A 61,139-nucleotide genomic window follows, 5' to 3' on the forward strand; every position below is an offset into this window, starting at 1 on the left:
GAAGGTGTAGACTGCGATGAGGTCACCCCTCGGCCTTCCCTTCTCCAAGCTGAACAAACCAAGTGACCTCAGCCGCTCCCCCTAAGTCTTGCCTCGGAGACCTCTCGCCATCTCGGTCGCCCTCCTCCGCGCACGCTCCCAGAGCGTTGTTCGGCGGCACCGCTCTCGACTGGAACCTAACGCTGCACGTAACTCAACTGAGCGGAAAGGAAATGACGGGCTAAAGGGACAAATACACGATTTAAGGCAGCCGCAACGATGGCAGATGTCTGTCCGTAGCCCTTCTATTTATTTCACAGCGCTCCTGCGTATCAAACGAACGGTACCAGAGCAGAAAAGGTATACGGCGTGGCCACGTTACCCCTCGGGGAGGACGGCGAAAGGAGAGAAGATCTAGAAAGAGGAAGCAGCTGGTACTTCGCTTTTGGTAACAGAATTAACATCAACACGTTCCTTCCCTTTGAAATTGAAAACGCCACCCAATTCTCTGCCACTGTTGACCACCGACACTTGTAAATTTCTAGTGAAACAGCTGAGGAAAACAAAGTTTCAGGTCCCTGGCTAGGGGAAGAAACCAGGCAAGCGCCGCCGTTCCTTCCCCCCGACAACACTAGCAAAAAAAACCAGCCGCTGGGGGCGAGCGTTCCTCCGAAAGAAAAATCAGGTGAGAAACCGCATTTTTATTTTCAGCTTACCTACAGGATAAATGTCTTTGTAGTTGCTACAAAACGTGTAAACTGCACAAAGATTAAGTTTTGTAACCGATCTAAGGTTCAGTACGAAAAACTACCTAAAGGAGTACGCAAAGTCCCACTCATCAACAATTATCTGACCCTGTTTCATATTAAAAAAAAAAAAAAAAAAAAAAAAGTAATGCTAATCACACAGACAAGCCCAGGAACCCTCAACATGAGAATCTTTCCGTTCAGCCGGAGGCAGAACGAGTACTTACCACGGGCATCCTCATCTGGCTCTCCGCTGCTAGCAGAGCGGCACGCCAACGCTGTCCGGTACACGCCGTAGTACGCCTAGTTGCTTCTACGTATTTACCGCCGCCTGATTTGATACTCTCACAAAGAGATCGACGAAAAAGCCACCCTTTCTTTGAAAAAATAAAAACCAAAACAACACAGTTAAGGAACGGTAGGCGAACGTATTTCTAAATCATAACCCACGGCTTGCAGGCAGACCAAGAGCAGCTCTGACGATGCGGTACGCTCATCAAACATCTTTCACGCAGGAATAACAGATGTACTCCTTTACCACGGGACGCAGCCGGCACAGGGACAAATTTCATGCTGTTTTTGTCACACGACCGTCCTTCTGCACCAGCCAGTGGGTTCAGAATTAAGGACAGGACAGGCTAAACGCTCACACGAGCCTCCTATCCGTAAGAAACTATTAAAAATAGAAAAAAAAACTTCCACGTTTTAGATCGCGTTGCCTTAGGGACTGCCTCCTTCAAAGCCTGCCTGTTGGGGGGGGGGGGGTGGGGGGGCGCGTGTGCGCGCACGCACGCGCGTGAGGCGTGGAAATCGGTCGCAGAATTCAGTTGCCTAACGAGAGACGGCCCTTCTCCTCGCAAGGCAAACGTTTCAAAACGTCGCACTCTTTTCCGATTTTACCGGCTGGTACTGGGGTTGCCCTACCAGCATGAGTTGGGGACCCGTCCCTCTGGGTCCGTGCGACGCCAAATTAAATATTCTGCAAGTAACCGAGCAGGAGATGGAAAGTAAGCTAAGATGCTCTCTGCCGTACAAGGTTTGTTCGCCATCGTCCCCGAGGGAATCGCACAAAGCCCACGCTTGCCGAACCGGTACGTCGGAGGCCCTACGGGAAACGGCGCTGACGTTTCGCCAAGCTCTTCTCCTGTCAAGAAGAGGACCTTTTCTGCGGCATCCCTATTGGCGTTCGGCCTGCTTTCGGCTCATTCTGGCAGGTCAGCTTTCAGAGAAAGCCTGAGATTTCAAACCGCCAAGCAACATTCACCATTCTTGCTCTCTGACTACGGGGAATTTCAGCGAATCGGAACGCTACTTGGAGCCACGTTCCGGGTCTGTTTCGCCGCAAACCAAATATCTAAGCCACGGACCGGGCGCCCGTAGAAAAATTACTTTAAAAGATTAAAGACAAGCACAGTACTCACTTTTCTGAAATTTCTTCCGGTAGCGCCATCAATTTAGCGGCCGAACCCAGCCGTCGAAATTCCGGTGCAACGGAGCGAGCAGGAACGTGTCCGTGCCGCTCTTCCCTGGCCACGGAGCCTTCCGCTCTACCCGTTACTGCGAACGTACGGAGCATCGGCGCAGCAGCACCTGTGGAATAACGCACCGCCCACAGCTATACAGAAGAAGAATCCGAGACGACGGTAGAAGACCCCAGACCAAAAGTCACCGCGGGACTAAGGGACGCGCGGACAGCGCGCGAGGGGCGGGTGTCCGGGACCCAAGTGTGGAACGGCCCCGGGATTTCTTTGTTCGGGGTCCCTCTCTTTGGAGGCACCCCGCCCGGGCCGATCCCGCTGCTGCACCTTTCAGTTACGTTAATTATTTTACAAAATCCGACACCCGGAGACTGCTGCCGGAAGCCTCGGGTCGAGCCCGAGGAGGAGGAGGAGGAAGCGCGCCCGAGAAGAAGCGTGCGCGCGACACCGTGAACGGGGTGCGAACGCTGGGGCGGCAGCTGCTCCTCCTCAAACAGAGACAGAGAGAGAAAGAAGAGGGGGAAAGCCACAGGGTACAGAGGGCGGAAGTGGAAAAGAGGGGCCGGGAGCCGGACAGAGGGAGGTGGAGAAAGAGGCCGTCGGAAGGGAAGGGACGGGCTGCGGGGCAGAGGGGGACTTGCCAGCGCCAGGTTCGCGGTTCCACCCGATAATCGTAAAGGTCTCTGCCAACCTCGACGATTCGGTCGCTTTAAAAAACAATCGGGATCTCGAGGCGGACCGAGGGAGAGACGGAGAATATAAAAACGGTCGCGGCTAAGAGGGCAGAGAGGGAGGAATCGCGAGACAGGGAGAGGCAAGCCGGGCAGGGGAAAAAGTCCCGACAGGCTTCTGCAGCGACAGGGAGGAATTGAAGATTCGAGAGAGGGAGCTGGACAGAGAGAAAGACGGGGAAAGGTAAGACGGTGGCGAGCTACCGGGCAGAGAAGCAGAGTTTAATGCCGGGGACCGGGAGAGGGACAGAGAGGGAAGGAGAAAGGAACGAAGGGACGGGCTGCGGGGCAGACAGGGAGGAAGGAAGGAAGGAAGAAAGAAAGAGGGACAGGGAGCCAGACGAACCGCGACGGGGAAAGAAAAAGGTACCGACGGGCTAGGAGGCAGAGAGGGGAGACTTTAGAAAAACAGGGACGGGGAGCGAGACGGAGCCAGACCGAAAAAAGGAACCATAGCGACGGGTGCCGGGACAGAGAGGCGGGCCTTCAAAACGAGGGGCAGGGAAGAGGCTCAAGAGGGACGGAGAAAGAGAGAGACTCACGACGACTCGCTACGGAGCCGAGAAGGAAGACCTCGAACAACAGGAACGAGGAGCCGCACAGAGAGAGCCAGAGATGGCAGAAATACCGACAGGCTACAGGACCGAGGGGGAGGAATGCAGAAACAGTGGCTGGGGGCCGGACAGAGAGACAGGGAGAGAGAGAAGGAAACAATAGCCACGGGCTACGGGGCAGAGAGAGCGAGGACCTAAAAAAGGTGGGGACAGGCAGCCCGTCAGAGCGAGATGGAAAAAGAACATAGCGGGGAGCAGAAAGCAAACCAAAAAACCCCACAGCGGGGTGGGAAAGCGAGGGGGGCAGAGGAGGGCCCGCGACGCAGAGGAGAGGCGATGGGGCCCCGCGGGCCCAGGACTCACCGCAGCTCTGGCTCTCGGCGCTGCCGGGAGAGCTTGCCAGCGCAGACGCTTCTTTCTCCTGCTCTCCGCCTTTCCTTTGCTGTCACTCCGGTCGCTCGGCTGTCCTCCGCCTAAGAGAATACACGGGTGTCTTACAGCTCCGAGGAGACGAGTCTGCCTAGATGAGTAGCCTGCCTCCCTGCCTCCCTCGGTACGCGGCCGCACCGTGCTTTGGATTACGCGTGGCGACCCTGCGGTGCCCGTCGGCAGCCTGACCTGCCGCGGAGCGCAACGAGGGATCTTTCCTCACCCGGCGAGGCAGGCGCTCTCTTGCCTGCAGCGGGAGGCAGCTGCCGGCCGGAGAGCCTTCCATCTCTTCTTCTTCTTCTTCACCTTTCTCTGGCCATTCCAGCTTCCCTTAGGGCAGCTGCTGTCCACGGCCGGTAAGCGCTCCGCCGCCTGTCCCTTTTCGCCCCCACGCCACGAGGCGAGCCAGGCCAGGCACAGGCGAGGCGGGTGCAGTCGACGGCATCCCCAAGGGAGGGACGGGCAACCACGTCCTCAGCGCGGCCTGGGAGAGGGAAAGAAAAAGCAGTGGCCGTTACTACCGGAGGTCGGCCCTGGCCGGAGACCCTCCTCCTTCTGCAGGGGCTTCCGGAGACGCCGCTCTTTCCCGCGCTGCTGCCGCTGCCGCCGCCGCCAGCACCCCTGTTCAGGAAGAAAGCGGCACAGGCGAGGGCCAGCTTGCCGCCTTCACGCCAGGGCTCGGGGGCGGCCTGGGGCTGCCGGACAGGCTTCCGGAGAGTCCGACCGGTAGCGCTCGTCTCGGGACACCGGGCAACGCCTCGCCGCGCGCGCGCTCTCGTAGCACGGCCGCACCGCTGCTCGGGAGCGGCTGGAAGCCTGCAGAAAACCACTCGAAACCGGCAAAAAAACCCCAACCTCGCGCTCCTGCGAGAGCAAGTCGGGCTGTCCGGCAGCCCCGTCCGCGAAAACGACGCCTCCCGGCACGCACTGGCAAGCGCCGCGTGGCAGCCATTAGAGTGCCGTAAGACTACACTTCCCGGCGTGCTCCGGGGAGCCAATATGGCCGACCAGCAGCCGCGTGCCCCAAGACTGCAACTGCCGGCGTGCCGCGGGAGGCAGCCTTCCACGCTTCCTGACCCTGCGGGGACACCGTCCCGTGCCCTCACCCCAAAGCCGACTCACCCGAAAGCCCCGCCGAGCCGCGACGGCAGCCCCGAGCTCCGCAGCGCGGCTCCGGGCTGGCGCCCCCCCCCCCCCGCCTCCCCTCAGCCACCTCCGACACGCGCGGACGCCCGCCGGCTCCGGGCAGCCCCCGCCGCGCGGCTCCGGACGGTCTCCCCGCCCGGTTCCGACACGGCGCGCACCCCCCCCACCCGCCGCACGGCTCCGGGCAGCCCCCCTCCCCTCTGTGACACGGACCCCGCCGCCCCCCCGCCCCCCGCCTCTCCTCGGAGGCGGCACCGCTGCCGCCGCCCTCCTCGGGGCTTTCCCCGGGACCCGCCGGTCCGTCCCGCTGCCCCGCTCACCTTCTCCCTCCGTGCAGCCGCCGCCCGGCGACGCCTCCGCTCCTCCCTCGGCTCACAGCAGCCCCTGCACCCCGGCGGCCGGCAGCCGGTTCCGGGGAGGGGGCGTGGCGCTGCACTGCGCATGCGCGGCGCTGCCGCTGCAGTACCGAAATTTGGTCACTAGGCGGCAGCACCGAGCGAGCATGCGCTGTGCGATGCGTGAGGGGCGGGGCGTGGCGTGCGTCGGGGGCGGAGTTTGCGTGAGGGGCGGGGCTTGGCGTGCGTCGCGGGCGGAGTTTGCGTCGGGGGCGGAGTTTGCGTGAGGGGCGGGGCTTGGCGTGCGTCGGGGGCGGAGTTTGCGTGAGGGGCGGGGCTTGCGTCGGGGGAGGCGTCAGGGGCGGGGGGCGTCGGGGGCGGGTTTGCGTGAGGGGCGGAGTTTGCGTGAGGGGCGGGGCTTGGCTTGCGTCGGGGCGGAGTTTGAGTGAGGGCGGAGTTTGCGTCGGGGGCGGGGCTTGGCGTGCGTCGGGGGCGGAGTTTGCGTGAGGGGCGGAGTTTGCGTGAGGGGCGGGGCTTGGCGTGCGTCGGGGGCGGAGTTTGCGTGAGGGGCGGAGTTTGCGTGAGGGGCGGGTTTGCGTGGGCGGGGTTTGCGTCGGGGCTTGGCTTGCGTCGGGGCGGAGTTTGCGCCGGGGGCGGAGTTTGCGTGAGGGGCGGGGCTTGGTGGGCGGGGCGGGGTTTGCGTGAGGGGCGGGGCTTGGCGTGCGTCGGGGCGGAGTTTGCGTGCGGGGGCGGAGTTTGCGTGAGGGGCGGGGCTTGGCGTGCGTGAGGGGCGGAGTTTGCGTGAGGGGCGGGGCTTGGCGTGAGTCGGGGCGGAGTTTGCGTGAGGGGCGGAGTTTGTGGTGGGGCTTGGCTGATCGGGGCGGAGTTTGTGTGGGGGCGGAGTTTGCGTGTTGGCGTGGCGGAGGCGTGAGGGGCTTGGCGTGATCGGGGCGGAGTTTGCGTGGGGCGGAGTTTGCGTGGGGGCGGGGCTTGGCTTGCCAGGGGCAGGAGTTTGGTGTGAGGGGGCGGAGTTTGCGTGAGGGGGCGGAGTTTGCGTGGGGGCGGAGTTGGCGTGGGGGGCGGAGTTTGCGTGGGGGGCGGAGTTGAGTTGGCGTGGGGGCGGAGTTTGGCCGGGGTTTTTGGGCGGAGTTTGCGTGAGGGGCGGGGCTTGGCGTGCGTCGGGGGCGGAGTTTGCGGGGGGGGCGGAGTTTGGCATGGGTCAGGGGCGGAGCCAAGAAGCATCACTTTTGGATCCCGAGGATGCGAGCAATGTGACCTTGTTGAATACGTTAATACCCCCACACACACCTCCTCCCCTGCCCTCCATCACGGCCCCTCGCCCCCCCCCCGCAAAGGAAGCGCCAACGCAGCCGGCACGGCAAAAGAGACCGCAAGCGTTTATTCAGTCACACACAGAGCCGGTTCCGGGAGAGACTCCGCACCGGGGCTCGGGGCCCGGCCCTGGGGCACCTCGGCTGTCCTACCCGGAGCCACGCTCGCCAGTCCGGCGTGGAACAGACACACGGTCGGTCCGTCAGGCTGCTGGAGAGCTGGGCTGCTATGTGCAGGCTGCCGCCAAAACCGAGGAGCCAGCTGCAGGACGCTAGAAGAGAGGAGAAAAGGGGCAGCCAGCTGGATGGGGGGGGCGGCGGCGGCGAGCGAGAAAGCACGAGGCAAGGAAAGGGACGGCGAGTGAAGGACGGGGACAGGGAGCCTGACAGAGAGGGAGGAAGAAGCGGCAGGAAGAGAGGCAGCGGGACGGCGACCGACAAACCAGGACGGGGAGCGGGACAGAGAGGCAGAAACGACCCTGGGCGGGCAGCGCCACGGCGAGGGAGGAAAAGAGAATAAGGGCAGGGAGCCGGACCGAGAGGTACGGCGAGGGACAGCGGCACGGGGAGCAGGACAGAGCAACAGAGAATAAAAAAAGGAAGCGGGAGCGTGAGAGAACCGGGCTGGGGAGCAGGGAGAAGGAGAGATAAAAGGAGAGAGCAACAGAGGGAAAGAGGACCGGGGAGCGGGACGCTGGGGCAGAGTGAGAACAAGAGGGGCAGGGAGCAGGACAGAGGGGCAGAGGCAGAAGGAGGACAGAGGGACAGAGAGACAAAAGAGGGAGACGAGGACTGGGCAGAGGGGAGAGAAAGACGGGGGCAAGGAGCAGAGACACAAAGGTGCCAGGAAAAGGACGGTCAGATGGAGCGAGAAACAGGGTCGGGGAGCAGGACAAAAGGACAAAGAAAAAGGCGAGGAAGAAGGAAGGAAGGATAAAGGTGGGACAGGGAACGGGACATACGCAGCGAAACAAAGCAGAACAGAGAAGAGAGGACAGGGATTGAGGAACAGAGAGAGAGAGACGCAGGCTGGTACACAGAGACGGCGAAGGTAAGCAAAACCAGCGACGGGCAGGAGGACCTGGTTCTGACAACCCATCGCTCCCGGTGTCGCTTCCACGGCCTCAAAAAATGCGACGTGCCGCAAGACAAGAGAATGGGAGAGTGAAAGCAAAGGCACGGGAAACTTAACGCTCTTAGTAATTTCACTGAGCATCACAGCTTACAGTTACTCAATGTCTTCCGGTGTCACAGGGTGAGGTACAACTGATTTCGTCTCCATATCTCTGGACAGAGCTTTTCTCATATCTGGGGGGGGGGGGGGGGAAGAAAAAAAAAAAAGATATTATAAAACGACAGTCCTTGCACAAAGCCACGTTCAGCGAATTCTCTATTACAATAAGGTCGTTTCTAACCCAGAAGATTTCACAGAATCATAGAGTATCTCAAGTTGGAAGGGACCCATACGGATCGCCGAGACCAAGCCCCCGCTCCACGCGGGACTACCTAAAACTAAACCGTGCGACTAAGAGCATCGTTCAGACGCTCCTTGAACTCCTGACAGGCTCGGTGGCTGCGACCGCTTCCCTGGGGAGCCTGTTCCGTGACTGACCGACCGCCCTCTCAGTGAAAAGCCTTTTCCCAACGTCCGGTCTGAACTTGCCCTGACGCAGCTTCGTCCCGTTTCCTCGGGTCCTAGTGCCGGTCACCGGAGAGAGCGGAGGTCAGCGCCTCCCCCTCCGCCGTCCCCCTCGAGGAAGGTGTAGACTGCGATGAGGTCACCCCTCGGCCTTCCCTTCTCCAAGCTGAACAAACCAAGTGACCTCAGCCGCTCCCCTAAGTCTTGCCTCGGAGACCTCTCGCCATCTCGGTCGCCCTCCTCCGCGCACGCTCCCAGAGCGTTGTTCGGCGGCACCGCTCTCGACTGGAACCTAACGCTGCACGTAACTCAACTGAGCGGAAAGGAAATGACGGGCTAAAGGGACAAATACACGATTTAAGGCAGCCGCAACGATGGCAGATGTCTGTCCGTAGCCCTTCTATTTATTTCACAGCGCTCCTGCGTATCAAACGAACGGTACCAGAGCAGAAAAGGTATACGGCGTGGCCACGTTACCCCTCGGGGAGGACGGCGAAAGGAGAGAAGATCTAGAAAGAGGAAGCAGCTGGTACTTCGCTTTTGGTAACAGAATTAACATCAACACGTTCCTTCCCTTTGAAATTGAAAACGCCACCCAATTCTCTGCCACTGTTGACCACCGACACTTGTAAATTTCTAGTGAAACAGCTGAGGAAAACAAAGTTTCAGGTCCCTGGCTAGGGGAAGAAACCAGGCAAGCGCCGCCGTTCCTTCCCCCCGACAACACTAGCAAAAAAAACCAGCCGCTGGGGGCGAGCGTTCCTCCGAAAGAAAAATCAGGTGAGAAACCGCATTTTTATTTTCAGCTTACCTACAGGATAAATGTCTTTGTAGTTGCTACAAAACGTGTAAACTGCACAAAGATTAAGTTTTGTAACCGATCTAAGGTTCAGTACGAAAAACTACCTAAAGGAGTACGCAAAGTCCCACTCATCAACAATTATCTGACCCTGTTTCATATTAAAAAAAAAAAAAAAAAAAAAAAAGTAATGCTAATCACACAGACAAGCCCAGGAACCCTCCACATGAGAATCTTTCCGTTCAGCCGGAGGCAGAACGAGTACTTACCACGGGCATCCTCATCTGGCTCTCCGCTGCTAGCAGAGCGGCACGCCAACGCTGTCCGGTACACGCCGTAGTACGCCTAGTTGCTTCTACGTATTTACCGCCGCCTGATTTGATACTCTCACAAAGAGATCGACGAAAAAGCCACCCTTTCTTTGAAAAAATAAAAACCAAAACCACACAGTTAAGGAACGGTAGGCGAACGTATTTCTAAATCATAACCCACGGCTTGCAGGCAGACCAAGAGCAGCTCTGACGATGCGGTACGCTCATCAAACATCTTTCACGCAGGAATAACAGATGTACTCCTTTACCACGGGACGCAGCCGGCACAGGGACAAATTTCATGCTGTTTTTGTCACACGACCGTCCTTCTGCACCAGCCAGTGGGTTCAGAATTAAGGACAGGACAGGCTAAACGCTCACACGAGCCTCCTATCCGTAAGAAACTATTAAAAATAGAAAAAAAAACTTCCACGTTTTAGATCGCGTTGCCTTAGGGACTGCCTCCTTCAAAGCCTGCCTGTTGGGGGGGGGGGTGGGGGGGCGCGTGTGCGCGCACGCACGCGCGTGAGGCGTGGAAATCGGTCGCAGAATTCAGTTGCCTAACGAGAGACGGCCCTTCTCCTCGCAAGGCAAACGTTTCAAAACGTCGCACTCTTTTCCGATTTTACCGGCTGGTACTGGGGTTGCCCTACCAGCATGAGTTGGGGACCCGTCCCTCTGGGTCCGTGCGACGCCAAATTAAATATTCTGCAAGTAACCGAGCAGGAGATGGAAAGTAAGCTAAGATGCTCTCTGCCGTACAAGGTTTGTTCGCCATCGTCCCCGAGGGAATCGCACAAAGCCCACGCTTGCCGAACCGGTACGTCGGAGGCCCTACGGGAAACGGCGCTGACGTTTCGCCAAGCTCTTCTCCTGTCAAGAAGAGGACCTTTTCTGCGGCATCCCTATTGGCGTTCGGCCTGCTTTCGGCTCATTCTGGCAGGTCAGCTTTCAGAGAAAGCCTGAGATTTCAAACCGCCAAGCAACATTCACCATTCTTGCTCTCTGACTACGGGGAATTTCAGTGAATCGGAACGCTACTTGGAGCCACGTTCCGGGTCTGTTTCGCCGCAAACCAAATATCTAAGCCACGGACCGGGCGCCCGTAGAAAAATTACTTTAAAAGATTAAAGACAAGCACAGTACTCACTTTTCTGAAATTTCTTCCGGTAGCGCCATCAATTTAGCGGCCGAACCCAGCCGTCGAAATTCCGGTGCAACGGAGCGAGCAGGAACGCGTCCGTGCCGCTCTTCCCTGGCCACGGAGCCTTCCGCTCTACCCGTTACTGCGAACGTACGGAGCATCGGCGCAGCAGCACCTGTGGAATAACGCACCGCCCACAGCTATACAGAAGAAGAATCCGAGACGACGGTAGAAGACCCCAGACCAAAAGTCACCGCGGGACTAAGGGACGCGCGGACAGCGCGCGAGGGGCGGGTGTCCGGGACCCAAGCGTGGAACGGCCCCGGGATTTCTTTGTTCGGGGTCCCTCTCTTTGGAGGCGCCCCGCCCGGGCCGATCCCGCTGCTGCACCTTTCAGTTACGTTAATTATTTTACAAAATCCGACACCCGGAGACTGCTGCCGGAAGCCTCGGGTCGAGCCCGAAGGAGGAGGAGGAGGAGGAAGCGCGCCCGAGAAGAAGCGTGCGCGCGACACCGTGAACGGGGTGCGAACGCTGGGGCGGCAGCTGCTCCTCCTCAAACAGAGACAGAGAGAGAAAGAAGAGGGGGAAAGCCACAGGGTACAGAGGGCGGAAGTGGAAAAGAGGGGCCGGGAGCCGGACAGAGGGAGGTGGAGAAAGAGGCCGTCGGAAGGGAAGGGACGGGCTGCGGGGCAGAGGGGGACTTGCCGGCGCCAGGTTCGCGGTTCCACCCGATAATCGTAAAGGTCTCTGCCAACCTCGACGATTCGGTCGCTTTAAAAAACAATCGGGATCTCGAGGCGGACCGAGGGAGAGACGGAGAATATAAAAACGGTCGCGGCTAAGAGGGCAGAGAGGGAGGAATCGCGAGACAGGGAGAGGCAAGCCGGGCAGGGGAAAAAGTCCCGACAGGCTTCTGCAGCGACAGGGAGGAATTGAAGATTCGAGAGAGGGAGCTGGACAGAGAGAGAGACGGGGAAAGGTAAGACGGTGGCGAGCTACCGGGCAGAGAAGCAGAGTTTAATGCCGGGGACCGGGAGAGGGACAGAGAGGGAAGGAGAAAGGAACGAAGGGACGGGCTGCGGGGCAGACAGGGAGGAAGGAAGGAAGAAAGAAAGAGGGACAGGGAGCCAGACGAACCGCGACGGGGAAAGAAAAAGGTACCGACGGGCTAGGAGGCAGAGAGGGGAGACTTTAGAAAAACAGGGACGGGGAGCGAGACGGAGCCAGACCGAAAAAAGGAACCATAGCGACGGGTGCCGGGACAGAGAGGCGGGCCTTCAAAACGAGGGGCAGGGAAGAGGCTCAAGAGGGACGGAGAAAGAGAGAGACTCACGACGACTCGCTACGGAGCCGAGAAGGAAGACCTCGAACAACAGGAACGAGGAGCCGCACAGAGAGAGCCAGAGATGGCAGAAATACCGACAGGCTACAGGACCGAGGGGGAGGAATGCAGAAACAGTGGCTGGGGGCCGGACAGAGAGACAGGGAGAGAGAGAAGGAAACAATAGCCACGGGCTACGGGGCAGAGAGAGCGAGGACCTAAAAAAGGTGGGGACAGGCAGCCCGTCAGAGCGAGATGGAAAAAGAACATAGCGGGGAGCAGAAAGCAAACCAAAAAACCCCACAGCGGGGTGGGAAAGCGAGGGGGGCAGAGGAGGGCCCGCGACGCAGAGGAGAGGCGATGGGGCCCCGCGGGCCCAGGACTCACCGCAGCTCTGGCTCTCGGCGCTGCCGGGAGAGCTTGCCAGCGCAGACGCTTCTTTCTCCCGCTCTCCGCCTTTCCTTTGCTGTCACTCCGGTCGCTCGGCTGTCCTCCGCCTAAGAGAATACACGGGTGTCTTACAGCTCCGAGGAGACGAGTCTGCCTAGATGAGTAGCCTGCCTCCCTGCCTCCCTCGGTACGCGGCCGCACCGTGCTTTGGATTACGCGTGGCGACCCTGCGGTGCCCGTCGGCAGCCTGACCTGCCGCGGAGCGCAACGAGGGATCTTTCCTCACCCGGCGAGGCAGGCGCTCTCTTGCCTGCAGCGGGAGGCAGCTGCCGGCCGGAGAGCCTTCCATCTCTTCTTCTTCTTCTTCACCTTTCTCTGGCCATTCCAGCTTCCCTTAGGGCAGCTGCTGTCCACGGCCGGTAAGCGCTCCGCCGCCTGTCCCTTTTCGCCCCCACGCCACGAGGCGAGCCAGGCCAGGCACAGGCGAGGCGGGTGCAGTCGACGGCATCCCCAAGGGAGGGACGGGCAACCACGTCCTCAGCGCGGCCTGGGAGAGGGAAAGAAAAAGCAGTGGCCGTTACTACCGGAGGTCGGCCCTGGCCGGAGACCCTCCTCCTTCTGCAGGGGCTTCCGGAGACGCCGCTCTTTCCCCGCGCTGCTGCCGCTGCCGCCGCCGCCAGCACCCCTGTTCAGGAAGAAAGCGGCACAGGCGAGGGCCAGCTTGCCGCCTTCACGCCAGGGCTCGGGGGCGGCCTGGGGCTGCCGGACAGGCTTCCGGAGAGTCCGACCGGTAGCGCTCGTCTCGGGACACCGGGCAACGCCTCGCCGCGCGCGCGCGCGCTCTCGTAGCACGGCCGCACCGCTGCTCGGGAGCGGCTGGAAGCCTGCAGAAAACCACTCGAAACCGGCAAAAAAACCCCAACCTCGCGCTCCTGCGAGAGCAAGTCGGGCTGTCCGGCAGCCACGTCCGCGAAAACGACGCCTCCCGGCACGCACTGGCAAGCGCCGCGTGGCAGCCGTTAGAGTGCCGTAAGACTACACTTCCCGGCGTGCTCCGGGGAGCCAATATGGCCGACCAGCAGCCGCGTGCCCCAAGACTGCAACTGCCGGCGTGCCGCGGGAGGCAGCCTTCCACGCTTCCTGACCCTGCGGGGACACCGTCCCGTGCCCTCACCCCAAAGCCGACTCACCCGAAAGCCCCGCCGAGCCGCGACGGCAGCCCCGAGCTCCGCAGCGCGGCTCCGGGCTGGCGCCCCCCTCCCGCCTCCCCTCAGCCACCTCCGAAAGGCGCGGACGCCCGCCGGCTCCGGGCAGCCCCCGCCGCGCGGCTCCGGACGGTCTCCCCGCCCGGTTCCGACACGGCGCGCACCCCCCCCACCCGCCGCACGGCTCCGGGCAGCCCCCCTCCCCTCTGTGACACGGACCCCGCCGCCCCCCGCCCCCCCGCCTCTCCTCGGAGGCGGCACCGCTGCCGCCGCCCTCCTCGGGGCTTTCCCCGGGACCCGCCGGTCCGTCCCGCTGCCCCGCTCACCTTCTCCCTCCGTGCAGCCGCAGCCCGGCGACGCCTCCGCTCCTCCCTCGGCTCACAGCAGCCCCTGCACACCGGCTGCCGGCAGCCGGTTCCGGGGAGGGGGCGTGGCGCTGCACTGCGCATGCGCGGCGCTGCCGCTGCAGTACCGAAATTTGGTCACTAGGCGGCAGCACCGAGCGAGCATGCGCTGTGCGATGCGTGAGGGGCGGGGCTTGGCGTGCGTCAGGGGCGGAGTTTGCGTGAGGGGCGGGGCTTGGCGTGCGTCGCGGGCGGAGTTTGCGTCGGGGGCGGAGTTTGCGTGAGGGGCGGGGCTTGGCGTGCGTCGGGGGCGGAGTTTGCGTGAGGGGCGGGCTTGGCGTGCGTCGGGGGCGGAGTTTGCGTCGGGGCGGAGTTTGCGTGAGGGGCGGGGCTTGGCGTGCGTCGGGGCGGAGTTTGTGTGGGGGCGGAGTTTGCGTGAGGGGGCGGAGTTTGCGTGAGGGGCGGAGTTTGCGTGGGGCGGGGCTTGGCGTGCGTCGGGGCGGAGTTTGCGTGAGGGGCGGAGTTTGCGCGGGGCTTGGCGTGCGTCGGGGCGGAGTTTGCGTGAGGGGCGGGTTGGCGTTCGGGCGGAGTTTGCGTCGGGGCGGAGTTTGCGTGAGGGGGGCCGTGCGTCGGGCGGGGCGGAGTTTGCGTGAGGGGCGGAGTTGCGTCGGGGGCGGAGTTTGCGTGAGGGGGGAGTTTGCGTGAGGGGCGGAGTTTGCGTGAGGGGCGGAGTTTGCGTCGGGGCGGGGCTTGGCGTGCGTCGGGGCGGAGTTTGCGTGAGGGGCGGGGTTTGGCGGGGGGCGGAGTTTGCGTGAGGGGCGGGGCTTGGCTTGCGTCGGGGCGGAGTTTGCGTGAGGGGCGGGGTTTGCGGGGCGGGGCTTGGCTTGCGTCGGGGCGGAGTTTGCGTGAGGGGCGGAGTTTGCGTGAGGGGCGGGGCTTGGCGTGCATCAGGGGCGGAGTTTGCGTGAGGGGCGGAGTTTCGGGGCGGAGTTTGCGTGAGGGGCGGGGCTTGGCGTGCATCAGGGCGGAGTTTGCGTGAGGGGCGGGGTTTGCATCAGGGGCGGAGTTTGCGTGAGGGGCGGGGCTTGCGTGAGGGGCGGAGTTTGTGTGGGGGCGGAGTTTGCGTGAGGGGGGCTTGGCGTGCATCAGGGCGGAGTTTGCCTGAGGGGCGGGGCTTGGCTTGCATCAGGGCGGAGTTTGCGCCGGGGCGGAGTTTCCATGAGGGGCGGGGCTTGGTGTGCGTGAGGGGCGGAGTTTGTGGGGGCGGAGTTTGTGGGGGGGGCGGAGTTTGCGGGGGGGGGGCCCGGAGTTTGGCATGGGTCAGGGGCGGAGCCAAGAAGCATCACTTTTGGATCCCGAGGATGCGAGCAATGTGACCTTGTTGAATACGTTAATACCCCCACACACACCTCCTCCCCTGCCCTCCATCACGGCCCCTCGCCCCCCCCCCCCCCCCCGCAAAGGAAGCGCCAACGCAGCCGGCACGGCAAAAGAGACCGCAAGCGTTTATTCAGTCACACACAGAGCCGGTTCCGGGAGAGACTCCGCACCGGGGCTCGGGGCCCGGCCCTGGGGCACCTCGGCTGTCCTACCCGGAGCCACGCTCGCCAGTCCGGCGTGGAACAGACACACGGTCGGTCCGTCAGGCTGCTGGAGAGCTGGGCTGCTATGTGCAGGCTGCCGCCAAAACCGAGGAGCCAGCTGCAGGACGCTAGAAGAGAGGAGAAAAGGGGCAGCCAGCTGGATGGGGGGGGCGGCGGCGGCGAGCGAGAAAGCACGAGGCAAGGAAAGGGACGGCGAGTGAAGGACGGGGACAGGGAGCCTGACAGAGAGGGAGGAAGAAGCGGCAGGAAGAGAGGCAGCGGGACGGTGACCGACAAACCAGGACGGGGAGCGGGACAGAGAGGCAGAAACGACCCTGGGCGGGCAGCGCCACGGCGAGGGAGGAAAAGAGAATAAGGGCAGGGAGCCGGACCGAGAGGTACGGCGAGGGACAGCGGCACGGGGAGCAGGACAGAGCAACAGAGAATAAAAAAAGGAAGCGGGAGCGTGAGAGAACCGGGCTGGGGAGCAGGGAGAAGGAGAGATAAAAGGAGAGAGCAACAGAGGGAAAGAGGACCGGGGAGCGGGACGCTGGGGCAGAGTGAGAACAAGAGGGGCAGGGAGCAGGACAGAGGGGCAGAGGCAGAAGGAGGACAGAGGGACAGAGAGACAAAAGAGGGAGACGAGGACTGGGCAGAGGGGAGAGAAAGACGGGGGCAAGGAGCAGAGACACCAAGGTGCCAGGAAAAGGACGGTCAGATGGAGCGAGAAACAGGGTCGGGGAGCAGGACAAAAGGACAAAGAAAAAGGCGAGGAAGAAGGAAGGAAGGATAAAGGTGGGACAGGGAACGGGACATACGCAGCGAAACAAAGCAGAACAGAGAAGAGAGGACAGGGATTGAGGAACAGAGAGAGAGAGACGCAGGCTGGTACACAGAGACGGCGAAGGTAAGCAAAACCAGCGACGGGCAGGAGGACCTGGTTCTGACAACCCATCGCTCCCGGTGTCGCTTCCACGGCCTCAAAAAATGCGACGTGCCGCAAGACAAGAGAATGGGAGAGTGAAAGCAAAGGCACGGGAAACTTAACGCTCTTAGTAATTTCACTGAGCATCACAGCTTACAGTTACTCAATGTCTTCCGGTGTCACAGGGTGAGGTACAACTGATTTCGTCTCCATATCTCTGGACAGAGCTTTTCTCATATCTGGGGGGGGGGGGGGGGGAAGAAAAAAAAAAAAAGATATTATAAGACGACAGTCCTTGCACAAAGCCACGTTCAGCGAATTCTCTATTACAATAAGGTCGTTTCTAACCCAGAAGATTTCACAGAATCATAGAGTATCTCAAGTTGGAAGGGACCCATACGGATCACCGAGACCAAGCCCCCGCTCCACGCGGGACTACCTAAAACTAAACCGTGCGACTAAGAGCATCGTTCAGACGCTCCTTGAACTCCTGACAGGCTCGGTGGCTGCGACCGCTTCCCTGGGGAGCCTGTTCCGTGACTGACCGACCGCCCTCTCAGTGAAAAGCCTTTTCCCAACGTCCGGTCTGAACTTGCCCTGACGCAGCTTCGTCCCGTTTCCTCGGGTCCTAGTGCCGGTCACCGGAGAGAGCGGAGGTCAGCGCCTCCCCCTCCGCCGTCCCCCTCGAGGAAGGTGTAGACTGCGATGAGGTCACCCCTCGGCCTTCCCTTCTCCAAGCTGAACAAACCAAGTGACCTCAGCCGCTCCCCCTAAGTCTTGCCTCGGAGACCTCTCGCCATCTCGGTCGCCCTCCTCCGCGCACGCTCCCAGAGCGTTGTTCGGCGGCACCGCTCTCGACTGGAACCTAACGCTGCACGTAACTCAACTGAGCGGAAAGGAAATGACGGGCTAAAGGGACAAATACACGATTTAAGGCAGCCGCAACGATGGCAGATGTCTGTCCGTAGCCCTTCTAGTTATTTCACAGCGCTCCTGCGTATCAAACGAACGGTACCAGAGCAGAAAAGGTATACGGCGTGGCCACGTTACCCCTCGGGGAGGACGGCGAAAGGAGAGAAGATCTAGAAAGAGGAAGCAGCTGGTACTTCGCTTTTGGTAACAGAATTAACATCAACACGTTCCTTCCCTTTGAAATTGAAAACGCCACCCAATTCTCTGCCACTGTTGACCACCGACACTTGTAAATTTCTAGTGAAACAGCTGAGGAAAACAAAGTTTCAGGTCCCTGGCTAGGGGAAGAAACCAGGCAAGCGCCGCCGTTCCTTCCCCCCGACAACACTAGCAAAAAAAACCAGCCGCTGGGGGCGAGCGTTCCTCCGAAAGAAAAATCAGGTGAGAAACCGCATTTTTATTTTCAGCTTACCTACAGGATAAATGTCTTTGTAGTTGCTACAAAACGTGTAAACTGCACAAAGATTAAGTTTTGTAACCGATCTAAGGTTCAGTACGAAAAACTACCTAAAGGAGTACGCAAAGTCCCACTCATCAACAATTATCTGACCCTGTTTCATATTAAAAAAAAAAAAAAAAAAAAAAAAAGTAACGCTAATCACACAGACAAGCCCAGGAACCCTCCACATGAGAATCTTTCCGTTCAGCCGGAGGCAGAACGAGTACTTACCACGGGCATCCTCATCTGGCTCTCCGCTGCTAGCAGAGCGGCACGCCAACGCTGTCCGGTACACGCCGTAGTACGCCTAGTTGCTTCTACGTATTTACCGCCGCCTGATTTGATACTCTCACAAAGAGATCGACGAAAAAGCCACCCTTTCTTTGAAAAAATAAAAACCAAAACCACACAGTTAAGGAACGGTAGGCGAACGTATTTCTAAATCATAACCCACGGCTTGCAGGCAGACCAAGAGCAGCTCTGACGATGCGGTACGCTCATCAAACATCTTTCACGCAGGAATAACAGATGTACTCCTTTACCACGGGACGCAGCCGGCACAGGGACAAATTTCATGCTGTTTTTGTCACACGACCGTCCTTCTGCACCAGCCAGTGGGTTCAGAATTAAGGACAGGACAGGCTAAACGCTCACACGAGCCTCCTATCCGTAAGAAACTATTAAAAATAGAAAAAAAAACTTCCACGTTTTAGATCGCGTTGCCTTAGGGACTGCCTCCTTCAAAGCCTGCCTGTTGGGGGGGGGGGGGTGGGGGGGCGCGTGTGCGCGCACGCACGCGCGTGAGGCGTGGAAATCGGTCGCAGAATTCAGTTGCCTAACGAGAGACGGCCCTTCTCCTCGCAAGGCAAACGTTTCAAAACGTCGCACTCTTTTCCGATTTTACCGGCTGGTACTGGGGTTGCCCTACCAGCATGAGTTGGGGACCCGTCCCTCTGGGTCCGTGCGACGCCAAATTAAATATTCTGCAAGTAACCGAGCAGGAGATGGAAAGTAAGCTAAGATGCTCTCTGCCGTACAAGGTTTGTTCGCCATCGTCCCCGAGGGAATCGCACAAAGCCCACGCTTGCCGAACCGGTACGTCGGAGGCCCTACGGGAAACGGCGCTGACGTTTCGCCAAGCTCTTCTCCTGTCAAGAAGAGGACCTTTTCTGCGGCATCCCTATTGGCGTTCGGCCTGCTTTCGGCTCATTCTGGCAGGTCAGCTTTCAGAGAAAGCCTGAGATTTCAAACCGCCAAGCAACATTCACCATTCTTGCTCTCTGACTACGGGGAATTTCAGCGAATCGGAACGCTACTTGGAGCCACGTTCCGGGTCTGTTTCGCCGCAAACCAAATATCTAAGCCACGGACCGGGCGCCCGTAGAAAAATTACTTTAAAAGATTAAAGACAAGCACAGTACTCACTTTTCTGAAATTTCTTCCGGTAGCGCCATCAATTTAGCGGCCGAACCCAGCCGTCGAAATTCCGGTGCAACGGAGCGAGCAGGAACGCGTCCGTGCCGCTCTTCCCTGGCCACGGAGCCTTCCGCTCTACCCGTTACTGCGAACGTACGGAGCATCGGCGCAGCAGCACCTGTGGAATAACGCACCGCCCACAGCTATACAGAAGAAGAATCCGAGACGACGGTAGAAGACCCCAGACCAAAAGTCACCGCGGGACTAAGGGACGCGCGGACAGCGCGCGAGGGGCGGGTGTCCGGGACCCAAGCGTGGAACGGCCCCGGGATTTCTTTGTTCGGGGTCCCTCTCTTTGGAGGCGCCCCGCCCGGGCCGATCCCGCTGCTGCACCTTTCAGTTACGTTAATTATTTTACAAAATCCGACACCCGGAGACTGCTGCCGGAAGCCTCGGGTCGAGCCCGAAGGAGGAGGAGGAGGAGGAAGCGCGCCCGAGAAGAAGCGTGCGCGCGACACCGTGAACGGGGTGCGAACGCTGGGGCGGCAGCTGCTCCTCCTCAAACAGAGACAGAGAGAGAAAGAAGAGGGGGAAAGCCACAGGGTACAGAGGGCGGAAGTGGAAAAGAGGGGCCGGGAGCCGGACAGAGGGAGGTGGAGAAAGAGGCCGTCGGAAGGGAAGGGACGGGCTGCGGGGCAGAGGGGGACTTGCCAGCGCCAGGTTCGCGGTTCCACCCGATAATCGTAAAGGTCTCTGCCAACCTCGACGATTCGGTCGCTTTAAAAAACAATCGGGATCTCGAGGCGGACCGAGGGAGAGACGGAGAATATAAAAACGGTCGCGGCTAAGAGGGCAGAGAGGGAGGAATCGCGAGACAGGGAGAGGCAAGCCGGGCAGGGGAAAAAGTCCCGACAGGCTTCTGCAGCGACAGGGAGGAATTGAAGATTCGAGAGAGGGAGCTGGACAGAGAGAGAGACGGGGAAAGGTAAGACGGTGGCGAGCTACCGGGCAGAGAAGCAGAGTTTAATGCCGGGGACCGGGAGAGGGACAGAGAGGGAAGGAGAAAGGAACGAAGGGACGGGCTGCGGGGCAGACAGGGAGGAAGGAAGGAAGGAAGAAAGAAAGAGGGACAGGGAGCCAGACGAACCGCGACGGGGAAAGAAAAAGGTACCGACGGGCTAGGAGGCAGAGAGGGGAGACTTTAGAAAAACAGGGACGGGGAGCGAGACGGAGCCAGACCGAAAAAAGGAACCATAGCGACGGGTGCCGGGACAGAGAGGCGGGCCTTCAAAACGAGGGGCAGGGAAGAGGCTCAAGAGGGACGGAGAAAGAGAGAGACTCACGACGACTCGCTACGGAGCCGAGAAGGAAGACCTCGAACAACAGGAACGAGGAGCCGCACAGAGAGAGCCAGAGATGGCAGAAATACCGACAGGCTACAGGACCGAGGGGGAGGAATGCAGAAACAGTGGCTGGGGGCCGGACAGAGAGACAGGGAGAGAGAGAAGGAAACAATAGCCACGGGCTACGGGGCAGAGAGAGCGAGGACCTAAAAAAGGTGGGGACAGGCAGCCCGTCAGAGCGAGATGGAAAAAGAACATAGCGGGGAGCAGAAAGCAAACCAAAAAACCCCACAGCGGGGTGGGAAAGCGAGGGGGGCAGAGGAGGGCCCGCGACGCAGAGGAGAGGCGATGGGGCCCCGCGGGCCCAGGACTCACCGCAGCTCTGGCTCTCGGCGCTGCCGGGAGAGCTTGCCAGCGCAGACGCTTCTTTCTCCCGCTCTCCGCCTTTCCTTTGCTGTCACTCCGGTCGCTCGGCTGTCCTCCGCCTAAGAGAATACACGGGTGTCTTACAGCTCCGAGGAGACGAGTCTGCCTAGATGAGTAGCCTGCCTCCCTGCCTCCCTCGGTACGCGGCCGCACCGTGCTTTGGATTACGCGTGGCGACCCTGCGGTGCCCGTCGGCAGCCTGACCTGCCGCGGAGCGCAACGAGGGATCTTTCCTCACCCGGCGAGGCAGGCGCTCTCTTGCCTGCAGCGGGAGGCAGCTGCCGGCCGGAGAGCCTTCCATCTCTTCTTCTTCTTCTTCACCTTTCTCTGGCCATTCCAGCTTCCCTTAGGGCAGCTGCTGTCCACGGCCGGTAAGCGCTCCGCCGCCTGTCCCTTTTCGCCCCCACGCCACGAGGCGAGCCAGGCCAGGCACAGGCGAGGCGGGTGCAGTCGACGGCATCCCCAAGGGAGGGACGGGCAACCACGTCCTCAGCGCGGCCTGGGAGAGGGAAAGAAAAAGCAGTGGCCGTTACTACCGGAGGTCGGCCCTGGCCGGAGACCCTCCTCCTTCTGCAGGGGCTTCCGGAGACGCCGCTCTTTCCCCGCGCTGCTGCCGCTGCCGCCGCCGCCAGCACCCCTGTTCAGGAAGAAAGCGGCACAGGCGAGGGCCAGCTTGCCGCCTTCACGCCAGGGCTCGGGGGCGGCCTGGGGCTGCCGGACAGGCTTCCGGAGAGTCCGACCGGTAGCGCTCGTCTCGGGACACCGGGCAACGCCTCGCCGCGCGCGCGCGCTCTCGTAGCACGGCCGCACCGCTGCTCGGGAGCGGCTGGAAGCCTGCAGAAAACCACTCGAAACCGGCAAAAAAACCCCAACCTCGCGCTCCTGCGAGAGCAAGTCGGGCTGTCCGGCAGCCACGTCCGCGAAAACGACGCCTCCCGGCACGCACTGGCAAGCGCCGCGTGGCAGCCATTAGAGTGCCGTAAGACTACACTTCCCGGCGTGCTCCGGGGAGCCAATATGGCCGACCAGCAGCCGCGTGCCCCAAGACTGCAACTGCCGGCGTGCCGCGGGAGGCAGCCTTCCACGCTTCCTGACCCTGCGGGGACACCGTCCCGTGCCCTCACCCCAAAGCCGACTCACCCGAAAGCCCCGCCGAGCCGCGACGGCAGCCCCGAGCTCCGCAGCGCGGCTCCGGGCTGGCGCCCCCCCCCCCGCCTCCCCTCAGCCACCTCCGAAAGGCGCGGACGCCCGCCGGCTCCGGGCAGCCCCCGCCGCGCGGCTCCGGACGGTCTCCCCGCCCGGTTCCGACACGGCGCGCACCCCCCCCACCCGCCGCACGGCTCCGGGCAGCCCCCCTCCCCTCTGTGACACGGACCCCGCCGCCCCCCCCCCCCCCCGCCACTCCTCGGAGGCGGCACCGCTGCCGCCGCCCTCCTCGGGGCTTTCCCCGGGACCCGCCGGTCCGTCCCGCTGCCCCGCTCACCTTCTCCCTCCGTGCAGCCGCAGCCCGGCGACGCCTCCGCTCCTCCCTCGGCTCACAGCAGCCCCTGCACACCGGCTGCCGGCAGCCGGTTCCGGGGAGGGGGCGTGGCGCTGCACTGCGCATGCGCGGCGCTGCCGCTGCAGTACCGAAATTTGGTCACTAGGCGGCAGCACCGAGCGAGCATGCGCTGTGCGATGCGTGAGGGGCGGGGCTTGGCGTGCGTCGGGGGCGGAGTTTGCGTGAGGGGCGGGGCTTGGCGTGCGTCGGGGGCGGAGTTTGCGTGAGGGGCGGAGTTTGCGTGAGGGGCGGGGCTTGGCATGCGTCGGGGGCGGAGTTTGCGTGAGGGGCGGGGCTTGGCGTGCGTCGGGGGCGGAGTTTGCGTGGGGGGCGGAGTTTGCGTGAGGCGGGGCTTGGCGTGCGTCGGGGCGGAGTTTGCGTGGGGGCGGAGTTTGCGTGGGGGCGGAGTTTGCGTGAGGGGCGGGGCTTGGCTTGCGTCGGGGGCGGAGTTTGCGCGAGGGGCGGGGCTTGGCGTGCGTCGGGGCGGAGTTTGTCGGGGGCGGAGTTTGCGTGAGGGGCGGGGCTTGGCGTGCGTCGGGGGCGGAGTTTGCGTGGGGGCGGGGTTTGGCGTGCGTCGGGGGCGGAGTTTGCGTGAGGGCGGGGCTTGGCTTGCGTCGGGGCGGAGTTTGCGTGAGGGGCGGAGTTTGCGTGAGGGGCGGAGTTTGCGTGAGGGCGGAGTTTGCGTGAGGGGCGGGGCTTGGCGTGCGTCGGGGGCGGAGTTTGCGTGAGGGGCGGAGTTATCGTGAGGGGCGGGTTTGGCATGCATCGGGGGCGGAGTTTGCGTGAGGGGGGGGGCTTGGCTTGCGTCGGGGCGGAGTTTGTGCCGGGGGCGGGGTTTTACGTGAGGGCGGGGGGTTTGCGTGAGGGGCGGAGTTTGCGTCGGGGGCGGGGCTTGGCTTGCATCAGGGCGGAGTTTGCGCCGGGGGCGGAGTTTGCGTCAGGGGCGGGGCTTGGCTTGCATCGGGGCGGGGTTTGCGTGAGGGGCGGGGTTTGCGTGAGGGGCGGGGTTTGCGTGAGGGGCGGAGTTTGCGTGAGGGGCGGGGCTTGGCGTGCGTCAGGGCGGAGTTTGCGTGAGGGGCGGAGTTATCGTGAGGGGCGAGTTTGCAGCATCAGGGGCGGAGTTTGCGTGAGGGGCGGGCTTGGCGTCGTCGGGGCGGAGTTTGCGTGAGGGGCGGGTTTGCGTGAGGGGCGGAGTTTGCGTGATGGGCGGAGTTGTGTCGGGGGCGGAGTTTGCGTGAGGGGCGGGGTTTGGCGTGCATCGGGGCGGAATTGCGTGAGGGGCGGGGCTTGGCATTGCATCGGGGCGGAGTTTGCGACGGGGGCGGAGTTTGCGTGAGGGGCGGAGTTTGCGTGAGGGGCGGGGCTTGGCTTGCATCGGGGTGGCATTGGCACGGGGGTGAGTTACATGAGGGGCGGGGCTTGGCTGCATCGGGGCGGAGTTTGCGTGAGGGGCGGAGTTTGCGTTGGGGCGGGGCTTGGCGTGCATCGGGGCGGAGTTTTTGTGGGGCGGAGTTTACATGAGGGGGCTTGGCTTGCGTCAGGGCGGAGTTTGCACCAGGGGCAGCGTTTCCATGAGGGGCGGGCTTGGCGTGCCTAGAGGGCGGAGTTTGCGGGGGCGAGTTTGCGGGGGGGGGCCGGAGTTTGCATGGGTCAGGGGCGGAGCCAAGAAGCATCACTTTTGGATCCCGAGGATGCGAGCAATGTGACCTTGTTGAATACGTTAATACCCCCACACACACCTCCTCCCTGCCCTCCATCACGGCCCCTCGCCCCCCCCCCCCCCCCCCCCCGCAAAGGAAGCGCCAACGCAGCCGGCACGGCAAAAGAGACCGCAAGCGTTTTATTCAGTCACACACAGAGCCAGTTCCGGGAGAGACTCCGCACCGGGGCTCGGGCCCGGCCCTGGGGCACCTCGGCTGTCCTACCCAGAGCCACGCTCGCCAGTCCGGCGTGGAACAGACACACGGTCGGTCCCGTCAGGCTGCTGGAGAGCTGGGCTGCTATGTGCAGGCTGCCGCCAAAACCGAGGAGCCAGCTGCAGGACGCTAGAAGAGAGGAGAAAAGGGGCAGCCAGCTGGATGGGGGGGGCGGCGGCGGCGAGCGAGAAAGCACGAGGCAAGGAAAGGGACGGCGAGTGAAGGACGGGACAGGGAGCCTGACAGAGAGGGAGGAAGAAGCGGCAGGACGAGAGGCAGCGGGACGGCGACCGACAACCAGGACGGGGAGCGGGACAGAGAGGCAGAAACGACCCTGGGCGGGCAGCGCCACGGCGAGGGAGGAAAAGAGAATAAGGGCAGGGAGCCGGACCGAGAGGTACGGCGGCGAGGGACAGCGGCACGGGGAGCAGGACAGAGCAACAGAGAATAAAAAAAGGAAGCGGGAGCGTGAGAGAACCGGGCTGGGGAGCAGGGAGAAGGAGAGATAAAAGGAGAGAGCAACAGAGGGAAAGAGGGACCGGGGAGGGGACGCTGGGGCAGAGTGAGAACAAGAGGGGCAGGGAGCAGGACAGAGGGGCAGAGGCAGAAGGAGGACAGAGGGACAGAGAGACAAAAGAGGGAGACGAGGACTGGGCAGAGGGGAGAGAAAGACGGGGGCAAGGAGCAGAGACACCAAGGTGCCAGGAAAAGGACGGTCAGATGGAGCGAGAAACAGGGTCGGGGAGCAGGACAAAAGGACAAAGAAAAAGGCGAGGAAGAAGGAAAGAAGGATAAAGGTGGGACAGGGAACGGGACATACGCAGCGAAACAAAGCAGAACAGAGAAGAGAGGACAGGGATTGAGGAACAAGAGAGAGAGACGCAGACTGGTACACAGAGACGGCGAAGGTAAGCAAAACCAGCGACAGGCAGGAGGACCTGGTTCTGACAACCCATCGCTCCCGGTGTCGCTTCCACGGCCTCAACAAATGCGACGTGCCGCAAAGACAAGAGAATGGGAGAGTGAAAGCAAAGGCACAGGAAACTTTTTAAAAAGAGCAAAAAACGCTCTTAGTAATTTGCCTGAGAATCACAGCTTACAGTTACTCAATGTCTTCCGGTCTCACGGATGAGGCAGAGGTACAGTTGATTCCATCTCCGCATCTCTGGACAGAGCTTTTCTCATATCTGTGGAAAAGAAATAAAAAAAAAAAAAAAAAGGCAAGCTATTCTAAGACGACAGTCCTTGCACAAAGCCACGTTAAGTGAATTCTCTGTTACAATAAGCTCATTTTTAACCAGAAGATTTCATAGAGCATCTCTAGTCAGAAGGGACCCATAAGGATCACCGAGTCCAAGCCCCCTGCTCCTCGCAGGACTACCTAAAACTAAACCGTGTGACTGAGAGCAAGTGCTGATCGCGCGGTACGCTCATCAAACAGCTTTTGCACCGGAATAACAGATGCGCTCCTTTTCCATGGGACACATCCGGCACAGGGACGAATTTCATGCTGTTTTTGTCACGCGACCGTTCTTCTACACCAGCCAGTGGGTTCGGAATTATGAACAGAAAGGACAGGACAAGCTACGCACCCACGCAAGCCTCATATCCCTAAGAAATTATTTAAGAAAACAAAAAAAATAATATTGCAAGTTTTATATCGCATTGGCTTAGGGCCTGCCTCCTTCAAAGGGGGGGTGCGCAGGGGGGGTCAAGTGTGGAAATCGGTCACAGAATTCAGTTGCCTAACGGGAGACGGCCCTTCTCCTTGCCAGGCAAATGTTTCAAAACATTGTCCACTGTTGCGATTTTACCAACTCCAATCGGGTTGCCCTGCCAGCATGAGTTGGGGATGTTTCTCCGTGGCTCCATTTGATGCTAAATTAAATTTTCTGCAAGTAACAAGTAACCGAGCCCGAGATGGAGAGCAAGCTAAGATACTGCCTGCCGTACAGCATTTGACAAGAAATGAGAAGTGGGATGAGATAGCACACGCAGATTTGTTCTTTGCGTTGAGAAGTGATTGGAATGTTAGAAAGAAATCTGGATTGATGGATTCGGAATACCAGAAGGGAATGCATGCTTTAACCGAGGAAAAAAAAGGGGAAAGAGCGTTTGCGTTGTACCGATTGTAAGAAAAGGGAAAAACCCGTCAGAAGTCACGGAGGAAGGTGTTTGGCTATCGGTACCCTCCCCGAAAGAAGCAGAACGAGATTCCCCAAGTGAGGAGGAGGCGGAGGAAAAGGAAATTAGTTCGAGCGCCCGCCGGCACCGCGCACGTCGGGGGGCAGAGGCGTTTCCTTACCGGGAAGCAGCAACGAGCTCCCCGCGGCGGCGGCAGCAGCAGCACCCTCTCCCCGCGGGCGCTGCAACATCGCAATGCCGTTACCGGCGGGCGGCAACGTGGAGCGCGGCGGCGCCTTCCCGCGGTCCCGCCGTTCGGTCGCCGGGGGGCAGGAGCCAGCGGCGCTCGTGCTGCAGTACCGAACGTTGGTCACCAGGCGGCAGCAGCGAGCCGAGAGTCGCGCTGCGCTGCGCATGCGCGGCGCCCCCAGCTGCAGTACCGAAAGTTGGTCGCCGGGTGGCAGCACCAAGCTGCGATGCGTGCTGCGCATGCGCCACGCACTTCCTGCAGTACTGCAATTTGGCCACCAGGTGGCAGCACCGAGCTGATAGGCGCGCATCACCGCGCGCGCTCTCGTAGCACGGCCGCACCGCTGCTCGGGAGCGGCTGGAAGCCTGCAGAAAACCACTCGAAACCGGCAAAAAAACCCCAACCTCGCGCTCCTGCGAGAGCAAGCCGGGCTGTCCGGCAGCCACGTCCGCGAAAACGACGCCTCCCGGCACGCACTGGCAAGCGCCGCGTGGCAGCCATTAGAGTGCCGTAAGACTACACTTCCCGGCGTGGCGTGGAATGAAAGATGCTGTACCGCTGTCCTTCATTTCTGTTGGGCCAGACATGCTACCAAAGCTGCACCAGCAGCGTGTTCCGCTTAGTGCTGAATAAGAAAACAGAAATATGTGTTGGAAGCAGCCTTCATTTACAAGACCTCCACTTCCTGTGGTAATTGCTTTCTGTATATCAGTTGCAATTCCAAATCACCAAGACCCCTAGGATATCTCTCTGACCTAGTCACTGAAGAGAACTAGAAGAGTCCTGAAATGTACAAAAAAAAAAAAAATTAGGTTGGACTGAACAAACAGTGCCTCAGAAACTGTAGTTAACACCTTAGAGAATACCTAGGTGGCTAAGAGTCAAATAAATAGCGATACAAAATAAGAAGCACTTCAGGAAGGGTGGTGAGGGAATTAGAAGGGTCCAAAGAGAGTAAGAGGGACAAGAGAAAGCCCACTCACACAACAAGGGATGAAGGCGGTGGGCTGTGGACACCAGATGGGTCCTCAAAAGACTGGACAGGCAACAGAACGCTCTGGAGCACCAGACATCCTGGAGGGGCTCAAGGGCCACAACAGGGATCCTAGGTGGGGTAGAAGGCTAACAGTGCTCTAGGGCACAAGGAAGGCCTGAGAATGAGTTGTGAGGAAACTCAAAGGGTCCAAATGGTGCTACAAGGGCAAAAAAAGGGTCAGGGAAAAAATGAGTAACTTGGGAGGGGTTTAGAGTAAAGCACAGATATTTCAGAGGGCCAGAGACTGAACATGGGCATCCTAGAGAGCATAGTTGCAGAACAGAGTGCTCTAGGGTACAAAGAGGCCTCAAGGGAGATGGGGGAACTACAGAGACCGAAATGGGTCTACAGGCATAAAAGAAGGTTCAGAGACAGAATGAGAGCCTCTGGAGGGGATGCAAGATGAGTACAGATGTCATCAGAGAGAGAAAGAACTCGAGACATACTAGATGGTGTAGAGGGCAATAAAAACATTCTGGAGTACAAGTTGGTCTCAGGAGGCTTCCCAAGGGCACTACTGTGGTCCAAAGGGAGTAAGAGAGCAAATAAAAATCTCCGAGACAGAGTAAGACATGCAGGAGGGGCTCTAAGAGGACCAGGCAGGCAACAGAAGGCTCTGGGGCAATCTCCCAGCAGGCTGCACAGAACAAGGTGTCTGACTGGAATCCTAGTGCCAGAGCACTACATCTCCTGGTATGTGGTGCGAAACAACATGGCTGACCGGAAGTCCTGTATTGGAAGACTGCATATGCCGGCATGCAGCTCAGAACAACCTGGTCGACTGGAAGCTCAGTGCCCAGTGCAGAACAATCTGGCTGGCCAGAATCCCAGTGCCAAAGGACTACAACTCCCGGCACACCGCGGCGTGTACTGCAGTGTGATGTGTAAAAACTACATACAGGTCGTGTCTCCTGCCCAGACCCGGAAGCACCTACAGAAAGCAGAGCGCCGCTCCATGATCCCCAACTCCGGCCCAGGGTCCCCAGCAGCTCCATGATCCCCAACACCAGCCCAGGGTCTCCAGCAGTGCCACTACTGGCCTGCAGTTCAGCTCTGACCATGTCCGAGCCTCACCACCACCACATACACCCCCACTGCGCTCCGGCACCACGCTCTGCTTCCAGAATGGCCCCATACCATTCCAACCCCCTTCACCTCCCCTTCCTCCTTGTGACTGGGCCCCTCTGCTTCAAGGCTGCCCTGACTTGGCCCTGTGTCTGAGTTACCCAGGACTACTCTGACTCCTGGCACAGCCCCAGCACCCCGGCAGCTTTGCACCGCTTTGGTGTGGCCCCACCGTGACTCTGGCCCCTCATTGTCACCATGTATTCTTCCACCTGCATCCTCCCATACAGCCCCAAGCCAGTTCTCCCTTTGCCCCTTACATGCTGGGCCCCCCACTGTTTCTATGACAGAACCTGCAGCCCAAGCACAAAACAACCACCCGTGCTCACCTGCTTTGCAGTTGCAGTCATAGTTCTGGTGCCAGCTGGTAATGTTCAATGATTCCCCCACATGCAACCATCCCCCAGGGGCACACCTATGTGCCCCCAGTTGCAGCCTTGCCCACCAGCCCCTTGGCTCACACCTGCAGCCCATGAGAGAAACAGGTGCCATCACCATGATCTCCATCAGGGAAAGCTGGGCCTCCCAGGGCAGCAGAGGTGTGTGCTGGCTCCCAAGAAGAGCTTGCTGAAAGCAAAAGTGCATGCCCTGGAGCGTGCAAATGGGAAGGAGTAGTAGTATTAAGCAGACAAGAGAACAAATGGGGAGCCTAGGAGTGCAACAAAAGGTAAAAAAAAAAAAAAAAGGCAAAAAAAAAGCAGCACCATGTGATGATGGGGCAAATGAATGACTCTGGGAGTGAGGAAAGGCAAATGGAGGGCCTTGGTACACACCAAAGGTCTCCTAATGCATGCAGTGGGGCTCAGCGGGGCCAAGGGGAAGTCAGCTATTGTCATGGAAACTCCATCTCCTGCCCCTGCCAGCAAAGGCCTTGCCACCAGACACACCGGGGACATCTCAGGATGCTGACAGCAAATCCAGGGCCGACCTCAGGACAAAGCACTGGAGGAAGCCTGGCTGCCCCCAGGATGATGCAAGGTGTTTGTAACAGTGAATGTCAACGGCATGGTGAGAAAACCCCCCTGCAGCCCTGTGAACAGCACTGGGGTTGTCCTGGAACATCGAGGAACCTTGAAGTGGTCCAAGAGCCTTTGGGACTGGTCCCCAGCCTCTCAGACACAATGTGTAACCTCTTCCCTGGAGCACTGTGTTGAGGCACTTTTTACTGAGCACAAAGGGACATGAGTACCTCACTCTACAAAGGAAGGTGCCACAAATTTAGCAAGCCCTCACAGGTATTCAGAGATGGAACAAATCCATGAGCTGCCTGCCCTGCCACATCTCCAGTCCCAGTTCCTCCATTCATCACAGACACTGTTATATTGATGGGGGGGAGCGGGGAAGAAAATTTGCACTTGCGGTATTTATTTTCACTCACAGCGTACGAAAGTCTTGTTTTGCATTAGCTGTATAATTATTACATTTATACAAACATTTTATCTCTATAGTGTATTATCTTCATACTTAATAAAATCATGCATGCACTAAGAGGACTGAGGGATGGGGGAGTCGTATGAGGAGTCCGAAAGAGTGGAGACTGCTTAGCCTTGTGAAGGGAAGGCTGGGGGGGTGGGGCGTGAATCCGATTAATGTGCGTAAGTACCTGATGGGAGGAAGTAAAGAAGATGGAGCCAGACTCTTCTCAGTGGTGCCCAGGAACAGGAGAAGAGGCAATGGACACAAAGTGATATACAGAAAATGCCATTTAAACATGAATTTTTTTTTTTTTTTTTTTTTACTGTGAGCATGGTTAAACAGTGAAACAGGCAACCCAGCGAAATTGCAGATTTTTCACCCTTGAAAATATTAAAAACCTGACTGGGCATGGTCCTGAGCAATCTGCTCCACTTGACTGCTTTAAGCAGGATACGTGTGGGTGGTGGTGTTTGGACTCATGCTCCCCAACACCCTCAACCATTCTGTCATTTGATTGACTGGAGGACTCTGGGGCGTACGAAAAGAGCAATGGGGGGGTCCTGAGGAGTTTGAAGGGCAGATGGAGAATCCTCACAGCAAACAGAAGACTCTGGGGTGCACGGAAGGGCAACACGGGACATATGATGCACAGAAAGGCAAATGAGGACACCAGATGAGCAGAATGCCCTGGGTGCAAGGGAGGCAGACGAGTCATGAGAAGACAGAGTGGCAAATCAACGGGTCCTGAAGGAACTAGATGACTGGGGAACTCTGAAATGGAGGGATCCTGAGGGGGATCAGAGGACCAACGAGAGGGGGGTCCTGATGGAACTAGAAAATGAAGAGAGAGGGGATCCCAACTGGAGCAACAGCACATGAAGGTGTCCCGAGGGGATCACAGCATAAGCAAAGGGCTCTGGGGTGCAATAGAGGCAAAGAAGAGGGCTCTGTGGTAGCCTATAAGGACAATGCAGTAGCCCTGAGGGGTTCTGAATTCCAGTGGAGAGTTGTGGGGCATAATGGAGGCAAATGGTGTCTGGGTTGCGCCAAAAAACCAAATTGAGGGGTCCTGAGGGAACCAGAAGGCGATTGGAGGACTGTGTGGGGTGTACCAAAAGACCAATGGAGGGCTCTTGAGGGGTTCAGAGGGCAAATTAGGTTTCTAAGGAGACTGGAATGCAAATAGAAAGATTTGGGGAAATGGAAAGGAGAAATGGAGTGGTCATAAGAGAATCCGAATGAGACAGAGAACATCTGAAGGGACTGACAGGCCAATAGAGGGCTGTGCAATGCACTGGAAGGCAAATACAGGGAGCATGAGGGGAAAGGGTGGCAAATGGGATGGTTTCAGGTAGACCAGAAAGCAATTCTCTGTATTTACCCGCTTCGATGCTGTTTGGTGGGCATCAAGGGCACTACTCAGGACCTTCTTCAGCCAGCCTCAGCTGACAATTCAAGTGCTCAGACTGCAGAAAAAGCCCAGACTGCAAGTCATTTTCTGTAACACAGAAATGTATTGCAGCCTCCTATCCAATTCCACTTTCAATCCAGCAACCTATCCCAGACACACAAGGTTATGCACATATGCAGAAACCAACAACAAAGCCTGCACCCACTTCCTTTACTAGAGGTCCCAAGACTTTTATATTGCACCAGTTGTACCACGTAGCTATCAAACACACACACAGTGGCCCACAGGGACACACCCCCTTCACTTTCAAAACAAGAAGCACACAGAATTCCACAACATAAACCGACTTGACTCTAGAATGGAAGAGTTCAGTTGGAAGGGACCTACAACAATCATCCAGTCCAACTGCCTGAAACACAGATACCATAGCTAGAATTAAGCCCTCTACCCTTCCAACTCCACTGCTACCTTACTACATGCTAGATGACCCAGAACTCCAGGCTTTTCTGTTCTTCTGAGCTCATTAAGCTCACTGAAAGCTTACGCTGCTCATCCTTTGCTGTTCCAGCATCTTTGTAGATCTTCTGTGTAAGACACTTGTCCAGAGGTAGTGGTATCAAGCCTGAAGTCACCTCCTCATAATGGAAGAGTAGCAGAAGAGCCAGAACCATGGCCAGGTTTGGGAGAAGCCTAACAATGCACAAGATGAAGGACATTTGAAACAATACAGCTCAGTGCAGTGCAAGCAACCTGGAAGATGAGGTTGGCACACAACAAAAGAATAGTATACACACAGTAGCAAGTCAGAATTGTGACATGGAAAAACATGCCCCCCCGACGGAAAAATAAAATCCCCCTCACCCCTAACACAGAAGCAGCTGTAGAACCCCAGGATTGATGCTTGCAAGGATCTCCATCTGAAGGTGCCAAGGACATCTGAGGGACCCGCAACCCTGAAGATTCACATTGGCACTGAGCAACATCTTTGGGCCCCACCAACCCTGCAGCTACCAGGATGAGATGAGGCGCTCAACTCTGCAGCTTATTCCCATCAGCATGATGCCACCCACACCTGGATCTGTCATTACTGGCCTCATCAGGGAGATCTGGGCCCACCGCCGAGGATCAGGTACACCTAGGAACAGCTAGAACCAGCAACAGGCTATGGCCATTCCCTATGTCTCCAAACCCAGGGACAGAACATGGCGCAGCCATGAAACAGCATCAGCAGACAAGACAAATGCAAGAACACATACATGCTTTGTGCTGACACGAATATGCGTGCATGGACCCTCAAGGGCTTGCACAGACAGATGCTCCCATGGACAGAGATCTCGCAGCACAAGCATCTGAAAGACAACAAATCCTGGCTGCTCCCAGCCTCCACCCTTCTACAGCTAGGTGGGGTCTGGGTTGCAAGGCAGAGCTCTCCTCAGGGCAGGCAGCTGGGACCAGCAGCAGCATTCTTCCCAATTGGTGCATTCAGACCCTCTGCTCTTCACCGATTCCACCACGATATTCCCCCATGTCACTCCATCTGCACTGGAGCTGAACAAGGCTGCAGGACAGCCAAGTGACAATGCACTTGAACTAGATTTGTACATGGTACTGCAGCTACTGTAATTGCTCACCTGCATGGAATGCTATTTGTTAAAAGGACAGAAAAAAAAATTTAAAATATCCTTCAAGTCATCAATTTATTAGGCTATCAGAGCTTGTAACTCTACATGTATTGAGTGCATACGAAATACTGTCTGATTCACTGTATGACGTTTTATTAAGCTATACCACCTAATTCAGAAAAGATTAAACATTTAAATTTTATTATAAACCTGAATTCACCTTCTTTAGAAATGAGTTAGGAATATTTTCATATATGCCTGGACCTTCACTTTTCAAATGAATGTCTGAAAGAGAGAGCTGTATTTCAACTAATTGCTAGAATGATACTTCTGAGTGTTGGCACTGAATACCCAATGCCTAAGGTTACCAGAATGAGCAGTGAAACGTGCCATTTCCTTAGCATTCCACGTCCTTTCGAGTCTTACAGATGACAGGCCATCTCATGTAATGCTAGCAAAGTTAACGCTTAAAATCACGTGAGTCCATTTGAGCTGTTAAGGCACATCCTTTCTTCTGCACAAGTTAGTTTTGCACATTGTAACAATAAACTAAACTCAAGGTATTTCAACATACTGCACTCCTTGCAAATACATTTTACTGTAGGAATTAAAAAAGCTAACATAAATATTTATAGCAAATACAATTCCAATACACGTATGACAATTTATTGTACCACCATTCATATAAAGCATTTCAATCCAAAATGGTCAGAAACAGTCTTAAATATCTGCATAAGAATTTACAAACATTAGTAAAGATATACCACAGACTATAGCTTTCTAAGTTTTCAAGTGTAAGTTCTGGTAGATATCCATGTTTAAATAAAATGGACTATACCAGCAGAGATGCATACCTCTATCATCTTTATTTATAAAGAAGTGACAACACTAGAAAACACATTGATAACCAGTGCTTTGAACAGTGAAGGTGGGATCTAAAAAAGTCTGATTAAACTAAACAAACTTAGGTCTTTATCAAGTTGCATATCTGCCAGGAATGCTGAAATGCAAGAGTTTACACCTGCAATATTCCATAATGTAACAGCCACATAATATCAAATATAATCTCCAATTTCCAAACCGGTACATTAAAAAAAAGCCATCACTAACACTAAGTATTAGAAGACCACTGCAAGTTCTTATTGCTTTTTGAGTTAAATAATAATCTTCAAATAAACCGAAACCCAAACCGTCTCTACAGTATCTTGCTCAACCTCCTGTTCATTCATTAACACTGGAAGCAATCAACTATTACATGATGCAGCAACAGAGGCATTTAAAAAACCCAAACAAAACCTATTTAAGTACATGGACATCCCCACCCTCCCTGCCCACCCTCACCCTGAAACCCACTATAACCACTTAGTGCCAGTAGAGGAGCAAAATTGGATAGCAAAACCAGAAGTCTGACTATAGTAAGAAGGAAACATAAAGGGAGATACAGCTTCCTTAAATACTCAAAAACTCATGTCTTCCAAAACAAAGCACATCATCCTCATCATTTAAAAAGGGAAGTTGCTTTATATGTATCTAATCCTTGCACATGCTGAGTAGTTCTCAAGTCCACTGAATTCCACTGTGCAGCAGCTGATGTTTAATTCAACGATGCTTCAAAAACTACAGTAATATTAAATGCGCTTTTTACTAAGGAGAGCAAAAAAACCAAATGCACGTTGATGATGTTCTTGCCAGTTCAGCATTTCTGCAGCAATTCCATTTGTCTCTTGCAGTGTGAAAGTTCTACCAGCATCAGTCTTCGGAATCATCCTCAGAAGCTGCTGGAACAATACAGTATAATCAGAAGCCTTGACAAAGGTCTGTGAAATTCAAGCACTTTAAGATAAGCAGTGGAAATAAAGGTAATTTTATAACATTAAATAGCAGATTGTAACACATGCCCAAACCTTGTGTAGTTACATAGCTTAATTTTTAAATGCATCTCATGTCTGAAAAATATAGTATTTTCAAATCAAAATTCAACATTACAAAATGCAGTGTCCTCCTGCTGTTCTTCCTCAAAATAAAAGGAAGAAAACTTAATTACGCCAGAGATTCAACTCTTATGTAGTGTTTACAGTGGCTAATTCCAACAGTAGTCAGAGGAGAATATATTCAATCCATGACAGCAGCACCCCACACAAGGGAAAGAAATGACTCCCAAAGTTAACAATTTGGATACTAAAGTACCTAGAAAGGTTAGGCAGTCTAAACAAACAAAATTTAATCTTTTTCATGTATGTACGTCGCTTAATGCAATTAAGTCAGGCCTACTTGGAAGCAGCTCCTCTCTCCACCCCATTCTTTCAGCATATGCAAAATGAACATAAAGCCCACATATGCATAGGATTTTGTTGTTGCAAGGTGAATTAAAAGACAAATAACACACTTGTCAACTATGATTAAAAAAGTCAGTACGCACATCTACAATAGGTTTGTAAAGTGTTAGCTTGTAACAGGAACTTAATCTGTTCTCCTAAGTAAACTCTGCAGTTAAGAGAGTATCTACACTCGAGTAACTTGTTCCATCTCTCAACACAGAAAGAAGCAAGGTCTGTCTCCTCACTTCTCCAGTTCTTAGAAACTTAACTGAAGTAGCATCAATAATAAGTGTAAAACTCAGTATTCCTCACCTGCAAGTTAGATAAAGCCTGAATCAAATATAGATTAAATTACTGTGTAAAATGGCACTCATTATTTTTTACTCTAATAAGGACGCACATAACTTAAGAATAAATTCCACCTTTGACTGCTCTGAATGCAGAAATAATCATCTGCTCCTTGAACTAAAACTTACACACACGCACGTAACATTCCTTATCATACTCCAAATACGTCCTATGCACTGCAAATTCATATACAAACTTTGAATGTTGACATTCACATGCATGCTAGAGGGAGGGGAAACACCCCCCCCCCCCAAAAAAAAGAGGTAGATCAACTACGCTTCTACTGCCTACTCATCATGTCCAGAAATTATAGTTAGATTCAGGATACATGTGCCAGAAGTCAGCACATAGTTTCGAATTTAATCACACTGAAGAAGCCATTAGGTGAAAAGTAGGCTAGTCCTTTGCCAAAATTGACAACTGTTAAATTTCATTCCTGAAGTGGATAGGTCCGATCAAGGCATACACACAACCAAAAAGTGTGTGTGGACAGCAAAAAAGAAAGGGCAGAAGAGGGCAAAAAAATAAAGGGGAGAAGAGGAAATGGCAAAAGAAGTATGGTAATTTAAGTGCAGTGAAATGCAACTTTTCTACTAGGACTCATGTAAAAGCTACAACCTGAAGGTCACCACCAATTCCATAACTACTTACTACTACAATTACAACAACGAAACTGTAACTAGTGAGGAATCTTGTTATCACTTGCAGAAAACACTTCTGTGGTCTAAATAACTCTATGCTGTTGGGAAATTAATCATGGAGAATTAAAACCAGTTCCCCGCTTGGAATAATTCTACTGATAATGGAAAAAGCACTGCTGGGTAAAGTCAAATTCTCAGTAATTAAGTTCGGTATTATGAATCTTGGCAAGGAGGATTGTACTCATTTAACTTTGAGTTCATCTAATGGCAGGGGAGGGGAAGAGTGGAATCACCTACTTTCAATATCTTCCATATGTGCCTGAAGAGTTCTTGCAAGGTTAATAAACTAGAAACAAGGCAGAGAGAAAGTAGTTTAAAAGTTGCAAAGTTATCTGCAGAAATTTGCAACAAGTTAGCAAAGTTTTCTTCACTTTTTCTTCACTTTTTCTACCCCAAAGCTTCATCCCAGATGTCAGTTATCCTAACGCATTTGCCCAACTTAAAAAAAATCAACGCAAAATTTAATATAAATCCCCACACATCAGACTTCAAATTGCTACTGCAGTTATTTCAGCTTCCGCTCTATGTCAAATGTTTCTGGTAGCAGTTAGTGGCATCATCTTCATGTTCTACAGTCTGTAAAACACATCAGTTTTTAAAGTTGCATACATAAACAAGTGCCAGTTTTATGAAAACCGTTTCTAGAAATTGTAATGCAGAAAAACATGATCTGTAAGGACTGCATTAGTTGGATCCATTTCATTTACTTCACTATTAATATGGCAAAACAGAACCCTGTGACTGAATGAGGTTAATGAAAAATGCATAAATACACTTAAGATTTTAACTGTAAATAAAAAGTTGAAGAGCAGGATTACTATTAGGCAATGGTGGCAGTCTACTGTTAGAAGCACGTGGTATCAAAACCCAAAGCGAAAATCCCTAGGAATACAAGTTCCTTAGGCAACTTTGAACATCTCAGCCAAGTGGGTTTTTCTTTTTGTCAGAGGCAATCTACATCACTGTTTCAGTGATAGTCCAGATGTTGAGACACAGCAAATAAAATGAAACAAGAATATAACGCTACGGTTTCCACAGCTCAGTATCAAACACACATCAGTGCTCTTACTGGTTTAAAATGCAGTGCCACGCAACTGTGTAATGCCGCCTCTGATGTGAAAACAGTAAAAACATCTTACTTCTGCAATACACTCAAGCTAATAACCTGTACTGGATGCTGGCTACTGTAAGACTGTATGTCTTTTATGTCTCTACACCTGTAGCAGAGAAAACTGGGCATTTCGTTTGTGGATCATGGAATACAAGCTCTACACTAGATGTGTACAGAAAAGAGGACCACTGTTCTAATACAGTAAGAGATTAGAGCACAGTCCTGCCTCTACCCCAAAGGCCTAGTACCTGCTAGCAACCATTCCAATAAGCGTTGGACAAGCTTAATATTGTCAATTCTTTGTATGTAATTAAAAACCAAACCAAAACAGCTTTACAAGATCTGAGTTGACAAAAAGCACTGATTCATTATCTAGTATAAAATAAACATGTAGAATACAGGATTTCTGAATGAGTCACTATGCACAAATGACTTTATATGATGATCTCTTATTGGTAAAACATGTACTTGCTGCATTTCTAAGCCAAGCCATTTAAGTGACAAGAATCCAGTCAAATACAACTAATAAGAGTTTTGACTAATGCCAGAAAATCAGACTATAGTTAGTCAGTTTCAGAATGTAATATTCAAGTACATATTTAGGCACAATCCAGCGGACAAGCATCGCAAGGTCTAGACTTTTGCAATGTAGACTGGTGTAACGAGAAAAATAAATCAAATAAGATAGTCCAACATTCTCAACTGCATGTTTTGTACAGAGGGAGGTTAACCTTCCAGTTTTGCATAAATTCACAACAATCATGACAACATACATGCAAAGCAATGAATTACCAACAACCTCGACAAAAATGATTTTGCAACACGGTGACTGCAATAAAGTAGTACCTTCAGTTTCAAATCAAACATGGTGTTACTGCATTGACCATTTTAGACCTGAATTTGTTAAACAAACATGCTTATTGGGTATATAGCTCTTAGGTCACTCAAGGTTACAATGTAGTTCCCATGTTCTTTGTATGAGCAATTTCTGCCATAAAATCACTGCATACTTACTCTGACACGTGTGCTGGCCTCACTTGCAGTTCCTAGCATATCAGAAAAGCGCTGCTCACATAAGTGTAACAATACTACAAGGTAGAGACCAGAGCTGATAAATTCATAGTCTGCCTTAAAGGAGATCAAAAGAAACATTCAGAATGTCAGTGATGTATCTGCATATACAATTCAAGAAGTAGAACAAAATTTAAATTTTACTGGAAACATTAAGTTGTTCCAAGAGAATTAGGGAAATGTAATACTAAAAAAAAAAAAAATTACTGAAAAGCTATTTATACTTCTGGTTCTCCTCACCCACCCCAGATCTAACACAGTATCCTTGATGATAAAGAGTTCTACAAATACAATCTCAGTCAGCATGACTCGTTCACAGGATAGAATCTGAGAATCACAGTATTACGCCACTGGGGAAAATAAAAACCAACAAGCTTTGCTGGTTTCTTTTAAGCGGTCCCAATACTTTACAGAAAGCCAAAATAAAGGGATATAAGAACTTCATGATGATATAAATACTTTGAGAAATTATTTTCCCTGCTAAGATAAACTTTAAAAATGCTACTGCTGAACTGATTATTTAGAGTCAATTCTTTAGGAAAACGTTTCAAAGCTCTTATTTCTATCAAAGTACAGTGATAGTAACCAACAATCAGTAGTGCTAAAACGTAAGATGATGGCACTCTCGAGAAAGACGAGTGTGGCTCAAGTGACAGGAACTAGAGTACTAGAGTAAGAGCTTACTCTAAACGATAAGAAAATTAGACGGTGATGTTTGACCCGTAAACTTTGTATCTCCTTTCAACTTCTGAGGTAGGCAAATTTCATTAGTCTTTCGATATTCACAGAATACAACCCAGAGAATAAGGGAAACCCTACGAATAAAGTTCATTAAAATGCCAGCTTTTTGTTATTTATTCATTTTTAAATACTATGCAATCCAGTAATTCTAAGATAATGTATTTTATATAATGAGAGTAACACTAATGGGCCTTTAATTATTTTTAATTTAGAAAAGGACTTGAAGGAGCAGCAGGAAGCTGTTAGAAAAGAGGTTAGTTTCTACCACTCTAATAAAATAAAAAAGTTTTTAATGGTATGTTTAAAACAACTGCTTAAGTGTTGTTAAAAAACCAGCTAAAACCAAAGACAATTTGTGACTTTCACTTTGAATGTGAAATTCAATCTAATCATACTAGTACTCCCACTGCATCTATGTGGCAGAGAGACTGGACTGCAAAGCCAGATGACAGATCTGCAACCAAGAAAAGGATAAGAGATATATTACACTTACTGAAAGCTCAGCTATAGGAAGCACAGCAGGAAGACAGAATTTGTCTGAATATTGAGGAGAAAAATCTGTTCCATGTTGACATTACTGTATGTGTGTAACAGTCCTTCTGAAAAGGAGATGCATTTTCCTTCCCTAAAGGAGAGCACCCTCCCAGCACTAAACCAACACTTACCAAATTAGGCAAAATATACTAACTTGTTCATTTGCATGTGCCCTATAGAGTTCATGAATGTCAAAGTCTTCCAGATTCAGATGCAACTTCTCCTTGCACAGTTCACAAGTTGTTACCGCTTCCAAAGAAGAACCTGTTGGGGAGGGGCAGGGGGAAAGTGTCAAGTTGCAACAGTCTATAACATAGGACACAATTATACAAGCATTACAAACTGTAACTAATTCTTGGCTTTATTTTGCAGAACAAGGTTAGAAGAAAAAAAAAGCCTCTAATATGAATGTAGTGACTATCTGCTACTGTCAGAATTTAAATGCTGTAGAATGTTTATTCTCTATCCAGCTCCACATATTTTGCCTCATGTTCATTCTGGACATCATATGCCTCTTACTGAAAGTCTGGCATAAAATCACTGCTTGGGCCGTTTTGAGTTCTACAATGTAATCCAAATATACACAAAAGTAATAATAAATATACTGGAATAGCTTAAAGTTATTGCCAGAGGAACATTTTGTCTTAAAGTACCAGGTTTAAAATAGGTTGCTCCATAAGCAACAAGACAAACAAAGTGAGTTTATGGTGAATTTATGTCTGTCTTAGTTACATACTTCAAATTCATTTCCCCTACAGGCTGAGGCTTCTAATACAGCCCTACTCTGATGCGGGTCCTCTGATACTGAGTAAAAAAGCAAACAGATGCTAGCACCGTCCTTTGGTAAAAAGTATTCCATGATCTTCATGTCTTCCACCAAGCCATCTATTTTTAAGTGTTAAAAATACTACAGATAACTTAGTTATAAACTGGTCGATCGATCTATTACAAAAACATTTGTACAGTGTGCAATTTCTTAAGTGTTTCTTGAAAAAATTCTATATGCACTTTGAGGTAATTTTTTAAAGAAGCAGTTTTAACTGCCTTGGATAGGAGTTAGTATCTTAAAAAAAAAATTAAAGTAGAGTTACAATTGAAAAACATTTTTGCATTTTCAAATTCCTATCACTCTGCTACAGTCAGCCTCGCTATAAAAGTCTTAAAAACTAGAACCGCATGCATGAGGAAGGGTGGGAAACAAACTCACCCTAAGCGGTAGAGTAACTCTAAAGCTACACTTCTACACTGTTATATTTTGTCTAATATCTTAGTAAACAAACCCCAAAACATAATTCTGTATATAACAAACACAGCTCTTGGAGCTACTCACATGAGAAGCTGCACAGACACACAATAAGCCTGGAAATGCCACACTGCTGTTTGTCCCCAAATGCTCATTTTTCAAATAAATACCTTAATATTAGTAAGAGTAATCCTCCTGATAAGCCTCCCAATGTAACTGGAAGTCTACCTTGGTCTAGAGTCTCCTTTACCTGAATTAATCTTGGACTGGAGCCATTTTTTCATGCACTCCTGGTGAACATACTGCAGACTTCCAGTGCATTTGCATGGCTCTATTAAAAGGTTGTCAGAACTTGCAGAGGGCATCTGACAGATTCTGCATAAGTCACCCTCTTCATCTTCAGAATCTTCTAAAAGCAGGCTGAATAGGAACAGATACCAACAAATTCTGTGACACATTTCATGCAAGACTTTTTATAATGACAATTCCATTTATCACACTGTTTTCATACCTATGAGGATTAAGACGAGTTTCTTTAAAGTCAAAAGTAAGAACATAGGTGACAGAGAACTGAGTTGTCACCTTCTCTGAAGGAAAGTTTCCTTTTAACATCATGGTTACAGAAAACCCTCTCATGTTAAATCAGGTACATTTTATTATCTCAAAAGAACACACTAATTTACCTCTCTTTAATTTTCTGGAGTCTTCTGGATCTCTTGAAGGTGATACTTTAGACTTGCCGATTTCTTGTCCATCAGACTGATTCCAGCCAGAGGGAATAATATCTACAGTTATCATAAGATTGTCAGACAGACTGCTTCCTAGTGTTGGAGGCACTGCAAAGCGAAAGAGAGAACCAGGCAGAATTCCAGAACTTCTCCTACTGTGGGCTGAATCTGGTGGGGAGGCAGTAGCTGTAGGAATACCAGATACTGCAGGTGTTGGTGGTCTGCTAACAGAAGCCCGAGAAGGGCTATCTGATGCTTCAAGAGAGGTCTCCTCACCTGACTCTCTTCTTCTGAAGATGTGTTGTGATCTAGCAGTTGTATCAGAGGTAGAGATCCTTGCGGATTCATCTCTTCCTTCTCTTCTTCTTCTGGAAAAGAGAGGTGTACATCTGTTCCTCAAAGATGATGATAACCAGGAACCTGTGCTCCTACTTTCAGAGTCTGGTCTGTAACTTTCCCCATCTGAATCATAATTCTGATTTTGTGAAACTCCTGATAAACCCCATCTTCGTCTAAGAAAACTAAATCCCTGAGAAGCTTCAGATGTCTGAAGTCCTGGAACTTCTGGAGTTGCAGCTCCATTACTGCTTGACAGAGTAGAAGCTTGGACTCTTGGGACCACCGTTGACTCTTCAGAGCCTAATGATCTTGTATGCAACGAGTCTTGGCTAGACCTTCGAGAAAAAAATGTAGATGACATACTAGATGCTAAACGAGACAGCAGCTGTCTGGTTGTGCGCCTCCCTTCACTGTCAGCTGCAGGCTCATTCAATGACCTCTGAGAAGATAAAACCCTTTCAGAACCACTGGAGGAAGGAGTTTCATCTCTAATGGCAGTAAGAGAAAATGTTGGCTGCACGCTCCTCTGGGGAGATTCCAATTCGTTTCTCCTTTGTCTTGAAGAATAGCTGGATCTTGAAGAGCTCATGTTAGAGTCTCTGTTGAAAAAAGATGGCTGATGATCAGAAGGCAACTGGCGGTTCATGGATGCATTCAGCCTCAAAGTGCTTAACGAGTTCTCTTTTGGTCTTGCTCCCTCTGCATACGAAGAGGCAGGCCTGTCTTGAAGATCTGTTGCAGAAAAGCAGAGGAAAATACTATGACAAGATGTGCTGTAATTGTTACATTCCAGATAGATAACTCTAAAGTGTAAACGCAGAAGTTCAGGATATCAAGATCCTTACTCAAAATTGTTTCAAATTTGGCAGGTAGATCCCAGAGCATTATTAGTTTTAAATTTACTTATCAGAATTCTAAAGTTAAACTGAAACCTAGACTGGTTTCAGTCTGGTAAATCCATCTGGAATCTAACACCCCCAAAATCTTCAGATTATCAAGGTATGGCTTGCCTGCTTATATGCAAATTTGAAAATTCTGACCATCTCTCAGAAGTCACAGAAGAGCAGCATCTGAATTAAAAACAGCAAACTATATACAATACTATTTATAACTTAAAGGTCCATTCTACCTGTAGACTGAGAAAGACAGGTTAATCAAAATTTCAGAAACGTAGCAGACACCAGAGCACCCAAAACAAATGCATGGATAAAGCCAAGTATATTCCCCATCTATTACAACAAGCTACCCTTATTCTTCCTATTATAAGAACATCAAGAGTTGCAGTTACAAACACTACTTAAAGGTAGCATAAAACTACTGACTTTGGCTAACAGAAATTGAATAGTATCTGTTTTAAACCGAGAACTCAAAAATAGAAAGAATACCCTAGAAATACTGTAATCCCACTGCTTCAGCCCAAATGGGTTATCTAGCTATTGCTTTTATCAAAGAAATGGAACAACTAAGTTAGTTCACATGTTCAGCTATGCAACTGTCTTAAGCATGATCAAACTTAACCATTCTGGATTAGTAATCTCATATGATCTCCCAATTACCTTGATTACCTATAGTCAATTAGATAACTATCACCACACTGTTGTGTCCTCCTCTGCTTTTTAAGTGTACATTTGATCACCCAATGCTTCCCAGTGGCCTGCACGTTGAGGGAGGTGATTCTGCCCCTTTATTCCGCTCTGTTGAGACCCCACCTGGAGCACTGCATCCAGCTCTGGAGTCCTCAGTACAAGAAAGACATGGACGTGTTAGAGCAGGTCCAGAGGAAGGCCATGAAAATGATCAGAGGGATGGAACACCTCTTCCATGAGGAAAGGCTGAGAGAGTTCGGGTTGTTTAGCCTGGAGAAGGCTCCAGGGAGACTTTATTGCAGCCTTTCAATATATAAAGGAGCTTGTAAGATAGGGACAGACTTTTTAACAGGGCCTGTAGTGATAGGACAAGGGCTAATGGTTTTAAACTAAAAGAGGGTAGATTCAGACTACAGATAACAAAGAAATTTTTTACTATGAGGGTGGTGAATGCTGGAACAGGTTGCCCTGAGAGGTGGCAGATGCCCCATCCCTGGAAACATTCAAGGTCAGGCTGGACAGGGCTCTGAGCACCCTGATGTAGTTGAAGACCTCCCTGCTCATTGCAGAGGGGTGGGACTAGATGATCTTTAAAGGTCCCTTCCAACCCAAACCATTCTATGATTCTTATAAGCATATTTTCTGTAAATACTGTGTAAGTACCTCGACATACTGAGAAGAATTCTACTGTAGCTGAACTGTAGTTAACGTTACATAAAGCAGCTGAGGAAGCTAACATGAGCTAGTCTCTTTCCTCAAATGGCTAGATTTGGACAGTGTGAAGAAGAAGCAGACATAGCCCACCAGCCCTGTAGAGTGGAAACTTCTTCACCATTTTAACTACTTAATCTACCTATGCTTGTTAAGTTAGGAGGCAGATGCTTTCTCTATGTATTCTGAAATTGAAACCCCTCATGGTTGTAGTTTTGGTTTGGAGGTTTTTTGGGGGGTTTTGTTTGTTTTTTTAAATGGGTTCTGCATTACAATTGTCATTTATTGTTGAAGCTGAGGATTATGCATCTGGCAGATTCTAACTAAAGAAACATCTGCACAGATGCCACCCATCTGCCATATGGTTTTGATTACACAGCAGGGAACACAGTTGGGAGTTATTTTTATAGCACTTAACAGTGGCACTACTACTAGAAATGCAGCATGGACAGTATAAAGCAAGGCTGTCCACTCATCTATTTCTCCAGTTAAGCTCTACCAGGTAAACTCCAACTGTCCACTTAGTAAAGAAATGTGGAGTACGACAACATTAAAACATACTCTTCTGGTAAGACAAGACTGCAGGATGAAATCAGGAACTAGGTTTTATATTTTCTGCTTATCTTCTATACTTTTAAAAAATGGTACTTTTTAAAAAAAAAAAAACCACCAAACTTCCACATTATAAAACACCACTAACATAACTACAAAAGGTGGTAGATCAAGACTGATGATGAGCTTCCCCCAAGACAGCTCTAAAAGGCCACAACACTCTGAACAGGAAGTGAAAATGGTGGTGCAGAAGTCTACATAGTTCTAGCAGCTACCATGGAACAAACCTCTCACCTCATGTAAAGTATAACTTTATTCATTTTTATTTTCAGTAGTCTAGCAGTTTTCCCTAATACTCACTCAAGAACCCAAATAGAAAGAGATAATACAATGCAGGCACCTTCATGAAAACCCTTTCCCAATTCAAATTATGGCCAACCAACTTTATTTAAAAAGATACCTTAAAATTAAATGGATCTTTCGGCTTTGTGTTTTGAAGAAAATACTAAAAGAACACGTGAAGAAACTAACAGGCATGCAACCTATGGGTTTACAAGCTTTCAGTTGTACAAAACATACATGTTGAAGACGAAAAGTCACTGTTTCTGTAGCTGTGATCCACCAGGTTATTAATGGACAGATCTGTTCTTCTTTCTAACTCTCTTCGCTCTCTCACCAGCTCAGTTCCAAGGGAGCCAAGCATCACTGATGAAGATCTAGGAATCCTACTGTACCTCCAAGAGGAATCTAGAAAAAAAAAAAAGTAAATAAATCCCCTGGTTTTGTAATGATTTAAAAATCCATTAAAACTGGTACTTATGCATGCATTCTAGTTATACCATATCAAGGGCGAGTTCAACAATACCCCTAAGCTGATCAAGTGGCCAGCTGCCAACAAAGCCAAGAGTAAGCAGCACTCTGCTGATGCTGGCACTTATTTAATCTTGCCGTTAGTTCTGAAAGCTAAACTGGAAAAAAAGAATAATACTTTTCTGAAGAGTCAGGCCCATTAACACTCAATACAGGACAGGCGGAGGAAAAGAAATAGCATCTTGCTTTCTAATGGTAGCTTGTTATTAAGTAGGTTTCACAATATGGCAAAACAGCAGCTTCAGACTTAGTAAATGCTGCTGTTCTAATGCTGCTGCTTAAATGCTCAGAAAATTCATTTTCCAGAAAGACAGCTGAAACCTAAATGCAGCTTAGACACCACTTTAAGAACAATGACTACTACTGTTCTTGCTCGTATTGCAGAGTAAAACACGTCAGTTTAAAAGGTGATCTTTTTTGCTAACAGCTGCAACAACTAAATAGGGAACTGTACATACTTCAGCTGTGAACAAAACTCTTGTTCCAAAAAAGCGTTCTTCAATGGCTCTGAAAAATCCACCTTGATTTTGTTTTATTGCTAATTCATAAATCCAAATTTAAGCATTCATTGGTCAGCAGTATGATGACCAACCAATCTAGAAATGGAAAGACAGATAGACCTACACCATAATGAGAAATGTTAATAGTAGTCATTTTATTAACAAAGAGGAAGAAAGCATCACAAATACTGGGTTTTGAGCAAGAATTAATTAACTTTTATTGGGATGGCTGTGTGGTTCCATAAGGGGACATAAAAAGAACACTGATCCATACTCACAAGGGTAATGTCAATGGATCTAATGGTCTGTTTCAAAATGTTCTACAAATATTTTCAATAAAAGTTTTTGACCGTTATTTCCTGACCTTTAGACTTTCGTTAGCATATTGCTTAACTTACATCTATCTAGGTATGACATACATACTTACAGCTTTAATGAAAATCTCAGTTTTTGCTGAAAGAGCTCAGTGTAGAATGTTTATTTTTACCTGGCCTATAGAATGAGTTTAGGCTCTGCTAAAAAAGAACTCTCTCTTCCCTGAACCCTAACAACAGTGCTCTGAACAGCCATGACACTTGGAATACAGTGAGTAAGTAAGGTAAAGATTTCCTTTCTGCTGTCCCTGGCACACATAGCTTTACCAACACGGTTTGACTCATGAAATACAGCAGCTGCACTCATTCTGTCCTTGAAATCATAACCAATTAAGACACATTTGAGCCATGAAGTTCAGCTTTACTGCAAATGGAATAGGTACAGGTAATAATTTTGAAATTACATGAGTACAATTGGGTTTTCAAAAGACCATGTTAACAGCATTCTCAACACTTCGGATACTGCTATCAGTGTGAACATGCTCTTCTATTAGGCATAAGTTTTTATTACTGAAGAATAATAAAAGCGTAATATTTCAAAGCAAGTCTTTTAAAACTTGATAAAACCGATCTTACTACTCTCATAATTTTCACGTAAAACAGCTCTAGTAATCAGCGTCTCACCTGAAAAGGCAGTCAAGCCATTACTTCTCACAGAAGAGGTAGATGTACACGATAGCTTAGGTCTCTTTGAATCACTATCTCGCTGCTGGCTATGCAGTCTTGAATATGCTCCCTGAGTTCTCTCAGACTCACCATAACACCCAGATGTAAAATGAGAGGAAGAAGATGTAGACTGAAATAACATTAAAAAAAATTACAGACACAGTATTTCAGATGTACTTACGCAGAATAAAAGTATACATAATGCAGGACTCACAAAAATAGCAATGAGTAACTTTAAGATGCAAAGCCTTTTCATTTAAAAATAACATAGGATTTATGCTTGTGCTCTTAACCAGTATTCCCAGGTTTACTCAACAACCTACCAATAAAAGCCAGTTTCTATTACAATCATTATTATTCTTCTTTCTAGATAGATGTGGCTTACGGGGGGAAAAGATATTCCTGACTTGTAAGATGCTATAAACATGATCAAATATAACTTCATAGGTCTCCAAGGAAACATAATTTTGCTGTCCAGAAACAGCCAAAACTCATCAGCTTCATTATTTTATTTAATAGTTTAACTAATCCAGCTTATTTTTTTCCCAACCTAAAATATACTTAGCTAAAGAGTCAGGTCTAGCTTCTAGTAAGCTGTTTAGACCAGATATATTTTGATTACATTAAGGTCAAGTGCAACTGAAACTGTTCAGAGTAAAGAATGGGCACAAAACAAGTTTTGCAGTGTACGTACAGCACTGAAATAAAAGTTTTCAGAAACTGGTACTAAAAAAAAAATTGGGATAGCCTATAAAGCTGTTAGTCTGGTTACTTGCTGCCAAGGCATTCATTTTCTATTTGAAATGTTTTTATTTTTTTATATAAAAAAAACTTGAGCTCAATCAAAAAGCTCAATTGAGCTGTATGTCCTCCCAGAAAGCATCTACAACTGAGAACCTTTAAGGATCAACCAAATTAGAGTAGACAGTTGTGTTTTATTTTTATTTTGTTATGTTTTATACTAAGCTTATGCCACTACTTTTTTACCCTTTAAAACTAAGAAGTATCTAAGTATTTCTCTTATCCCATCATAAAAAGTCGTATGGGGAGACACAGAAACTAACATCACAAACCAAGTACAAAGCCAGGTTAACTTCCCTCATGAGTCATCTGTTTAACATATAACTTATCTTTTAATCATTTGCTATTTGGTAAGTGGAAATTTCAGAGTGTCTTCTGCAATGTTCACTTGCATTAAAACTTAAGAGAAAAAATTAACCTTAATGGGAAAAAAATCATGCATCATTTCGAAAACTCCACAGCACCAACTTAGCTAGATATGTGGGCCACTTACAACCACAGACTCCCTTCGCATTTCAACTATATGTAGAGACACCTATCATGACTTCCCCTGAAGGCCAGCATCTCCACACTGGTTTGTTCCTCCCACCCCTTATCTTAAAGTGTCTTCACCTTTAAATCACTGTAAGAAAACAAACACCTATTTAAGGTGTGAGCACTCTCAAGTACCTAAACATCTTTCAGTTTGAAAGTGAGCAGAATTTTTATTTGTTCCCTATCTTCCTGCTGAGCATGTTCAGTTTTCTGCTTTTCCCATCTTAGTATGTCTACTGCAATTCAAAGTGTTTTATTGTCATTCTGTAGTGCATAAGCATGTCAAAGAAGCAAACCACTTTATTTTTGGAGTTATGAAGGCACGTTCTGGAGCCCAGTTAAGACAAGCTGTTAAGGCTTAAGCCTTGGATCTCATTCAGGTGACAGTTCAGCCTCCATTTTCTTTCACAGTACGCTATAAGCAGCATGTAAGTAATCAGACTACGAACTGCTCCCCCATAACTAAGTCTTCTAAAGCAGGTCTCCAAAACCATGGATTTCCCGTTAACTCTCAAACCTGGTATCATCCAAAAACACATCTCCTAGAAATACCTGATGAAACAAGCTGAGTATAAACAATACAAATTTTGCCATCCGTAGGACTATACCATGGATAAGATTATAATCGCCCCTTCCTTTTTTCTTTTTAAATGGATACTTGCAGAGCTGCTCTCACTTCAAATTTATTTCTTAACTATTAGTAAAACTAAAATACATTATTATTTTCATCCTCTGAATAATTTCTTAACACCACTATCTTCTTGCTTTTCCTCCATCTTGACTTAATAAGATCTACTTATCTAGAAACATTACGGTGAGCCCCTGCTAGCAGCTTTTCAGATGGGGAAGGCTAAGCTAAAACACGGAATTATTTATTTATTTATAAAAAGTATTGCATATTAACAATTCTCACCAATCTGTTTCTGCTTCCCAAAAATCTTCCAGAATGTGGATGATCAAGTGTCCCTGAGTAGCGAGTTGGAGAGGACGTTGTAAGCTTCCAAGGAGTTTCATGAGTGTCTCTTTCTCCAATTCCCCAGTCTCTACTGGAACTATTCAATACACTGGATTCCTGAAGAACACCACACTTATCATATGCACCTTGTAACTCAAAGCGAACTCAGTATGTGATGTGAATATTGAAAATACTGGAAAGTGGAAGTACAAACAAATCTGGAAACTCTTCATAAGAAACCTCAAGGGATACCCAAAAAGAAATTAAACAGGCTTAAGAGAGAACCACTGGCAAAAGGGAAGATTTTGTAAATTACTTTCTAGCAATTATCAGCTACTCTATCGGTCCTCTCATTTGACTGTAGACAATAAAAAGTTGAAGTGTAAGGCTTTTGAGGCATTACCCCAACTTAAGATACTCCAGCAACAGGGCAGATTTAAGGACCTCACTTTCAAGCGTTAAGTAAAAAAACCCACACATGTAGGAAAAGTCTCCATCACAGCGAAAGTGGCTTTTTGGCCACTGAAGCAAGCCATCTGTCTTGTCCTGGTCATCAGCTTTAATACAGGAAAGAGGGGGTGCAAGGGGGGGGTGGGGGGAGAAAAAACATGGTTTGGGCCTACTAACAGATAATCACTTTTACGTAAGGGGCATGATCTGCCCTAGTAAAACAGATGGGACCACAAATGTAAACTATGTCATCAAGTTATTATTCCTTTAAAAAAATACCACACTATTGCAAATTATACATTATCTTCTCAGAGTCTTAAACACTTCCCTTTGACCACTGCTTCAGTTTTTTATTTCTCTGCAGCCTATTCTAATAATCCATCATTGTGCTATTGGCAGGGAAGGCTGGCAAATTAGTCATTATTAATTCCAATTACATTTCATGCAAGCAGGAAAAAAGCATTTCGATTTTTCACTACAAAATTGAAACTTTTGTGTTTCTAAGTTTCCTCTAAATCACTAACATTGAAGACCACCATAAAACAGTAAACAGCGCTGGGTACAAAACCACTTTGGGCTTAAGAAATAAGGTAAATAGTTTTAGTAGCTGATTTCAGACACAGTGCAAAGATATTGAATCCACAGTTTGATATGCATTAACAAACTAAGACTGTTTGACAAAACAGTCCTGCAAATACAGTTTGCTGCATTACCTCAGCACAAAGTGCTTAAATTATTTGAAGTCTGATGTCTGCAGGGCAATCACTGTAACTGTTCTTTTTGTGTTCTCTCTTCCAAGATACTCAGGAGCTCTAATCTTTACCTTGGCTACACAGGCAAGCTTCTAATAATGAAACTGGGAACCATTTAACATACAAATCTGTCTACTTTTAGAAGAACCTAAGGGATGAGGTTCTACACTACTAGTTTCACTGAATTTCACTGAATAGATGACAATTAAGGAAAGGCATTGCGATTTGATTTGTTTCACAGAATAATCACTGAAATTAGTAAAATTAATAGAAATAACAGAAATCCTACCATTTTAGCACAGCTATACAGAATTTGTAAGTGATTATTTGTCTATCCTCTTTCTATGAGCTATTAATACTACCACTACAGTAGTTTCTGTCGTTATTTCTTAAAAGTTGTAGTATTAGGATTTAAAAAGCTGAAGAAATATTCATGCTCATCATTCTGACAAGCAAAATTAAACTTGAAAATAAACTATCAGCCGGTAACTTTTCTCATATTTCAAAGTCCCAGTAGGATTCATCAGGTTTCTAAATTATTTCATATACGGTAAATCTGCCCATGGTCACAAGACTACACCACTTTCAGATAAAAGTAAAGGTCTCACAAAATGTTCTTAATATGAGACTTAATTGAACTTGAAATACTTGCCTTTCCTTTTTCTGCAGCTGTTAGATTTTGAAGATCTGAGAATTCCATCCTATTTTAAGGGTTGGATCACCGCAGTAAAGACCTTAATCCAAGAACACCACACTCACACTGGCACAGCACTGAAAGCCAGTTCATGGAACTACACCATCTACTGTTCTAATGCCAACACAGCTTTTGGTAGCTGCGACATCTCTGCACTGTGCTCATTTCTTTAAAAGTGTCTCAAGGCCAAAACAGAAACAAAAGTAATAACCTATTCGGTATCAAAAGAAGTGGCTTTAAGACAAAGTAGATGATCAGGCATGATCGGGAAAGCTCAACCTAATTGCTATGTCTGAAACTAAAGAACATCTCAGTTTGCTTTCTTCCTTCAGTCCAGCTTGAGACTACTTAACATCCCTTGTCAGAACTTAATAATTAAAGCATTACACAAAGTAGTCTATTTTCGGTGTCTATTTTCAGTAGCAGAAAAATGCGATCGGAAAAACATTCAAGCGAGGTAGCTTCCCTACGCTCTTATCACTAAACACTAGTCTCGTGTCACAAGCTCTCAGACTACCTTCTATGAACTGGAGTGGAAAGAAGGGATACAATGGTCTTCTATACAATTATTTTCCCCTCTGTTTTAACTGGAAAGTGTTATAAAGATCATTCCTCAGATTAGAAGCACTTTCTTCAACAGGAAATAGTCAAAAGATAATATGCAGTGCAGTGAACACACTGCAGTTCATGTAATAAAAGAAATAAAGTACGTAACTCTTGCGTTATAATTTCGTAACAACAGTAACACATCTAACTTAACAGCACCAGTTCAGCTCAAGACTCATCTTCTGATAACTGCTTTCAGTGTGATATGCAAACTGTGTGGGTCCATAAATCCCTACAAAAGTAAGACTGTCTGATTTGATTTTGCTGAGCAGACAGCCAATAAAAAATGTGTAGGAATCCAAAAAGCAAAAATGACTGAAGATTACCTTTAGACACTCCCTATAGCCTATATACTAATGAACACATGCATGCTATATATGGCAAAACGTAACACATATACACGTAGTTGTGCTAAAAGTAATTAATGCTTTATGACTTGTAAAACTGTTCTGGCAAAGGCATTATATAATACAGTGTCCCAGATAGCATGTCAGCAGGGATCAAACTCAGAACCATTTTATCAAAAGATATGAACATTTCATCACAGAGCTAAGTTTCTGCAATTTCAAAACCAAGATGGGCTTACATTTCTGGGCCCGAAAGTGAGGTGAGAACTGCTGACAAGAGCAGGAATAAAATAAGAGAATTGAGCCAAACAGCCATCTGCGGTTTCCAAGTGCCCAAAATAATTTCTGAAGTGGTTTAATCTCTGCTTCCCATAATACTCTTTCAAAGTGAAAGCACCCGCGGAGCATGACTTCTTATTCTTTAGCATGGCTCCTCTCCACCGCAAAAACAATTTGGTGAGTGGAAAATGTTGCATGTGAAACAGCAAACGCCTTTATCCAAATCCTGACTCTTGCACGCAAACCCTAGCTGTATTAACATACTGACATGACAGTATGATGTAAGCCTAAAGGTACTCTTCTTACCTTCACAAAATGCAAAGAAAGTAGGTGCTGCAGAGCAGTACAGCCTACTGTCAACTCTCAGAACCGCGACGTATTCCAGTACTTTTTGCATCATCCACGCAAGAAGCGTAACATCCTGTCCCCATCAAAATTCAAACATCTCCCCTCAACAGAAATCCCCATTTACCCAGGCTTAAGACTGCAGTGACTAGTGCCAAAACAGACCAATAGTATCAGGACGTTCTTCATTCATCAATCAGCTGATTTTTGAAGGTGCAGCCACAAACAAAAGCAGCACACTGCAGAATACTGTCATTGGCCTGGTTATTAAATCCCTGCATTTTAGAATTAATCTTGGGTTTTGTTCACAAATGCAAGGCCCTGGGTGAGACACTTCCTTTCATTTCCTTTGTGTGTGTCTGGGTTTTAGGATTTTTCTTGGTGAAAACCAGACATTAATTTATACTTTACAGAAAGACACAAAACACATTACCTGGTATCCAGATTCTAATCTCCGTGAAGTTTCTCTTGCACTATATGCACCAGCTAAACTGCTTCCAGTCAACGTTCTAGATCCTAGTGAAGAGCTGGAGGTCTGAACAGATATCCTTCGAGGAATTCTTGAAGGCTTGGACTCCATTCTTTGTATCCTGTATAAGGATACATCGATTATTTTTACTTTCAGAAGCAGGGACCTACATGCAAAACATGCACAAGTCATTCTAAGCGTACCAAAAATATGACTCTCATACAAATATTTACACAGCGTTTTGGTCTGACTGTGCATCAGCAAGACAGGGAAATGAGTTCTTACCCTTTTGTAACATCTTCTTTACATCTCCTCCCATTCCATGTTAGAAAACTAGAAAGATAGCCCCTTTTGCTATTCTTGCTATATTACAATATAATCTTGCTCTTATAAGTAGGACTCTTAGGAACTCTGCAGCACTAGTATTAACACAAAATAAGCCAGGAGTCAGGGAAAGAGGCCTCAGATTTCCTAAATTCATATATTTCTTTTCTGTTAAAGAACTGCATCTCAACACTTTCAGAAACTATGCTCAGACTTATTTTTCAGGGTCAAAACTATGAAACTGCACCCTCCTGTGAAAAAAATACGTATGCAACCTACCTGCCTCAAAGAAATATTTAACTTCTCCAAAGACAACTCCCATGAAAATGTATACAAAAAAGTACATGCTGTCTTACAGGTATATATAAATTTACCTTTGAGTCACTGAGTGTTTATTTGCTCTTTTGGTAGTTCTAGGCATTTCAAAAGAAATGCTAGTGCTTTTTCCACATGAGAAGTGATCATGTAGTCATTCCTGTCCTTGAAAGGACATCTTGACTTAACGTTGCTCAAAGTCCAGATAGATAGCTAACTGGTTTGCTAACATCCCCAGATTCTTCCTCCTCAGGATGGTACAGACAGACCCAGACCAGAAAAGGCAGCTCTTAAATAAAAAAATTTGAGAACTGCAGTATCCTCAGTGGTGTGGTGCAGGAAGAGTAGCATGATAACTAACAACTCTAAAACAGATGGTCACAAACTCCATTGGTGCAAGGTGATTTCCAGAAGTGGCACAATCTGTTTTATTTAACCACTTTTAATTCTGGCCTAACCTTCTGAGAATGGGAATAAGCTATATCGGGGGGGGAAAAAAAAAAAAAAAAAATCAGTAAAGCACATTTTTTCCACACATTAGCCATGCTCACCAGTAACAGTATGTGAAAAGCTGCTGCATCAATCCTGACATACCTCATGTCTGGCTGCAGTTTCAAGTTGAGTTTACATACTCAGGACTTTTAAACTCAACTGAAAGTCATGCTGCATTACATATTCTACCTAGTTTGTACAGAACTCCATTGACCAATTGGACAGCTGAGGTTAATTTCCTTAATGGCAGGTTTTTTAACCACTGTTCAGGTGTACGTTCGGTTGCTAGCTTTACAACACAGGTCACAACATAAAGTAGCCTAAACACTTAATCTTTTAAGTAGTATTTTCTTTTTTTAAAATTTGGAAAAAAACCAAGTTGTAACATTAAACCATTCACTTAAACTTGGTATGCTTTCATTCAAGTACGAAAGAGCTACCGGGTTGTATTATGGAGAGCGCACCAGTTTCTAAGACCACGCTTCAGACATAAGCAACCCATTTGCTTTTGCCAGAGACATCACCAGTTAAACAAGATCAGTTCAGGAATCTGAAATTCTCACTTGCCTGACTTTGGATTAGGAACCTGAAATCATGAATTTGTTAAGTTTCCCAGATCACATTTAAACCCCTAAGTAAATTTTGAGCAATTGTATGCAATTCTCAAAGTTACAGAGAAGAAGATACAGCTGTATCGATAAGAATGCTCTAAGCAGTATTCCAAAGTACAGAAGAACACTATCAATTGTGAAAGTTTAAAAGAAATCAGTAATGACAAATCTGGTAATCTAAGCTACATCGCTTCAAGTGGATTGTTTGTGCAGTAAAATGTAACAATCATATTTCTTAATAGTTGTAATATTGGATAAAACACTGACTGCCATGATGGTTAATCTAATCTTTAAATTAATCTGTCATAACATGCACTGCAAGTCTAGCACTTGTCTGAATCTGCATTGAGTGTGAAAAACTAGCTATTCAAGTTGCAAACTGTAAAGCTAAACTAATGACACCGTAAAATAGACTAGAGTGTATGCTGGGCAGGACAGCTATAGGTCTTGATGAGATCTGACATCCAAAGCACTGTTTATCTACCTGCTACCCTGACAGAAAATATAAGGGACAGACACCCAGAATAACGGATCCAATTCTGTACTATTAAGTACCTGACAAGGAGTGCCAGCGTTATCACTTTTCATAGAGTCGTAGAACGGTTTGGGTTGGAAGGGACCTCACAGCCCACCCAGTGCCACCCCTGCCACGGGCAGGGACACCCTCCACTAGCCCAGGTTGCCCAAAGCCCCATCCAACCTGGCCTTGAACACTGCCAGGGAGCCAGGGGCAGCCACAGCTTCTCTGGGCACCCTGTGCCAGGGCCTCAGCACCCTCACAGGGAAGGATTTCTGCCTCACCTCTCATCTCCATCTCCCCTCCTGCAGCTTCAGGCCATTCCCCTTGGCCTGTCACTACACTCCCTCATAAACAGTCCCTCACCATCTTTCCTGTAGGCCCCTTCAGGGACTGGTAAGCTGCAATTAGATCTCCCCGCAGCCTTCTCTTCTCCAGGCTGAACAACCCCAACTCTCTCAGCCTGTCCTCATAGCAGAGGTGCTCCAGCCCTCTGATCAGCTTCGTGGCCCTCCTCTGAACTCTCTCCAACAGCTCCATGTCTCTCCTGTACTGGGGCCCCCAGAGCTGGACGCAGTCAATACTCCAGGTGGGGTCTCACAAGAGCAGAGCAGAGGGGCAGGATCCCCTCCCTCGACCTGCTGGTCACCCCTCTTTTGATGCAGCCCAGGACACGGCTGGCTTTCTGGGCTGCAAGCGCACACTGCCGGCTCATGTTGAGCTTCTCATCAATCAACACCCCCAAGTCCTTCTCCTCGGGGCTGCTCTCAATCCATTCCCTGCCCAGCCTGTAGTTGTGCTTGGGATTGTGCCGACCCACGTGCAGGACCTTGCACTTGGCCTTGCTGAACTTCATGCGGTTCGCATGGTCCCACCTCTCCAGCCTGTCAAGGTCCCTCTGGATGGCATCCCTTCCCTCCAGCGCGTCGACCACACCACACAGCTTTGTTACAGATCATTCTGCTTCTGGATCACTTTCCTTCAGATAGGTGTGGAATCGGATGAATTAGATAACATAGATAAAAGTCAAACACAAACACATGTAGAATACGCAATGGTTCTAGAAGGGATGGAAGCTCCTACTGGTAGAAATTAATTTCCAGATGAACAGGGGGAAGAGACAGAAGTGTAGGAAGTTGTAAGAACTTCAAAACTATATTAGAGATCTAATAAAATTGCTTATGCACCATCCACAGAACAGACAAAATGAGAGCATTCAGATAGGAAAAGAAAAGGGTGGAAGACTGTGGACGCCAGAGCCAACTACCTCTAGAAGAAGTAATGGAGTACAAGATTAGCAAACTGCTTCTACAAACGTACATTAAAAGGCACAAAACTAGTTTTCTCCTCCAGTGGTAAACCCAAGAGGACAATGTTATCAGCCAGCTTGATCTTGTAAATTAGCACAGGTTGTGATTTAAACCTGAGTATGTCAGTATGATACTATCTAAATAATTTCTTTTTTTTAAAGTAAAGAAATCCTGCAGAAACTATACAGAAAAAAGTGCTAAAACAAGATAAAGGCAGCATGTTGGAAAATGCAAAATTTAATGTCAGTTTACGCATAGACATTATGATTAATTTCTTTAATACAACTGCATTTTTTCTGCAGTCCTGGCCTCAGCCATCAAACGAGAAGGATCTGCTATAAAGATGAATCAGAGTTGTCTAAGAACAGGCATTTGACCAGAGGAAACCCTGCCTTGTTTGATGCAGAGGTGGAAAGGTACTGAAAAAAAAAGGCCTTATAGTCTATAGGCAAAGAACTTCTGCTTGAGGAAACTGGATTTTATCTCGGCCTTTCAACAAACATTCAGTGACATGAAGCATGTCATTCAGGTTAATAATTTTTCTAAAAATCATTACACAAGAGCTCTTCAATTTCTGGGCACCTATCATAAAATTTACTTGGAATCCAACTACCAGAAATCATGAAATCATACACCTGCAACTGAAGTCAATGGAGCCATGACTTGAATATATTAGCTAGATAAAATTAGATATTAGGCATCTCAACTTTGGTAATCAACAGTAGTAAGAAGTCTTCTGGTTTGCTGTACTTTTTTTGCCCAGAGTTCTTTGAAAAACATTTTAAGCACTGTACCTCGGAAGCTTGAGAAGAAACCATCTTCGTAGCTGGCTTGAATACACACAATACACGTATAAGGCTTATGCTGATCATGTGCTCAATGTGGTGGTCAAGGTAAACATGCTAAGCTATCTCAGGACAAAGTGAAACAGTGGTCTCACATTAAAAAAACAAAAAATTGTATTATTAAAGCCATAGTAATACTTGTCTGCAAGGGGAATACTGTGTTTTTATAGGATATTTCAGAATGGGAATGGTTTCCTTTCATAGTATCAGCATCTTAAGGGTGTTTTTTTGAATAACCACAAAGACACTCAAATTAAAACCTCAAACATTTTGTTTACCCACACAGGACTATTCAACAAATCCCAAGTGGTAATTAACACGCTGTAATGAGTTCTATAATGACAAAGTAGTCACCTCAATTTACACATAAGGCAGTGAGGCCAAGAAGTACTCAAATGACTTCTCCAAAGAACAAATGAAAAAAAAAAAAAAATCTTAAGTCATGTTGCAGTCTGAACAGTTTTGAAAGCCTGTTGTTGCCACAAAGGAAAGGAACACTTTACTCAAATACGATACCTGCTGTGTCCTTCACTGAGCAACCTCAAGACACTATCCTGCCAAAACACATTTCTGGCTTCTCCCTCATTTTGACACTATTCACGTTGGTATCCAGCAACAGAGAAATGAGAAAGGGAACAGCAGGGTGAAGACAACTCTTCCCATCAAGGCAACATATTTCATCAGCTCATGCCGTGTTACACAACTTAGCGATCAAAATCTCATGGAGAAATCTGGAAACAATTCTTGCGTCTCCTAGAATAAGGGATACACGTGATGCCTCTCAAGACTTTGTAAGAAACCAAGTTCTGAAATCAAACTTTAAATTGAAAGTTGCACCTAGAAAATAGATGACCTACATGCAACGCGAGGTGGAGCTGAACAGCCTATTTTGAGTACACAGCTAAAACGTCCTGCCCTTTTTGATTTGTGATCTCTCCAACTACATTGTAAAAAGACCAACGAGACCTAACATAGCCACGAACACAGATAACAAGAGATAAAAGATCCAAGATGTCTTTGCAGGAAAGCAGTGTAATCTCAAAAGGTAAAAAATAACGCAAATAAAAACCTCCCACACCTCTCTTCTACCCTGACCCCCTCTACTGAGAGATGACAGACAATTTGAGGTAGTCATGTCTACCAGTAAAGGAAGCCTTTACTAGCTTCCATCCTTTCTACTAACAGCTAAAAGCATTCTTGTACCTTTAATTAGAGAAGCACACACTTCACTCCCAGCTCCTAAATTCAAGTTTTCTACCTTGGAGCTACGCAGTGACACTTCCATCCAAGACTTGAGCTTTTGTGTCTACATATTTTTGTATGGTTTCATATACAACTGTTCATAAGACTCTTTCCCGAGCAACTTGTGATCACGTGTCTTCCTCAGTGTTTACTCACAATCATGTTTTTATTACAAACAAGATGGAGTTCAGGATCAATTCTCTCAGTCTGCACAATTCTTTGTTTGGGGTATTTTCTCGACCTTTAATCAAGGAAGGCTGACCAAAAAACCCCAGCAGTCTCTTAGGAGTCCCACGAGCACAAAAAATATTTACTAACGCCGATCGTCTGCCTACGCTGCAGCAGCTGATGCCATGACACTGGGCTGTTCCCCTAGACTCGAGCCAGCAGGGCCTAGGCAGCGGGTGCTCCGCAGAGCAGCTGAAGAGGGCACCATACCCTCCTCCCCAGGCCTGAAGGAAGAGGCCCAGTCAGAAAGGCTCAAGGCCCCCACCAGGAGCTCACAGCCGCACCCGTGCTGCGCCCGCGCACCAGGCCAACGCCAAACTGGGGCTCACGCCAGGCTGAAGGGCGGCGCCGACCGCTCTGCCCCGACCCCGCAGGGCAGAGGCTCCTCAGAGGGAGGAAAGGAACGGGGGGACAGAGGTTGTCACACAGGTCCGCTGCCAAAGAAGGCACGGAAGCGTGCGGCCGTCAGAGGTGCTTCGCAGAGGTAACGGCGGAGGAGCCAGGCGCCAGCCCCGAGACAAAATGGTTCCCCCAGCCCTGGCGCGGAGCCGCCGGCCCCGCACACAGGCGCGAGCTAGGCCGTACAGGGGCACCTTCCGCTTCTCGACACCGTAAGCAGTCCGTACTCACTCTCAAGGCACAACCCTCACGACGCAGACATCCAGGAACTGAGGATCCACCGCAGGGGCCGAGTTGGGGCCGGGCCCACAGGCTGCCACGCCAAGCCTGCCGCCTCTCCCTGCAACACAATGGCGACAGCGCGCAGACTGCACGGCTGTCAATCACACCCCGCCCCGCCCATGCCCAGCTCTCGCGAGAACTTTGGCGGGTGAGGGAGGGGGCGGTCGCTCGGTGAGTCGACTCGCCCGGCCCGGCCCCGGCGGCCGCGGGGGTGGCGGGGCTCGGGGGGCGGCTGGCGCCGGGCCGTGTGCGGCAATGGTGCTAAAGATCGCCTTTAGCTCTGCTCGGCTCAGCTGTTAGAGGGTAAAGTTGTAGCGCTCCGCAGAATGAAGGTGATCTGAGAGATCCTGATGCTAAAGGCAGAATTTCTTTTCTTCTTGTGGAGAAACGTCCCAAAAGCCGCAGTTCGAATCGACTTCAGTGTTTCCAGCCTTAAAACTGCAAGCAGAGGTCTTGACTTTTCTTCACGTGCTAGTACTCTTCCTAGTTTTCAGTGTGTTTTATAAATAAATCCCCTGTA

At 50.1% G+C, this 61,139-nt stretch overlaps 1 protein-coding gene and 3 long non-coding RNA genes across 4 annotated transcripts in view; all 4 read right to left on the bottom strand.

Annotated features, from left to right (window-relative positions):
- Positions 1-2,300, bottom strand: part of LOC129200334 (uncharacterized) — a 2,804-nt gene extending 504 nt beyond the window's left edge. Inside the window, exons 1-2 of the long non-coding RNA XR_008574862.1 lie at positions 2,147-2,300; positions 953-1,102 (exon numbers count right to left, since the gene is read on the bottom strand). This is a non-coding gene — a long non-coding RNA (uncharacterized LOC129200334). The remainder of the gene's footprint in view (positions 1-952; positions 1,103-2,146) is intronic.
- A 1,913-nt stretch (positions 2,301-4,213) lies between these two features.
- LOC129200333 (uncharacterized) lies at positions 4,214-9,950 on the bottom strand. Its single transcript, XR_008574861.1, has 3 exons — positions 9,437-9,950; positions 7,962-8,037; positions 4,214-4,401 (listed from the first exon to the last, which is right to left on the bottom strand). It is a non-coding gene; the product is annotated as an uncharacterized LOC129200333 (long non-coding RNA).
- Positions 9,951-12,676: 2,726 nt separating this feature from the next.
- Positions 12,677-18,548, bottom strand: LOC129200332 (uncharacterized). The gene is made up of 3 exons (XR_008574860.1): positions 18,036-18,548; positions 16,557-16,632; positions 12,677-12,883 (listed from the first exon to the last, which is right to left on the bottom strand). It is a non-coding gene; the product is annotated as an uncharacterized LOC129200332 (long non-coding RNA).
- Positions 18,549-34,764: 16,216 nt separating this feature from the next.
- LOC129200330 (E3 ubiquitin-protein ligase MARCHF7-like) lies at positions 34,765-60,692 on the bottom strand. Its single transcript, XM_054811654.1, is given in 12 exon segments — positions 34,765-35,204; positions 37,034-37,082; positions 38,922-39,035; positions 40,408-40,517; positions 41,747-41,916; positions 42,180-42,204; positions 42,207-43,295; positions 45,992-46,159; positions 47,781-47,952; positions 50,071-50,229; positions 54,019-54,175; positions 60,569-60,692. Coding segments are annotated over 11 exon segments (2,229 nt in total). The 5' UTR covers positions 54,166-54,175; positions 60,569-60,692; the 3' UTR covers positions 34,765-35,178.
- Positions 60,693-61,139: the final 447 nt, after the last annotated feature.

The sequence above is a fragment of the Grus americana genome, unplaced genomic scaffold (genome assembly GCF_028858705.1).
Source record: "Grus americana isolate bGruAme1 unplaced genomic scaffold, bGruAme1.mat H_53, whole genome shotgun sequence".
Taxonomy (NCBI): domain Eukaryota; kingdom Metazoa; phylum Chordata; class Aves; order Gruiformes; family Gruidae; genus Grus; species Grus americana.